Source organism: Vigna unguiculata, chromosome 7 (assembly GCF_037176805.1).
Source record: "Vigna unguiculata cultivar grain cowpea cultivar isolate G323 ecotype 2 chromosome 7, ASM3717680v1, whole genome shotgun sequence".
NCBI lineage: Eukaryota > Viridiplantae > Streptophyta > Magnoliopsida > Fabales > Fabaceae > Vigna > Vigna unguiculata.
Window position 1 is genome coordinate 2,556,811 of NC_140798.1, and position 72,089 is coordinate 2,628,899.

Below are 72,089 nucleotides of genomic sequence, written 5' to 3' on the forward strand. Positions count from 1 at the left end.
TCTGATTTTTCACTCAAAAAATATACCCAAGTTTTTCTTGATAGATCATCAATAAAACTCAGAATATACCTTTTGTTGCTGCTTGATACTGGTCGAATAGGTCCACATAAATCTGCATGAATAAGTTGCAAGTTCTTTAATGCCCTCCATAAGCTCCTTTTTGTCATGGCATTGTGGTGCTGCTTTCCAGCCAGGTAATGAGTGCACAAATCTTTGGGAGTTGTGATTGATGGCAACCCTTTCACCATTTGTTTAGAGACAGGCATTTTGAGGCCATCATAGCTCAAGTGTCCTAACCGATTATGCCACAATTGAGAATCCTGCTTCAAGTTCACTTGAAGGCAAGTTGCCTTTGTAGACACAATAGGTGCTGAAAGAACAAACATCTGTTGCCATTCATACTTACTTCCATGATTTGTCCTCGATCAGGATGAATAACAACACATTTGTTGTGCTGAATTGTTATCATCAATCCCTTCTCTTGCAATTGTCCTATACTCAATAGATTACTTTTGAGTTTAGGAACATAGAACACATGTGAAAATACATGTGTGATGCCATGTAGAATAATTCGAACACTGCCTTTTCCCATCACAGTAATTCGTGCGTCATTTCCAAGTTTCACTTTGTGACGATAGGTCTCATCTAATTCTGAGAACCAATCCTTGTTACCACTCATGTGGTTACTGCATCCAGAGTTAAGAAACCAGTCTGTTTTGTTTCCATCATTGAGGTCTGCAGTGGCCATTATAAAAGCTCATCTTCTTCTTCTACTTTGTCCTTCTCTACTTCAGTATAGTTGGCCTTCTTCCCCCACGTAGGACATTCATATTGAAAGTGTCCAAATTTATGACACTTAAAGCACTATATCTCAGCTTTGTTGAATGATTGTCTTCCCCTTCCTCTGCCTCTGAAAGATCATCCTCTGCTTCGTCCTCTTCCACTTTTGTCATCAGTCATGACTTGCATGACTTGTTCTTCTTCAAGAGTGAGCAACATTCTCTGTTCATGAACGAGTAAGCTACTTTGGAGTTCATCAATGGTCATAATATCCATATTATTGGATTCTTTGATGGAGCAAACGACGTAATTAAATTTTGCAGTCATTGACCGCAAGATTTTTGCGGTTATGATATTTTCTTTCATGTTTTCACCACATGCCTTCATGTTTTTGGCTACCTTCAGTGTTCGACCAAAGTAGGAGTTAACTGATTCACCTTCCTTCATATGTAATGTCTCAAAATCTTTGCGCAATGCTTGTAATTATGCTCGTTTGACTCGTGTGGAGCCTTGAAACTTTTGCTTCATTGAATCCCAAATGTTTTTGGTTGTTTCATCATTTAAAATTGTGTCCAATATTTCTCTATCAATTGCTTGATAGAGATAATTTTTTATCTTCAAATCCTTCATTTTTTGTTCTTCCAATGTCTTCAGTTCAGCTTCAGATGCATTCATTTTATCAGAAATGTTTGCAATTTCGTGTTCCACCAAGTGCCAATACTCCTTTGATCGTAAGAAGTTATCCATCAACTTTGCCCAATGATCATAGTGTCCATCGAACTTGGGAATAGCAGGCTGCACATACTTTCCAGAATCTGCCATTGTTCTGTCTTTGACTCTCGTAGTGTTTCTCTTCACACTCACCCAATATTTGGTTTAAACCCCTCACTTTAAGTGTTTCTCTCACACTCTCCCTATGTATGGTTTAGCCCCTCCCTTGGTGTTTCTCTCTCTTAACTCTGGTTTTGGTTCAGGCCCCTATAAACCTGGCTCTGATACCAGATGTGAACGTTTAACAAGTAAGATATGCTCTGAAATTCTGTACTTGAAAATTGTTATTAAATACTGAAACTGATTACACATTTGAAACCAATGGAAACTAAATAACTGCTCCATTACTCACAGATAAAGTAATGGCATAACAGACTAATACATGAGCTAGAAAATAGCTCAAATACTCCCTAAAATATAGGTCCAGTTATTGACCTGGTTTATTCACAAATAATAACTATTAAACAAGAATTTAAAACTAATTAAAAAGCAATTTAAAATCAATTAACTGCTGATAGATAATTCGACACAAAATAAGAAACAAAAGACAAGCGTGTATCTGACTTTTTGTATTTTTTTATTTTTCATGAAAGTTACGTTACATGCACCTGAAAGAAAAAAAAAATACTAAAATGTATGAAGAAACATTTTTTAAGATTGATTTGGTTGAATATATATATATATATATATAATTTTGAGTAATTGAAAGTGTGCACATGATGGATTCCCTCACTTGCTTACTTCTTCATTATTACTATAATTTTTATTAACAATAATATCAGGCACAATTATCAGGCACAATTATGTACAGCCATCCTTCAAAACGACGACGTTCTGGATGCCCTTACTTGCTTACTTCTTCATTATTACTATAATTTTTATTAACAATAATATCAGGCACAATTATGTACATCCATCCTTCAAAACGACAACGTTCTGGGGTCCTGTGAGTTTCCACGGTTGGAATCCAGAACTTCTGGGAGTGAAAAACAAAATTATAGCTAAAGACAAAAGAGTTTCTATACCTATTATTATACAATTTTGAGTTGTCCAAACAAAAAATAATATTAAAATCTTTTGTTTCCTTGTATATAGAAAGTGTGGTGGATACTATTTATAAAGACAAAGATAATCTTAAACCAAATTGATTATTATATGAACATGAATATATAAGATAAATTCTTTACAGCTTTAAGAAGTTAAACATTACTTAGTCTTAGTTAAATATACTGTTATATCATAGCTTTGTTATACAAAACGAATATTAGAAAGTTCATGATCTATTTATAAATATTATTTATTTATATTTTGTTATCATCAAATTTTCATTTTGAGATAGTCTAGAATCAAATTTTCATTTAGAGATAGTCTAGAATATTTGAACAAGTACTTCTTAATAATATGCTTTTAATTTTTTCTTTAATTTTAATCACTAAATAAAGAATTCTTTATTATATTTATTTCAACTAAATTCAATATGAACTCATTTATAAATTTCATATGTCCACTTACCTTTTATTAACAGTTTTTATTAAATAAAGTAAATATAAATATTAAAATTTATGGTAGAAGTAAAAGAACTATTAATTAAAAATTTCCTTCATAAAAATACATATTATGTTGTATCATTTTTCTTGTGGTACGCTTTAATCTGTTGAAGTTGCATTTTTAATATTGAAAAAATAAATTAAAAGTAAAATTTCTCAATAAAGAATTAATTTGACTAGTAAAAAACCACAATTGACCTCTTGCCTAAAAAATAAATAGCTTCAAGAATAAGTAGTGAATAATGATGTATATATTTTCATTACAACTGTTATAATAGTTTGAGTAGGGTACTGAAATATTTTTCTAGTAACTAAATTTTTAAAAATGTAAAGATCTTTTAAAGCAAATTTTTAATAAAAAAATACATTTTTTTATGGTTTAATTTAGTGTGAAATGAATTTGAATATTAACATTACTATAGGATAATCTAAATATTAAAATTACGTAAAATCAAATTCATAATTTCTGAAATCTAAATAATAAGAGTAATATTATAATTTATTTGCTATATGTCAAAAGAAAAACAAAAAACAAAAAATTAAATTATTCGAATTCAAATGATAAATATTTTTTATTTAAACAATTGTTCGAATATGATGAAATGCAACTATGATGGATTTAAAAAGTATAAACTCTTTCTTAGTCTCAAAGCTTTCCCATCATATGTATTACATATACATATTTATTAGTATGTATTGTTTTAGAATGTAAATTGAACAATAGACGATATTACAAGAGTATCTGAATACAAGTTTAATGTATCTTTTGGAAATATTTGTATATAATAATGAGAATTTTATTTCAAAATTGTATACCACTTTAAACATAAAATATAAAATAAAAACAAGATGACAATTTTGTAAGTATTTGAGAAAATTATGTTCTTGAATGAAACGATATTAAAGCATTCATAATATATAACTGATTATATTACATGGTGTCTAATATAAAAGGAATGTTAAAAGTAAATTATTTAACTTGTTATAGTTAATAAATAATTGTCTTACTTGCCAAGTTATTGTTCTTCAAAGGTTAAGTCCATATATGTGATACCATTAGAATCAAGAATGAAATTGTTGATTAATAACAATAAATAGAGATACGAAAATTATAATTAAAGAAAAAGAAGGTTTGTTACTTCTTAGCTTCCAGAACATTGAAATAAATTGTTAATCGGAAATATTAAAGTGGAAAAAGCAAGTGAGAAGATGATTTTTGAAAGACAAGTTTAAGAAATTGAGTCAAAAAAGAAGAAAAGATTATCATATTATATAATCAATAGAAACAGAACAAAGAAAGTGCAGAATAAAACATGGATCGAATCTACAGTGTGAAAACTGAAATTCTTTTTATGCAATTCTCAACCATTGATCCTCTATCAATTCTCTCCCTAAATATTAATCTCTTTCTACATTATTTTATAGCCAAATAATTTTCCCAAGATTAAATTATTGTTGATCATATTAACTGTATTTCAAAAATATTGTAAGACTAAAAATTTGTTGGTTTTAGTTTATTTTGGAAAAATAATTACTTTTATAATGATGTTTTAAAAAAGGAAATTATTTTTTAAGCAAATTAGTTTCACACTTTAATACCCCCGACTAATCTTCTAACCTTTCGTTCTGCAACGTTTTCATTTTCGGTTTCCTTTTTTTTTTTAATCATTTATCTTGTTTATATTTATTCTTATTTTTCAATGGGACAATAACAAAACTGTGGCAATTGGCTTGGTATTTTATAATTAGAAACTGCTGCTATTATCATTACATTGAAACCAGACATATACAAGGAAGACTAAAATAAAACGAAAAGAAAAAGTGGAGTAACAAATAAAAAAAAAGCAATAAATAAATTAAATATATTTAGTGACAGTTTAATAAATTATACTGTCCGGAATGGTTCCCATATGTCCGGAATAGAGAATATTCAAATTAATTGGCCAAAATATAAATGTGGGCATTACTTAAATATATATTCAGTCTCCATTCCTTTTATATTTATTCCCGTTTTATTAATTTATTTAGTATGTTATTTTAAAATTTATATAATTAATCGGGGCAATACTTCCTCAGAGAAGCATTCCTCATATATACCCCACAGCTATATTGGAATGGATAATTAAAAAATTGGAAGGATTTCTAGCATTAGGGTCGGTCAACAATAGCATGTTAATAATTAACATGGCTTTTGCAAAACTATCTTTCCTTATCATTGTCTTGCAAATCTCACGCACTATAAAACCAAGTTTCTGCACCTCTTGCAAATTGCAAACTGCTCCTCTCTAAATATCTCAGAACTAGTCATCCCCTCGAAGATTTTGAACTCATAATATCAATGGGGAATAAAAACTCAGCAACTTCAAAGGCACGTAGTGGCCAGAGAGCAAAGCTTGCTTCAATAGAACCACAACCGCACAACGTTGTTTCATGGCAAAGGAAACTCTCAACAAAGTCAGAGGTAGTGAATGTTAGAGCGTACCCCACAGAAAAACAAGGTGAGAAACCACTGTGTGATGATCACACTTTCTCTAATTACATTCAACGTACTAATTATAAAATCAGGAGCAACTCAAACATTGGTTGCCGTGAGGGCCAGAGAGATCCTGCATATGCAGATCATGTGAATAATGGTACCAACAACAACAATGAAAATGAACAAGATCCTTTTTCAGATTATATTCAGAATGCTAGGAAGAAGTTGAGAATGAGAACTTTATCTAGAAATACTAGCTGACAGAGGGTAAGACCTGAGCATCCAATTTGAACTAAAGCTATGTGAATCATAGTGATGTAATGTCAGTTACCTTTTTCATTTCATGTATGTTGTGCCTTCAATCTTCTTTGCTGGGTGGAATGAGCTAGAATAAAGAGAAACATTCTCTTGTTCTGAAGTTATTACTAAAACTGTACAATGGTGTGAGTTATTTAGCAATGAAAGTTTACTTATATTTAAAATAATATATTATCCGTCAACATGACATAATGCAATGAAATATAAGATAATCTTTCTATTTGCATAAAATTTATTAACTTAACCTACTTTATGAAGTAGAGCCATGCAGAAACCCATCCAAACATAAATATGAGAACTACTAATGAGAAAATGAGCAAGAGAAGTGCCATAAATCGTCCTGATGATTGGTACAGAAAACAGAATCTACATCATGCAAATTGGATAAGACACTCCTCTTACGTAGACAAGTTATTAGGAAAAACTCTCACGAAATATCCACAAGTAAACTGACACCTGCACGAGAACATGGCACTTCCAAAACTTAGTGACGTTCACATCACAGGTATCTTCAAGGAAACACTTCTCTTCCTATGTCAACTCCATATCCAGCAAAATTCCTTGTCACTCCATTCCCACATACCTGCTAAAGATGCATGTTGATCCTTTGCAATTTAATATAATCTGCACAAAGTGTATATTAGAGTAGAAACACCAATAGATAATCATTCCAGAACTTAGCTTGCCCCTCACCAGACCACTCCAATAGAGAACCACAAGGGAGCAACACAACTTACAGATTTCATATTACAGAAGTCTCTCCTGCACACAAACTCAGATTCATCTATATTTTGGAATCACTCTATCCAACAAACCAAATCTATATACCACGAGATTATACCATGCACTGTTTTTCTCAGTTAAACATTGTCATATCCACCTGTTCAAAAGGTTTAGATTAAAGATGTCAAAACGTTCAATACTCAACCGCTAAGGCTTGCTGACACACCTGATACCAACAAACTGAGATACACAATATAGTGGGCTAAAGAGAAATACTTAATTCAGCATATAAAACCTCCCAAATACTTACCCTTTAAAGCGGCAAGTCTACACTTAAATGAATACAATGAAAGGCTTCCATGTAGCCACTTCTCTTCGATTTATATTCAGGCAAAACCATGAGTTAAAAAGGAATCCCGATAATATTTCAATGAAGAAAAGAAACTGCCAGCAAAAACTGATCATCCACCTAACATAGCGAATGAAAATTTACCTTCAAATTTAAACAAGCTCAAAAATTGAGAACAGCGTTTAACAATCACGAGTTATTTATAGAAACATCTGCAATAAGTAAAAAATCATTGGCATAATGTGAGTGATATCTCACCCCCTCCTCCAACCTTAAACCAAAAATTTGCATCCCAGATCGTCTTTATACATTCCTCTGAATTTAAAATTTTTAGCGTTATTTTGTAGGTAATACCAGGTAACCAAAATTCAAAAAAAAAAAAAAGTTCACTATAATAAAGTCTGATTGAAGGAATTTATATAATTAATTTTTCGAGAGATGGCTAATTTCTACACTTAATAACAACCATACATATGGTTGATACTATGTAACATCCATGTCATGTTCAACTCGGGTCACAATCTTTATATATGGAGTCTAAAATTTAAAACTTTTCTGCTTAAACAACTGAAATTTTTTTATATGAACTGAAAAGTTTCACAAACTGTATATCAATCCATTTTCTGTATATGGCAGGCACGATCTCCCTGGGCATAGATGAAGATGAGGCAGACTCCTATCTGAGTTCATATGAATATTGACACAAGAAGTGCTACAAGTCCATTCATCGCCCACCGCCCCACCGGATGGAAGCTAATCCAGCTCCATTGACGTAAGCATTGAAAGCTTGCAGTACTTGCTTGACAACACAACAAATCTGATCATGTCCACTGTTCACATCAGAAATCTTCAATTTAGTGGTCATCTTCATTGGTTCCAGGGCAGTTGTCTAGAAGGGCTTCGCTTGATTCGTACTGAACAAATAGGAAGGAAGAAAAAAAAAATGCAATCAAAGTTAGAGGCTTCTAATTTCTCAATCATACTGGATATGCTATTTCATCTGATAAAAATATCTTAAAATGAACTTTTACTGATTACCAAGAAATAAATCAAGCGCTTACTTACTTTGCATCCACAGAAGAGGCAATAGTTAAATTCATCCCTCAGTTTCATCAAAACAGAGTTTAATTCCTGCATCCATTACATCCCGTCACCAACACCGTCAAAATTGCAAAAAATACTTAGACCAAGTTCAACAGTAATGAGCTCAAAAAATTAACAAATGAATCGCAACAATTTCTGAATGTTGTAAAAAAGAGAGACTTTGTATTCCGTTTCCATACTATTTTGCGCAATAAACATAATGAGAACCAAAAACTGGGTCAAAAGAAATATAAGTGAAAAAGTTATGGTTAAGTTACGTGCCTCTTCTGTTATTTCTTCCTCTTCTTCTTCTTCAACCTCTGAATCATCATCATTCTTTTGTGGCTCAACAATTTCCCTATTTTCCAATTGGTCAAGGGCAGCCTTTGCCTTATTATAATTAATTATAACTCTCTTACTCTGCCACTGTGACTTCTGCCTGAACCCAAATTCTTTCATTAGATCCTCTTCTTTCCTCCTTTTCCTGTTCATCATGATTTCCTCCTTTTTCCTCTTCTCCTTGTGGGGATCTTCTAGTCCTACACCAGCTCGGGACCGCCGAATTTCAATCCCCACTGGTTCGGCCCTGCCTGAGCCCTGCTTGCCAAGGGCAGAACCTGGAGTGTAACCCATCTGTTTGAGAAGCTTAAACCCAATGTTGGATTGTGGTATTGGAGCTTCAACTTTTGCTAATGTTTGCTCATCCTCTTCTTGTTGCTTCCTTTCTCTTTCAAGTTTTCGCCGCTCTTGCCAGCTTAGAGATTTCAACTGGTCCCTTGAAGGATTGACCAAAGGATCTTTCTTGCTGGAAATCTGCATGAAATAAAGCGATTTAGTATCACTTTGTATGGTAACTGTAAGCTGTAAAATGAAAGGCTAAGGAAAATTAATCATCTGGCAATAACTCTTTGGAAAGGCAAACAAAATAGCTTCCAGTATTCATACTTCATTCTTTTAAGTTACTACTCAAATTTGGTCCGCTTAAGATACAAGCGACATCAGCAATGACCGTCAAAGCTTAAAATAGTCATCCGATTACCCCATTGATGTATCTATGAACACCAATTTGATCACTACAAATGTGCATTTACATCAACTTTTAATTCAAATTCTTCAAAAAAACTAACTTAAAAAGTTGAGCAAACCTTTCTTCAAGGTTTAATTTAAATATTTACTCTTATTTTTCAGAAAACATAACTTCTGTACACGGCCTAGTGCGGGTATATATAAAGTGGGAGAAAAAACAGAAACATGCACACACGTACACATAAACCCAAAGTTTAAAATACCGTCCGCAAACACAATTGTTACTTCACAACACGGTTTTCTCAAGTCTCCAAAACTGCAATTGCAGCTACATTTGTCTCCAAAATCGAGGATTGAGACAAAATTGCAACCTTGACTACTACAGGCAAGCAAAACTAACTTCTTAGTAACCATCTAACACAAATTTGCAGAAATTAAGAAAAATAAAAAATCAATTTTTCACCCACGGAAACGAATGTCCAATAAAATAACTGTGAACAGAAACCAAACTGATAATGTTATGAAACTGTTTGTTAGCAATAAAGCACCAACTTTTCAGAGCTTAAACTTAAATTCCAAGACCAAATTGTAAAACCATGTGAAGTTACTGCAGGGGTATGGGAAGGGGGAAAGTTAAAGACCTAATGTCATTCATACGCCATGGCAGAACCAAAACGACAACGGAGAAGGGTAAAACGGTGAAGTAACTAGTAACCTTTTTCGATGAAGAAATCTTGGGAGGGTCGAAAGCATCGGAAGGAAGAAACTGAGAAAGGTCACCCATGTAGTCATCTTCTTGCACCTCGTTTCCTTGTGAACCGTTTTCTCTCTCTCTCGTCGCCGGTGATGAATCCATCGCCAACAAAAACTACAATGGGCTTACGAAGACGCGAGCTGATCATGAATGTGCTTCGAGATGGGCCCATCAGGCCCATTGATAATAGCCCAATTCAATTGTCATGAAATATCTTAGAAATAATCCAGAGACTATTCTTTATATGTTGATAATAATATGTTTTTTTATATGTAAATTATAACTTGAGATTTGTGATAAATTTTACATTTTGTGCATAAACACTATCTAAGAAAAGAGGATTTTCTTAAGAAAATGTAATGATAAGCAAGAAAAAACTAGAAAAACTATTAAAAAAATTTTACTATGTCACATATTAAAGTCACAGTATACTTGAAATTGTCCCTATTATCAATAAATTATTCTCCCAGCCACACTTCGCACAAATAAAATTCACCTCACGCAAATAAAACAACAATACTAAACCAAAATCAATAAGTTCCCTGATGTTTTACTCAACAAAGATTTTATCTCACACATACTTGTAATAAATTGAATATGAATAATTCCTCTTATTTGAACGAGAAACCATTAAAATTAATTAATTTATAAAGTAGATCTTTATTTGACTGAAAAAAAATATATACACAAAAGCCTCTTAAAATTATTCAATTTCTCTAGTTATTCGTAGTTGGAAGTGAGGAATATCAATATAAGTATTTCAAAACTTTTTTTAGAAACAAATACCACAGCCTTAGTTCTATTCCCTTAGACAATTTGTCTCTTCTCTTCTCTTAACTAAGTGCATTTTCCATCCAACTCAATCTTGTTCTTTCTCTTTCTCTTTTGATCTTCATTTCTTCTTAAATTATAGGCCAGTTTTAGGTTTGTGGAAGACTCCTCTTCAAATCTACTTGAACAATCGTATAAGTTGATAATTTAACCTCCACCTCCTTTCTCTATTTTGGGATGCTAATTTATGCTTTGATCATGATTAGAGCCTCATTCTTTTTTGTGTTCTTGTGTTTTGGACTTCTTTAGGTTGAATTGAAGGTTTTAATGCTCGAATTCCTTGAGGTTTTCTTCTTTTTCTCAATTTCGGTATACCTTTAGAGTAAGGGAAGCTAGATTTTGTTGAAATTTTGAAATGAACTGTTTATATTGCTCATTAATTGTGTTTTGATATGTTGAATTGTTGAGTGCATGTGAATTGTGATGGTTTGTGTTTTTTCTGGTTTTGCAGGCTAAGAATATTTGAAAATTTGTTGTTTTAGCTTGAGCGAGAATCTTTAACTTAAGCGAAAGCACTTGTCGCTCAAGCGAGAGAAATCTATTTCAAGCAAAAATAACCAGAATTTCACTTTGCTCTCTATTCGAATTTTAGCTTAAGCGAGAATCATTAGCTTAAGCGAAAGCCTTGTCGCTCAAATGAGAATCTCTAGCTTGGTCAAGAAACCACTGAAACTGTTTTTGTTTTTGTTTAATTTTAGCTCAAGCGAGAATCTTTAGCTTAAGCGAGAAACTCTAACTCAAGCGAGAATTTATACCTCAAGTGAGAAGCTTTAGAGTTTTAATTCCTTATTTTTTTAACCTATGATTCACTAAGTTAATTAAAAAAATATGATGTATGAAGCAATGCATGAATTATGTTGGTATTTTGAGACTTGACTTGGTATGTTGCTGCAAAATATGTTATTGTTTGATATTTAGAATTTGAAATGAAATTATTGATATGTGAATATAAAAATATGATTAAAGATGTATATGATTGTGAAAGTATTGTTGTGAAACTGTGATAATAATGGGTTAGCAATGACTCTCCAAGCAGTAGAGGCCACCAACAGTGCAAGTCTCTAGTGATTCTGATTTCAAATGTATATATCCGGATAATTGAATTAGTATCAAATGTCTTTGTGCAATTATGTTAATTATGGAAGTTTGTCTATATATGGCTTATAATTGATGAGTCTTAATGGTCTTAAGATAAATCTTTTGTATACTAGCTTACTCTTGCACTTTGTGGTCTTATGTTATTTTCTTCTTTTGCAATGATCACAATTTTCATATGAAGAAGCAAGTTTAAAGTCACCTCTGAAAAATGCGAAGTCCTTAGGAAGAGTTATGGGATTGCAACAAATGTATGAATGATTAGTGTGTTCAATATAGGAATGTTTTTGCAGATTTAGTTTTGTTGTATAAATTATGTATTTTTATAATCTGAACTCCTAAAGGACTTTATTAATATATTTTTTATTTCTTTAATCTTCCTTTAGATATTATTATGAAATGTCTTATTTTATTAATTTTATACTACTAAAATGAGATATTACAATGTTAGTATAGATTATTGATATTACAAGAAGATACTTTTTTGTTCTTTTTTTTTATTTTAAATGTTTAATTTTAATACAATAAACAAATTTGTTTAGTTTATTCGCGTTTATTTTTTTAAAAATACATGTCTATTTAATACGATAAATGTATGTTTACTTGTTTTAATGTCTTGTGTAGTAGTTTTGTTAAATAAATAATATTTAATTTATTCAATATGATCTATGTTACTAATGTAACCATTTTTCATATAAACAAGTAGTAAATTGGTTAACAAATGAATATTAAGCATTCTAACTTATGACAGATAAATTATTTGATTATTTTGAAATGTTCACATTTAGTAACATCAGTATAAAAAATTATTTGATTATTTTGAAATTTTCACATTTAGTAACATCAGTATCAAAAATTAAACTGCAATTATTTTTACTTATTTATTTATTTTTAAATGAAAAATGAGAAGGCACACGTATATTTACTTGGGCATTGCGCGCCAAAACAAACTAACCACAACGAACTCTTATTCGTGAACCACACGGGAAACTCTCCCTCTCTCGCAACAGCAACCATCGCAGTGTCACTGCACTGTGTAAACGATCACTGTATCGTTCGCAAGCGAAAACGAAGAACAAGAATTAGGTAATAAACTCGTTCGTTCGTTAATCCATCGCTCGTTAAACCTTACGCGGTTTCTTTTTCTCTTCACTTCGTTTAACTCAAATTCGATTTCGTGTTTGGGAAGGGAGAAGAAAATAGAAAGACATGGTTTGCAACTACGTCTGCGTGAATCTCGCATTCGTTGTCGTCTCGGCAACTTTGATTTCTCGCTGTTTCGGATTTACGGATCCCGCTGACGGTGATTTAAATATCTGTTCATATTGTTCTTGATTATTCTTGTACAGTTCTAGACCAATCTTTCACTCAAAGTTATTGAAAAATTGATTAAATAGATTTGTTATGTGCATTTGCGTTGCCTTTGAATCTCATCAATTTCATGTTCACATGGAAGAAAATTCTGTGGTTAGGATTCTAGAGTTTATGTAGTTTACTTTTGCGTTTTTGCAGTATAACAGAGATTATAGAAAATTAGTGAAGTTAGAACGTTAGTTCGGAGTTGTTGATCAGCTTTATAGAGTGTGCGTTGTATAATTTTCATCTTAACAGTTCAATATGAATCCATTTGAGTTTTACTCTCATTGCTAAAGCTATGGCTCCCGACGTTGTCTCTACGTGCTGAATGTACATTTTGTGGTTGTATGTTACTCTTCATTGAGATTTTTTACTGTTTATTGGTTCGCTCTTTAGTTTTTGTTAAATGAATTTTGTTAGTGTTTACAAAACTGAAGTCAATTTAACCAATTTTGACAGAATAACCAAAACAGTACAAGAATACTCGTTTTTGTTTAATTCGTAGAGTTAATTTGAATGAGACATGACACATTTAGATACAGATAGAAAAATCGAAAATCCATGTACATACTACTCGTGAGGGTTGTATTTGCAAATGAGAAATAATAAACCATTTGCTTGATTATCATTCTCAGTGAAATTGAACTCGTTTTCGTACAGCTCACAATTTGCATGGGACTCTGCTACTAAACTATGTATTTTCTGTAATTATTTTTATAAACAGTCACAGCTCTCCAGGATATATACAGGACCTTAAACAACCCTCTAGCGCTGAAAGGATGGAACGGTAGTGATCCTTGTGAGGAATCTTGGACGGGAATAACATGTTCTGCGTCATCAGTTATACACATGTGATACCATGACTCTGTTGATTACACTCGTATTCATATTTTAATGCCACTAATAAATAGACCTATTTTACCTGCTCTCTTCTTCATGCAGCCAAATCCAACGACTAAACCTTACCGGGCATCTTGGAAGCTTGCTCAATAATCTACAGAACTTAAATCAACTGTAAGTAATTGTATAGCTTTAAGTTCTTGCGGGGATGGTTTTTGTCAAGATCAGCGATTAATTACGTCCAAATCATTCTGGTTTGTGTAGTGATGTCAGTTTTAACAGCATACTTGGGGAAATCCCTGTGGCTTTACCTCCGAATGCCACACATATGTAAGACTACTATTCGTTTATTTCTACTGCTTCGTGACTGTTCTATGCTTTCTGGTTATGTATACACCTGTATCTTCGCAGTGAGTTTTACTGACAATTTCCTATTTCAGAAATATGGCTTGCAACTATTTCAGCCAAAATATCCCCCATTCGTTGTCAACAATGACAAAACTAGCATACCTGTGAGTTACATTAGTATTGATTTTAGTCCAAGCTTGATAGAGGACATAATAGAAATACGGAATGCTCTTACCAGTACATCTCTCGTATTTGTTGATTATGATAGTGTTGAGTTTTACAAATGGCTGTGAAATAATCACACTATTTATCTTGCAGGAATTTAAGCCACAATATCTTGTATGGACCCATTGGCAACGTGTTTACCGGCTTAGATAATCTCAAAGAAATGTATGTTTTCTTCCCGTCTTTTGCTATTGTAGTTTAATTTAAATGAAAGGAATCGTTGATCCAATTAAAACCTAAAGCATTTACGTTCATAGATATTTTTTTTCTGTATAATATTACTAATTTTAAATATTATGGATCAAAAGAATAGACGATGGAGCCAACTTAAACCTCAATTTTTAAAACTTATTTAAACCTCAATTTTTAATAACAAATTTAAATCTCAATTTTTAATAACTTACCAGGGAAAGAGAAGACTGTGTAACATATATAGACTAAAATAAAAAGAAACAAACAAACAAACAAACCAAAAGACATGACACATGCCTTTTAATCGTTCCCCTTTTCTTGAAATGCATAATAAAGAACAAGGCGCTGTTGTTTTTCGCGTTCTAAGGTTAGCTGAAGTAAAGCTTATAATGAAATTAGATTAGTCTTGAGAAAGTGAGGCCACAAATTGTACATGTCTTGACTATTTTGGTTAGATATGAATCTTCAAGTAACAGGATAATTTCTTACCATCAGGGACCTTTCGTACAATAATTTCACCGGTGATCTGCCAAGTTCATTTGGGTCCTTGACAACCCTGGAAAGATTGTAAGTTTCTTTCGTACAACCGTACCATATTTCCTGAACTTAGATTAGTATCTGTATACTTAGACTGGGCTTTTGTTATAAAGGGTAATTTATTTTATTTATACATTAGGGTCATGTTGGTTTGATCTGTCACCTACCTGGTGCTTATTTTCAGATTCCTGCAGAACAACAGATTCACCGGATCAGTCACCTACCTGGCTGAGCTTCCACTCATTGATTTGTAGGTTACCTCTAAACATTTTTCACATAGTATGATTGATTATGAAAAGAAAAATGAGAATTATGTATAGAACTAAGGTACAAGAGTTTATAGATATAACCGCTGGCACTGTGAGGGTCCAGCAACCTTCCACTAACAATACTATTTTCTGTGTTCCCCTAAAGACTCGAAAACATATATATATATATATATATATATATATATATATATATATATATATATATATATATATATATATATATATATATATATATATATATATATATATATATTCCCAACACAACACTATACAACCACTAATGGATTTCTCAGCTGCTAGAATTAAATCAATTAGCTGTATTTCTTTCTTCTTTCATAGACCTTCCAAATAGGAGGTAGTATCCTAACATATGACTACAGCTCTATTGTTTTCTAATTTATCTGTTTTGTCAGGAACATTCAAGACAATCTGTTTAGCGGCCTTCTTCCCCAGCATTTTCAGTCCATACCAAACTTATGGTTTGTAAAAATAAATGTTACTGGTTTTAATCACCTTCATTTTTCTTACTGGATAATGGACACAAATTGGAAAGTAACATTCCACCTCTTAATTAGGATTGGAGGGAATAAGTTCCAAACCGTGGACGGCTCTCCTCCCTGGGCATTTCCCTTGGACAACGTACCCCTTGAGAAAAACACTAGTCGCCCACCCATAACTCAGGCAAATGCCATCGAGAACTACGCTCCTATTAGAGTAAGGAAACAAAAGAAGAAACATATCGGTCCTGGAGGAATAGCTTTTATGGTCGGTACAGGAACATTATTGGCAACAGGTTTGGCTCTCCTCATTGCGATCCGTTTGAATAAGCTTTATACAAAGAGACTGGAGAACTACGAAAGCGACCATAGTGCATTGCCTTCTTGTCCAATCAGTGCGAGCAAAGGTACCTTATACAGAGCATGAGCATATAGATGGTGAGGCACGCCCAGTCAAAGCCAAAATCCATATGACTGAATAACGTTAACATGATCTCATAGTAACATTGCTCATTCCAGACAGATTTAACACTAAAATGATTGAATATAAAATAAGATTGGTAGAAAGTGAGTGAGTGTAAAGTTAGAGATACTAAACATGTATTGCCAAATTTCACTTAATTTCTTTCCCTTTCGGGAGTCTTTCTCTTTCATATGTCAGGGTCCATTCCATTTATTAGTTCTTTAAATCCATTTCCGTCTTTGATCGTGCTTTTCTTTTTCTCTCCACTTTTATAGAAGATTCTACTACGACAATAGTCGAGAGCCAACAAATCCCACCTTATAATGCTGCATCCCTTTTGGGTCCAAGGCGGCTAACTTCCCAAACTCATAAAAGAACTGGGGAAACATCAAGAAAAAGCTTTTCCGGAAGAGACAGATTCAATGGAAGGATAAAGGTTTATACAGTAGCGGAGGTTCAGTTGGTTACAAACAGTTTCCATGAAGACAACCTTCTGGGAGAAGGATCCCTTGGTCCTGTTTATAGAGCTGAATTTTCTGATAACAAGGTACCTTATAAGCCTTAAATAACGTTGATTTCAAAACTTTTATTTCAATTTTTTATGTAATTTCTTCTTCTTGTTAAAAGGTTTTAGCCGTGAAGAATATCAACATGGCGGGCATGTCTTTCAGTGAAGAGGAAAAGTTCTTAGATGTCGTGAGCACGGCTTCCCGTTTGAAGCACCCTAACATTGTTTCACTTAAAGGCTACTGTTTGGAGCATGGACAACATCTTCTTGTCTTTGAGTATGTGAGAAATTTAACTCTAGATGATGCTCTTCATAGTACAGCATACAAACCTTTATCGTGGGGCACACGTCTCCGGATCGCTCTAGGTGTTGGTCAGGCCCTGAAGTAAGTTCCATGTTGCTATACTAAGAATTATTTCTCGTTAAATATAAAGTGCAATCTTGTCTCAACTCTCAACCGTGATACACACTTATGTTTACAGCTATTTGCACTCGACGTTCTCCCCTCCTGTCGCCCATGGCAAATTAAAGGCTACCAATGTTCTACTGGACGAAAACCTCATGCCTCGTGTTACTGACTGTGGCTTGGCTATTCTGAGACCACTGACAAGCAATAAAGCCAAAAACCGGGTATGTTTCTGCAACAATCAGTATCATGTTTAAATAGGCGATTTATTGCTGTCAAGGTTCTAGTGGCTGAAGTTCGTGATGGCTACAGTTGCATTTACTCAAAGCTCATACTTGGTTGTAGCTTTTGGATGATTTCTCATGAAAAAAATTACCCAACTTGAAAACTGGTTTGCCGGGAAGAGAAAAATAAAATAAAAAATATTTTTCCATAAGTTAAATGATTTTTTTTAAATGTCTTTATATGTGACTTTTTATAGATAACTTACAAATCAACTAAATTTAATTTTTTGAAGTTGTTAAAGAGGTAAAATATTGCTTTTGCACTTTCTAGGTATACATAGCTTAAATCTGCTTGACATTAATTTTAGTATGCCATTGACATAGATTCACTGATTAATTTATTGACTGAAGAAAACAGGCTTCCGAGATTGATATTAGAGATACAGGATACAGTTCACCTGACCATGGCCAACCAGGAATTGGCAGCACGAAGAGCGACATCTTTGCCTTTGGCGTGTTGCTTCTTGAACTATTAACAGGAAGAAAACCTTTCGATGGGTATACGTGTTTCTCTCTAACCTTATTCCATTTCATTTGTTTAAGGGTTGTTGAATGATAACCTTTGTTTTCCATGCAACACAGTTCCAGGCCAAGGGAAGAGCACTATCTGGCGAAGTGGGCTTCATCAAGGCTTCATGATAGTGACAGTTTGGAACAAATGGTAGATCCAGCAATCAAACGGACATTTTCATCCAAGGCTCTTTCTCGTTATGCTGATATCATCTCCCTCTGCATTCAGGTATTACTTTATTAGCATTTATATATGCAAAAAATTTGACAATCATTAATTTTTATTCACTAACATGATAACTGTCTTTAGTAGTTGGAAGTGGTTGTAGGGGATAATGGATTGTCAATAAATCATGACTCTATAGATATAGGTATAGAGTTTTTAACAAAAGTAAAAGTTAAACTTGAATTTACTCATGATCGTATGTTGCCATTCTGGTTCTTCAAATTATATTCACTCGTTTTTTCTGGGGGGTTGCAATAAAACTTACGCGCCTCTCATGCAGCCCGTGAAGCAATTTCGACCTCCAATGTCTGAAATCGTGGACAATCTTGTATCATTTTCTCAAAAGCTTGTTTCAGAGAGTGGTGAAGCAGATGAAACTGAACTTGATCCACTTAACATGTCTTTTCACACAACTATCTCCCGCTTCAACGGTTCACCTGCTCTCAGCTACGTATCCGCCTGATGTGCAAACTGGTTAACATTTTAACGTTCTAGAAATTTAACTCCATTTCTGCTCTCTTCTTTTTATCGCCTTTGGCTTATAAGGCGCAAACTTTTAATTCCTTCGACGTGACAAAAAACTCAATGGATGAAATAGCTGGAATTTCGCCAATGGAAAGGGTTAGCTTGAATTTCACCTCTGAAAATATTTAAGTTGTTTTAGTCTGTTATAACCATTTCCTTAATTAGTGTAACTAGCCGGTTGAACTGGTTATTTTTTTATCAATCATTTACTATTAGATTATTTTTTATGTTAAAATTTTAGAAGATAACAAAATATCACTAAAATATAAAAACCAAGAACTACCACTTTTTATTGTACTTAAAATAATAGCAGTTTCAGACTCCATGCTCAAACTTAACGCAAATTTTCATTTGTTCTTTTGAATAAGACTTTACAGTCAAGATGGATTATATTTTGAATTCTTAAAGGCATACCCGCTTTGCTATTTGAATCTCCATATTCATTACATGATTAAACATTTTCATAACTAAAAGACTACATCATATGTGTTACATGTAATCTTATTTGATTTTATAATCATTTGCAAACACTTCACAAAAACATCCATCAAGTCAAAGATAGTATGTCACCTAAATTTTATATTTTTCAACAAAATCATGGATTTTATTTCTATAAATACTAGCTCCCATTAATGTTAGGGTGAATATAATTTGAAACTCTACGGATGATAAGTTACATAATTTTATTTTATCATTTCTTATAATATTCTAAATCACTATAAATAGTCATTTTTTTTGGGTTTAAATTCCTGACAAATTAATTTTGTTTAATATTTGAATAGGAAAATCTACTAGAATAGTTTTTTAAGAAAATTTAAAATGTTTTATGATAAAACATGTTGCTTAAATAAAAATTTAAAAAAAAAAATTAACTTTTTATAATTTTGAAAGATTATTTAAAATAATAAATTTATATTTTATTAAAAACGATATAAAAACTTTAAAGTATTTATACACTTAAAAAGATTTCAGTCCCTTTTTTCTCTTCTTTCCCCTCTCTTATTTCTCTCTCTTTCTAATCTCGTTTATATATTTTTTTCATTATTTTCTTTTTCTTCCCTCAAAATTGGTCACTGCTCGATCAAGACATGATTATGGACCACTAATGAACTAATGGATCACTAATTAAAATACATGACACAATTCCCTATTTAATATATAATTTCATACTATATTTGGAGAATCAAAATAAACTGTCATATAATTTCTTAAAGAATAATTACATGTAATGGTTATATACTATTCCATTTGCCCCAAAGTTTGAACTCCTTCAATCACTCAAGTGTATGAAAAAATTAATTTCATATTTTTATTTCATATAAATTCTTATGGAAAAATCCGTTTAAACATACTAAATTTTCACTAATAGTGTTGGAAAAATGTTTTGTTAGAAAATCTTTCCACTATATCCTTAACTTATTTATGTATAAACAAACTAATTTATATAAAAAATTTCATATAACCTCTTTAAATTTTTATTTTAGTTTATAAATATACTAATTTTTATTATAAAATATATTTTTTTCTTCTTATTTTTCACACTAGAAAGTGATTTTTTCTTCATCCAATGCTATATTTTATTTCAGGTACATTTCATTACATTCAGAAACACACCTTTTTTGAAACAACTTTATCCATTATTGAGGCAGGGCCAACCATGCAAATACGGTGCGGGTTAATTATATGCAAGCGTCCTGCCCAATCAACTCAACTCAAGCATCGTCGGAGGAATCCAAAAACAAAGCAAGTTAGAATGGACAAATTGAATAATTGCATAAATCAAGGAACAAAGTGGCATCAAGCAGCATACCCAGTATGTCGCCTTGTGCTAGTTGCTTTAACTTCTTCAGTTTCCTGCATATTCCTCGCAGTCAAAATAGTCCTTGTTGATAGTAGTGAATCAGATATTTCGCAACATTATTCAAACTTTTTAGTGATCACCTACATTACTAACAACTCGGTCATTTTCATACTTGAATTCAAAAGTAAGACTAATAATAAGCCACAAGCACTGCCTTCACTGGTATCTTCTGATTGTAAAATCAATATGGCACAACTGCAGAGTAAAGTTTCCTCATTCAGCAAGAGTTATCAGAGCATCGCATTGTCAAAGCACTTTTCTTTGTCAGGAATTAACAGGTAAAGTAAAAAAAAGAAAAAAACTAAAAGAAATTTTTCTAAAGTTATTTTGGCCCGCCACTGTCCACCTAAAAGCTTGATCATCATGGAAGTAAATTCCTCTTTCTCATGCTCCAAGGCCACTAGACAAAATAGCGTTGATCTCTCCAATTATATTAACTGGTCTTCCATCAAACATCGAAGAAAGTGTACTCTCACATAGTTTTTTCAACTCCTTTGTTTTTGCCACAGCCGCATCCTGAAATTCACTTAACAGTTAATTTGACTCATCTACAAGACCGGGGAAACATGTAAAGTTGAGTTGTCACATACAGGAACACAGATTTTGGTCGCATGAGTATCAAACAACTAAGAATAAGACAATGGAGAGAAAGATGAGTTTTAATCTGTGTTCCTTATTAAAAATGTAAAAAAAATAGAAAGACTGAAGCTATATGCAGTTCTCTATCTCCAAGTAGAAGAAAAACTAAAAGTGAAAAATGGAAATTTGACCCTGTTATGTTCTTGTAAAAAACCATCACATATGTCTTGTCAAAAAATAAGTGTAAATCAGTCATGCAACAAGAACATTTTCCCGATAATGATACCCACTCTTATTTCCGTATGAGCTATCTGCCATGCAACATGTAGTCCTTGTTCCTCTTTTATAAAAAATTGAATCTCACTCTAGAAAGAAAATCCCAACTGAGAATTTGCATAATTTTATAGTGTTTTCTGCTTTTGGGGGTGCGGGAGGGGGGGGCGCGGGAGGAGGAGGTGGGGGAGTGTAGGGACAAGCAAAAATTCTCTCGGGAAGTTCATAAGATAAAAGTGATTGTTTCTTTAAAACAGACTTCACTAAGCACACAATATAATAGTAGATGAGAATCCTGACAGAGGACAGATGCAGTGATCAGATTTCTCTATTCCCTTTTTTATATTATTTTATCTTTTACTGGGACCTGCATGTTTCAATGTTTTTTGACACGGCATATTCAATATATTATAAACCTAAAAGGAAATTATTAGAATAGTGAATTGACTGCCTTAACACAACCAGGTTGCTTAAATAGGTATATGAACTAGTTACTATTTACCACAATAAAGTGTACGTAGTAATAAACTAGTGTAGGGATTAAATTTTTCTTCTTCTGCAACAAAAACAACAGGAACACAAGGGATATATATATATATATATATATATATATATAGAGAGAGAGAGAGAGAGAGAGAAAAGGTAGTTTTTATCCTACAATTTTGAAAATCCGTTGAACACTACAAATTCTACCCCCTCATAAATAACAAGCACACAACTTACTTGCTTGGACCATGAAGAAGATAGAGTATTTTGCAGTTCCATCCGTTTAGCAGCCAAATCCTTCAACCCTTCTTTCAACTTGACTTCATGATGCTTCTTTTCCTCTATTGAATTGACTAGTCTGTCTAGAAATCTGAATTTTTTCCCAACACCACAATCAATTAACATAGATCAAACACAACAGGATACTACTAAAGAGACAGCAAAAATAAAGCGTGTGACATACTAAATGCTGTTAGTATACTTAATGTGGTTTGTTGAGTAACTTTCAAAATTTAACAAGCATGCGTACAAGCATAAAAAAAAAAAAAAGGCAAGTTCTTCACCCTATACATTTTAGCAATTTGAAAAATGAAGAAAAGAGAAAACCATGCATTAAAATGTCATCCCGTTAGTCTTTCAAGTTGCATAGTAATACAGAAATAGACCAAATGAAATTCACCAAAAGATCATCATCTTAGTACACTACATACATACACTACACAATAAAACAATAATCGAAGTTTTGATCTCTGTCTTTTGTTATGCAGGCAAAACATTCCAAACTTCAAAACAAATTATATTCAGTCCAACTATGACCGAACTTAAACAATTATGTCTGGCAGTTGTTTTCAGTACATAAACTTGTAATTCCATATATTAGTTGATATTTTCAAAAAAATTTCAACCCATCCAATAATCATAGCAACACAAATGTGAGTCGACATCTGATAAATCAGGATACTCCGTGAATGAGTATATGTACGAAACTTCAGGCATAAAATATGAAGAAGTACCTTTTGGAGTTGAGAATCATAATCAAATCCCTCGTCTTCCTATTTGTCAGCAATGAAATTGCTAAAGAAATATCACTTTGCATTGTTTCTATTGCATCAGCAGTATACTGTTGTAGCACAAAGGGGGCAACTGCCTGGACTTGATTTTGCAGGGACAAAGTTTCCTCATTCCTCAATTCAGCCAATCGTTGATTTAAAAAGGATTTCACCTAATGTCATACACAATAATAACAAATTTTAAATTTAATCGAAAAATAAGAATGACACAATACAATAAATTCATACAGTATATGTAAGTGCTTACTTGTAAGAAAAATAGCATAAAAACAAAATTTGCTAGAATTGCGTTTCTTTCTCTATATGATAATTGAAATTATAATATTATCAAAATCGATAACTTATCCAGGTAATGACAGTAAATTAGCATAGATATTATATACCTCATATAGATCATCCAGAATCTTATTTCTGAACTCCGTATCTAAAAGTTGGCTCCTTTCTTCCTTGTTTTCTGTCAATTGAGATAGGGCATCTGGTAGAGAAGTCTGAGTCTCCAACACTACAGTTGGGGCACTATCATCATCAATGACATCAACCTGAGGAGTATCCACACTAATATCCCAAGATATATCTGCATGTGAGCCTAGTTCTTGGTTTGATACGGTTGGATCAGATCCGATATCAGAGGCATTAATGATTTCATAAGGACCCAATCCATTACCATTATCCTCTGTTTCTTCAACAGTTCCAATGTCCCAATCAATTTGTGAACTCTCCACAGAAATATCCCAGTCAATGTCAGGCACAGCAATCGCAGCATTGCTTGTTGCAGGATTTAATTCATTTTTACTTTCATGAACATTCACGTCACTGATAATGTCAGAGTCAACGGCAACATTTAAAGATGGAGGGTTTTCACGCATATTCTTCAAGTTTTGTATTACATCTCCTAAAGATCTCTGCAGTATCAATTTTCATCTTAAATAATGTGTATACTGAACCATGTCAAAAAGAGTTTATTAATGAGAACTATAAAAATGAATACAAATTTTAATTTTTTTCTTACATCCTTTTCAGTGTGAGCATCCCTGACAAAATTGGTATAATATTCAATTGCCCGTGACATGTTGTCATTGTTCACAACATCTAGAATCTTGCGAAACGTGCTTGGAAGTAATTGTGCTGTCTCGAGAAGTTCTACTCTGACATTTTTCCCCTGCAAAAACAATATAACCAACCATACACCATAAAAACAAAATTGCGTTCAACACACCACAACAATAACAACAAAATTTGTATCCCACTTTGTGTGGTTGGCTGTATGAATCAAAAGGGACAACGATTGTTTTCTCAGGAATATCAATCATCCTAAAATTCCTTTTCAAACTGCTACCGAAATTCTTTCTACACAACATAAACACCCAAAAAAGTCAAACCTGTAATCCAAGCTCCTGGCAAGCTTCAGCATACTTGGCCACTGAAAGAGCAGCACTTCTTTTAATATCAGCTTCCTTGCGATCTAGCTCTAACAGTTGCTGCTGAATCTTCTGAACCTGTTTCCTCTGATAAGGGCTTCACGACGAAAACAAATACTAAGCAACAAAAATCAAACCCTTAAGAAATGAAAAACCCAAAGATGACAATGCTCACATTTCATAGCTCACATTTTGAATGATAATCTGGGCAGCCTCACCAAGGAAAACATGATCCTTCTCAAACGACCGCACGATTGCTTCCCAAACACCCTACCCAAATAAGAACAGCCACAATTAGCGACCAAAGGACTACCTACACAGTCTATTTTTTTGTTATGAGGTCCACCGGAGGTAAACGTGCTTGAGCCAAATAAAACTCGAACTCATGACCACCAGTGAAATTTTAAGAACTCCATCCTAATTTATCTATAAGTTCGATAATATTAATATACATACTGTGAATGATTATAGTGCACATTTCTGTTAAGTGTATCTCACCGGAGCACCTGATAAGCGACCAAATATGTTCCTGCTTTCAGAAGTAGACTTCAAGAGAATATCATATATCTGTTTGGCCTCCAAATATCCAATCCCTGAAAATAACATTGCCACTTTGCTCATAACAATTAGCTAATTTAACTTAGCCACCTGCATTTAAAAACTCATAATTTACAATCAGCGAACGAATCCCATTAACACACATAAAGTTCGAACCTTCGGAGTCTAGGGTTTGGAAGAAGGGATCAGAGTCTTTGGGGAGGGAAGAAAATTCCTTGGAAATTCGGACTCTGATCGCCCCCACGCGCTTTCGCCAATCCGCGGGTACTCGCTTGCGATCCACCAGCCACTCTGTAAGGGTCGAAAATTCGAATTCAGAAAGCGATAAAATTAAAATTAAAAACAAATGGGGAAAAGAAAGAAATTGGAACCTCCGAGACGAGAGAAAGTGATGTCGATGGGGAGATTGCGAACGTCATCGGAAGATTGCATTGCGAATGAACAAATCGCAACTCGACGACGGGGGGAAAGGTTGGTCGTTGGAAATTGGTGTTTGGAATTTGCAGCGCGCTGTGGTTTAAGCCTTTCAACACACCACTCCCTGAAGTGAGCCAACCGAGTCGACTCAACTTGTTTCGTCACAAATTTTGCAATATTCTTTTTTTTTACAATTTCCTGAAGTGAGATCGTTTATTTAAAAATAATTCTTTTATAATTTATTTTATATATATATTTGATTACAATTGAATTAATTTGATTTATTTTTAGAAAAATTATTCTTTAACTCTCATCTTTTTATTCTTATTATTTAAAAGAAAAAGATAATTGTGCATTAATCAATTACTCACACTAAAACACCTCAGACAATAAAGGATAAGAGTAAAAAAATAGGAGTCATAGAATCATTATCCTCACTTAACTATTCAAATATCATTATAAAATAATAGTTAAAGATTAAAGTATCAAAATATATAATTTAGTAAAAAAATAAATCAAACATTTAAACTATTCAAATATTATTAAACAGTATTTAAAAACATCAAAGTGTGAACCTATATAATTATAAATAATAAATAATTATAATAAAAAAATTAAAAAAGTAATAGTATTGTTGCTAGTGGGTTGTAAGTCAAATCACATTCAATCCAGTTTGAATTTGTTTAATCCGTAGATTAAGTGAGTCGCTTCAATTCAACTATTCTTAAAAACAAAAAATTTTAACTCAATCCATGATGAATCAAGTTGGCTTGCAAATTGAAAGCCATTTTAACATCTCTAACTCTCACCTTAATGCTCTGTTCACTTGAAGGAGAGTGATTGAGAGAGAGTGAGTGGAAGGGTTTGAGTTGATTTAAGAGTGAGATTTGTGTTATTTTTTTTAAGGGATTTAGAAGTGATGGTGAGTAAATTTAGAAGTAATTTTTGTGAAAGTTTGGAAAAGATTTGATTGATGTGATAGATTAAAAAATATGTTTTAATATAAATAATAATCAAATTACCTTTTAGTCCTTAGTTAAATTAGTGTTGTAAATGAAATTCTTAATTTTTTTAAACACAACAAATGAAACTAAGTATGGAAAAAAGCGACGATTGTTGGCCAAGTGAGGATGAACCTCATTTCCTGATGGATGAATTAAAAATTCAGACTCCAAGGTCAAAATTTCATCCAACACATTGTGGAAATGTTTGCTAACAGTTGACCCTGAACGATGGAAAAAGAATGTGATACTTCTATTTTTCACGTTATGGCCAATTATGTGAAGAAATTTAGCCATTTGTTCCTCCACTGACGACTGTATCGCATCCTTCACTAACCCAGTTGCATGTAGTCGCTCGCACAGGTTAATGAATGCATATGGTCCTATACGAATGATATCACGACATCGATTAGTATGCACCAAGTAAGACATAAGTTGTTGTCTTTGACGATCTTTGTTCGGCCAAAATTCCCTACCAATATTGCTATGATTTGAATATATATTCAATATATTCAACTCATGTGCAACAATGCATAACATTGTTACTGCCGCTATTACTGTGCGAATTTGTAATTGTCGGTGTAAAAGTGTGACTATATTGAAGTCCACACCCACAACATCATCAATTACATCATCACCATCCAAATAAGAAAGTTCTAATTCTTCTCCCATGTATGTCACCTTTAAGAAATGTAAAAACTATTACATCCACATAATACACATAATAATGAACTATTATAAACATCCTACTTTAAAAAAACTCCAACAATAAATTCCCATTAACAAAATACAAGTATTTTCTTCAATAATAACACTTACAATTAACCATGCAATCAATCCATTATGTATCCATAAATAAAACATAGAATATATCCAAAAAAAATACAAATAACACATTTCATACCATTAACACATTTCATAAGTAACACACTTGAACATGTTACATACCTCTGTTTTAGCTTTTCAAGACTTCAAACAAATTTCCACAAATGTCAAAAACCAACACCAACTGAATCATATTACAATCTTCAAATCACACAAAATAAGTTATTCTCCTAACTACAAACATACCTCAACCACGTACAAGGTTCGTCACACTCACAACTGGACCACTTCCATGAACACACAGCACAACTCAGATCCACCAAGTACCAAGCATAGTGCCACAACACAAAACAACAAACACACCACACCACAGCAAACCTACACCAACAAACATATTATGGAAACTTGTAACTCAAAATCAACCCAGGACCATGAAATAACTAACCTCCACCACTTAGAAGGAGACGCAAACCCGCCTCAACCACGATCCATAATTATTCACCACCTACAAGTAAAAATGAACAATAGGTCAGCCACCACAGTTACAAGACGTGCTAAGCCTTTGAACCCGTGTTCGACCACCTCTTGAATCCCCTGCACAAAAAAAAAATCAAACATTATGAAACCAAGCAGCCATGGTGGAAGGAAGGAAGATCGGATCTAAAAGACTTAAAACACGCCGTATCCGATCCACCATAGCCGTATCCAATCCACACACTCGTATCCCATCCACCAAACCGGATTCGATCCAGCCAGTGCGTATTCGATCCACCCTCACCATGCGTATTCGATCCCCTCACCACGTATCCGATCCAGTTGAGCACGAATTCGATTCATTATCGAGCGTATCCGATCCAATTATCCACCGTATCTGATCCAGCAACACAATGGGATCAAATCCTTCACACATGATATGCTTCTCCCGCGACATGGTTGCAGCTTCTCATAGTTGCAGTGAGGATTGGTTGCAGCAGTATGTTTGCATTGCAGCGAAGAGGTGGTAAATGGGGCATAACTTTGATGGGTTCCTCACCATTTCACAACTCAAATCAAACAATAACACACACACAACAGTAAAAAACTCAACTTACACACACATTTTAAAAAAAACACCACACTCACCTGAAATGGCAGCACATCGAAATGAATATCTCCACCAAAACCAAAAACCTAGGTTGCCTTCTCCCCTATTATAACTTATACACTCCACCAATACCAACTACCAACCTATCTAACTTATTCAATACGTATTTAATGGCTTTTTTTCAGTCAAACAGATTCAAATAGCTTTGTATGTATGGTCATAAGCGCGTCAAGAATCTAATGCTTTTTTCAGGAATATTACACAATGCATGGTTAATGAACGGTGACTGACTTACGTACTATCTCACACCATGCATGGCAAGTGAAAGAGATGCCAGGGGTAAATATGTAATACCCCAACCCAATCCCCCCATATCTTTGCATATAACCCGCGATTACAAATGTGATGGATTCTTCAGATGCTCGCTCTCCCTTCTGCACATATACCCTTAAACGAATAGTCCATCAAGTCTGATTTCTTTCCTTGCAAAGTTTCTATCCTTAAAACGAAAAACAGTGTAAGTGTTTTCTTGCATATTTCATAAAAATAATATGTTAATTAGTAATTAAGTTAAGATCTTATATACGAAGTTGTTTTAAATATTACAAGAACTTTCTCACTAATTTTTCTTTAAAAAATAATGTACATGTTATTGTAAACCATTTTTAAATTATTATTTGGTTACAAAATAATAATTTTCATAAAAAATATCTTAAAACTCCTGATAAAATATATAATTAGTTTAAACGGTTATACTAGTAACATGCACATGCATCAAATATAACTTTTTCTTTTAATTTAAATGGTTAAATATATTTGTGTCTCTTAATTTTCGGTACAAATTGAAATTAGTTTATCTTAAAAAATTTGATCAAATTTAGTCATTTAATTTTAGAAATACGTGGATTAGTTCTTTTGACCAAATCTTGTTAAATTTATTTTACGTTTTAAATATGTTTAATGCAATGGAGTGAAAATGTGTCAAACGGTGTAATCAACTCAAATGCTAACATAAAACACATTTGAAACGTCAAATAAATTTAACAAAATTTGATTAAAATGACTATATTCATGCATTTCTAAAGTTTAATGACTAAATTATGTCAAAATTTTAAAGATAAACTAATTATAATTTTGATTGAAACATAAGGGACAAAAATATTATTTTACCCTAATTTAAAAGTTATTAAAAAAATATTTTATGGTGTAGTTGTAAAATTTGTTTCAAATTCCTCCATCCAATCATGTCACATCATTTACCATATTTTAGAAATCTAATAATACAAAGTTAATATACTTGTTAGTGTGATTCAAAACTCTTATTTCGAAATTGTTCCTGTTAGGACAATATATACCTAGAGGTATACTAATCTTCTATATAAGTTGAGGAGGTTTAGGAATACACTTATCTACTTCAGCTACTCTTATTATCTCCACGTCTCCGATGTCGAAGTGTCTTCTTTCGATGTAGTAGAGTAGTCTTGACGGGGGAGTCTGCAAAGTCACTCTAATGCTAAGTCAATTGCAAAATAATAGGGGAATATAAAGTGAAAATGAGATCGCTTGCTTACCTCGTGAACAATGTTATTTATACTACCTGGATGGGCCTAGGGTTTGTAGACTTAACTCGTTTTAGGGTTCTTTAATTGATGTTTGTTAACCTTAATTAAATCTTTATTCTTTCACTTTCTACTTTGTTTCTAACATGGATCCTTACAATGGGGTTGCCCTTTTATTCTCACGTTCTTTCTTGGATCATGACTGATATGTGTTAGCTGCATTCAGGCTCACATGTCCTCAACCTCAGCACATATCACCATATATTCATACCACGTAATATTAAACAATGTTTACTCAAAATAATGATCAAATTTCTTAAACAATATCTATCCATTAATCAAATTAAATTGACTTACCTTTATCATGTCATTTCTTACAATGAAAACTCAACTATCCATCATTAAAATAGTCCAATAAATTCACAATATCCTCATGTTAAAATGGAATTCGTTCAACCGGACAAAGTGAATAATTACATGTAAAGAACCATTTATCAAATTTTAATCTGATCGAAATATGGGAATCACAATTTTGCCGAGACACTCTAAAATAAAAGTGTTACTAGTAAAAGTTAAAACAAATACATCCCATATGTTACCTAGGTACTCTAACCAAATAAACTACATACCTTGTTTGGTCATTTTACTCGTCCTAAAAATTATAATTTAAACTTAACAAATCGTTTCCATTATTCTACGATTTTTTGCATTATTTTACTAAATTAATTTTATATAATTCACTGTTAAAATTTAAACTATATTTACAATTTTATAAATATTAAAATATAGAGTTGGGTATTCATAGAGTTTCACGCCGGAAGTTAATGACCATTATCCATACTAGTGTAAACACAGGCGCTATCGCGCCTGTGTGTACGCATTTTTTGAATTATATTAAGAATTGATGATATTGTAATGTTATTAATTTAATAAACAAAATAAAAGTATATTTATAAAAAATAAAATAAAATGTACGAAGAAAATAAGAGAAAAATAACTATTGATGAATAGTAAGAGAAAAAAAGAAAAAAGAGATAAGTAAATAATTTTATAAAAACTTATAAAAATAACCGTTAATTTTTAAAAATTTAATAAATAATTAAATTATAAAGGGTAAAGTTGGAATTATGAAATGTGGACACAAAAGAGGGAATCCCCTTTATATATAGTTATAGATTACAAATTTTGTTCATTACATATTATTTATTTATCTAATCCAATCCAGTCCAATGCTGAAATTTATTTCAGATTTCTTCGAGTTTGGTATTTTTCCGGTCTTAAATATGTGTTAAATTAAAATTTTTCAGAGTTAAATAAAAAGAAAATAGAATAGAAAAGAAAAAAACATAGGTTGGTGTGTCACACGTGTAAGCGTTTGAGTGGGGTCGATGGGAGAGGCTGAGCACTCCCTATGCAGCAGTAGCAGCATCACTACACACGCAGAGATGTACAGCACTGTAACAAAACCAGCAATGGACCTTCTCTCCTTCATTCCTCCACAACCAGACAAATCTCTCTCTCTCACTTTTTCTTCTTCTTCTTCTTCTTCTTCCCTCAAACACTTCCCTCCTCCATTCTTTTATTTTTCCTTCTTTCCAAAAAACGACCTCGTTTCACAAGGTACACTCACCTCTCTCCGCTTCTTCTATCGTTCCACATTCAAAAAAGTTAAAGCCAAAAAAAAAAAAAAAAAACTACTTTATTTCCCTTTCTTCTTCTTCTTCTTTATTTCTCTTTTCGTTTTTCTCCTTTCGGTGCTTCTCGGATTTTCGCATGCACCGTCGCGTTCGGGGTTTCTTCTCTGGGGGTGTGCCGGCGACGACGACGTTTGGTATCAGAAATGCATTTTCTTATTTTATTTTTTTAAGAACTGATAATGTCTGGGAAAATGTGAGAACTGAGAAGACAAATCAACGGTTAATCGAAGCGTTTTTTCTTGGTGGTGTTGTTCATTTTCAAAGCAGTCAACTCTCTCTCTCTCTCTCTCTCTCTCTCTCTAGTTAAGGAAGTGGTTGTTGTTTTTAACTTGGGCGTTTCAAAATGCTGAAAGTACAAAACCTTGAAATGTTGCTTTTTTCTTTCATGTGCTGCATTACACAACTGGATTTTCGTTTTATTTTTTTTATGATTTTTGTTTATGCTTGCAGGTTAAACAATCGGATCTAACTTTTTCTGGGAAAGTGGTTGGTGTTTTTCCGATGTTGGACTCGAAGAACACTTTGTGAAATCTGAGATCTAGGTTTGACATTGGCGTTTTTATTATTTTTTTTTTTCAGTTTTATACTTTATATACTAGTGGTGCACGTTATTTGAGTTTCAGCTGCTGTTACCTCGATTATATCTTCTTTTGATGATGTTTTTTGAAATTTCCCGGACTTTTAGATGCCTCGGTTGGGTATAGCGTGTTGTAACGGCTACTTGACTGTGTTTTCCTATTTTTTAGGCTCTGTGGAACGATTGGGTATAATCCGAGTTGTTGAAGGCTTTGGATATCTGGGTTATAAATTTGAATTTGGGTTTCTGGTTCTCTGAAGCGAGAAAAAAATGCAGAGGCCTCCACCTGAAGATTTTCTGTTGAAGGAGACCAAACCCCACCTTGGAGGGGGAAAGGTCTCCGGTGATAAACTTACCAGTACCTATGATCTGGTCGAGCAAATGCTGTACCTTTATGTGAGGGTTGTGAAGGCCAAGGACTTGCCTGCCAAAGATGTCACTGGGAGTTGTGATCCTTATGCTGAAGTCAAGCTTGGGAACTACAAGGGTACTACCAGGCATTTCGAGAAGAAAACCAATCCTGAGTGGAACCAGGTTTTTGCCTTCTCGAAGGACCGGCTTCAGGCGTCTGTGCTGGAGGTTACCGTGAAGGATAAGGATGTTGTGAAGGATGACTTCATCGGACGTGTCTGGTTTGACCTGAATGAGGTCCCCAAAAGGGTGCCTCCAGATAGTCCTTTGGCGCCCCAATGGTATAGATTAGAAGATAGAAAGGGTGACAAGGTCAAGGGAGAGCTGATGTTGGCTGTTTGGATGGGTACCCAGGCTGATGAAGCTTTTCCTGAAGCTTGGCACTCGGATGCTGCTACGGTCGGTGGAAGTGATGCTCTTGCCAACATTAGATCGAAAGTGTATCTGTCTCCTAAGCTTTGGTATTTGAGGGTTAATGTGATTGAGGCACAGGACTTGCAGCCAACTGATAAGGGTAGATACCCTGAGGTTTTCGTGAAGGCTATTCTGGGGAATCAGGCCTTGAGGACCAGAATCTCTCATAGTAGGAGTATTAATCCAATGTGGAATGAGGATTTGATGTTTGTGGCAGCCGAACAGTTTGAGGAACCGCTGATATTGAGTGTGGAGGATAGAGTTGCCCCTAACAAGGATGAAGTGTTGGGGAGGTGTGCTATTCCTCTGCAGTATGTGGAAAAGAGACTTGACCACAAACCAGTGAATACAAGGTGGTTCAATCTGGAAAGGCATATTGTTGTTGAGGGGGAGAAGAAGAAGGATACCAAATTTTCAAGCAGGATTCACATGAGGGTTTGTCTAGAAGGTGGCTATCATGTTTTAGACGAATCTACTCACTACAGCAGTGATCTTCGCCCAACAGCGAAACAGCTGTGGAAGTCTGGCATTGGTGTTCTTGAACTGGGGATATTGAATGCTCATGGTTTGATGCCGATGAAAACGAAGGATGGGAGAGGGACAACAGATGCTTACTGTGTAGCGAAATGTGGGCAGAAGTGGGTCAGGACAAGGACAATCATTGACAGCTTTGCTCCAAGATGGAATGAGCAATATACTTGGGAGGTTTTTGATCCTTGCACTGTCATTACAATTGGTGTGTTTGATAACTGTCATCTGCATGGTGGAGACAAGGCTGGTGGAGCAAAAGATTCAAAGATTGGAAAGGTAAGGATTCGTCTTTCCACCCTTGAGACTGATAGGGTCTATACACATTCCTATCCACTTCTTGTTCTTCACCCGAACGGGGTGAAGAAGATGGGTGAGATTCACTTGGCTGTGAGGTTCACTTGTTCATCTCTGCTCAATATGATGCACATGTATTCACAACCCTTGTTGCCAAAAATGCACTATATACACCCGCTGACTGTGAGCCAGCTGGACAGTCTGAGGCATCAAGCTACTCAGATTGTTTCAATGAGACTGAGTCGTGCCGAGCCACCGCTGAGAAAAGAAGTAGTGGAATATATGCTGGATGTGGGTTCCCACATGTGGAGTATGAGAAGAAGCAAAGCCAACTTCTTCAGGATTATGGGGGTTTTGGGTGGTCTAATTGCTGTAGGAAAATGGTTTGATCAGATTTGCAATTGGAGAAGTCCAGTCACTACAATTCTGATCCATATCTTGTTCATAATACTAGTTATGTATCCAGAGCTTATCTTGCCTACAATTTTCCTTTACCTCTTCTTGATTGGAATTTGGTACTACAGATGGAGGCCAAGGCAACCTCCTCACATGGACACTCGTCTGTCTCATGCAGACTCGGCACATCCTGATGAACTTGATGAAGAGTTTGACACATTCCCGACCTCCCGGCCAAATGACATTGTGAGGATGAGATATGATCGACTTAGAAGCATTGCTGGGAGGATTCAAACTGTGGTTGGGGACTTGGCCACTCAGGGTGAAAGGCTGCAATCTTTGCTAAGCTGGCGTGATCCCAGAGCTACATCACTGTTTGTGCTTTTCTGTCTTGTTTCTGCTGTTGTTCTGTACGTCACTCCATTCCAAGTTGTGGCCCTCTTGACAGGAATTTATGTGTTGAGACATCCAAGGTTTCGCCATAAGCTTCCTTCTGTGCCTCTTAATTTCTTCAGGAGGCTGCCTGCAAGAACTGATTGCATGCTCTGAAGCCAGGACAGTGCAGAATGGAGCTTGCCTTCTCCTGAAGGCAGTAGATTTTGTGCATTTATTGTTCGTTATCCTGTCACAGGATTTTCTGTTTTCACTTTTGAACTTCATGGTAGTTTTGTTTTTTTGTAATTTTGTAGGTTTGAGTTGAAATTCACTTCAGCTTAATTACTTTCATGCTTAATTAGATGTAATAGTGTTTCTCAATGGGGAGTTATTAGTTTGTATTCTGATGGCAGTGGAGGTAATTTGTGTTTTTCTCCCCTCCACTATTAATTAGATGTAATAGTGTTTGGTGCGTTTCTTTTAAAATAGGCGTTTAATGCTCTCGATGTTTCTAGTTTTCTGATGAATTTTTGTGCTGTGATTACAGAACATGCATGTTCAATTAATTTAATTAGAAGCTTCACGAATGCATGTGGTTTAGTATATTACTGCTTTGTCTGGATAGTGTAACACTTATTTAAGTCCCAATGTGCAGTTTTGCTTTTAAATTGTTGCTTGGGTTAAGAGTTTGAGGTTCTGTACAGACAAAGATCCCTTCAACAAAAAGTATTACTATTGTTTTTCTAATGACAGATTGCATATGATAAAATAATCTGGTTCTGTCACAATGTCGTTCTGTTCTGATGTTCATTTTCCATTCTCTCTATCGTGAGTGAAGTGAAAATGTCAGAGATTAAAAAAAATGTTAAATACTTTGTTGTTTTTACTGAATTAAATTATGTTTTTCTTATCTTACAAAATGAAATGTTTTAATAGTTGCTTTTAATAATTATCTTTGATTTGGTATATGCATGAAGAAACTATATATAATGATAAGAAACAAATACAGATATAAATGGTCACAATTTTCCCAATTACAAGCAAAGTGGGTTTATTAATGTGGCAGCAGTGAGTGACAGAGTATATATAATATACGAATTGAGCATGACAACCTTGGACTGTTAGAACAGAGCATCATTATTATTCATAATATCTCATGAAGAGCTGCAATACTATGTATGAGTGGGTCCATGCTTTAATGATAAAGTAAAATTTATGGCTAGTGTAAGCTATGATTGATTAAAACTTTTGACAAAAATCTTATGACCGAACTTTTGAGCCATTGATGACATATAAGGCATTAATTAAATTATGAATTTTGACTTCTGAACATGAAAATGTTTTGAACAAAAAAAAAAAAGGAAATAAGAGTGTAAATATAACAACCAATATATCTAACAGAATTTTACAGCAGTGTAATATTAAATATTGTATTTATCCAATAAAATATATACAACTTAAATTCAATAAATACATTACATTAAAAAAATAATAATCACGAGTAAATAATTGAAATTAACTGCACAATAATACTAAAGGCAACATTTATTAGTATTAAAAATATAATAAATTCAAACTCTGGAATTAAATGTTACATTCAATGAATATGTCATGTTTATTAAACTTTTTGTTAAATATAATATGTATGTTGTTTTACATACAGATAAAATTAAGGTATCTTGATTTTGTTCTTCGTAAATATCTATATCTGTATTTATTCTCAGTTCTTCTGATTAAAAGTTATCGTTTTTAATCTCCTATATCATGCAACACTCATGAATTATTTCAGAATTTGGGAATAAAAAAAGTGAAAAGTATTTTGTTGAGATTAAAATCAAAATTCATACATTTTATAAGAATTAAAAATAATGATATTTCAAAATTGATAAGAATAACAAATATAAATAATATCCTATAAAAATTAAAATTGGAAGTCATTTATTTTACAAGAAATAAAAAATACATTTAAATCTAAAAATTATTAAATTAGTTTATTATTATTTATAAAATAATTACTATCATGAAACCCAATTTTAATTTAGCATAAATTTTTTTTAAAAAGGAAATAGAAGTTAAACCTCTATTTTATATTAAATATATAAACTATAACTTTAACTATCTAGTTATTTATTTAAAACTTTAGTATTTTTCTAAACTATTTCCTACTGCATTCTTTATAATTTATTTTTTTATTTTTCTGACAGTTTTACATTTTTTAAAGTGAAATCGTGGCCTATCAAAATTTAGTTGAGAAACAAATTTATAAGAATTATAGCAAAGCAAAATGCTAAATCATGAATAATTTTAGAATTGAAGACGAAAAAAACAAATGTTATTATTACTAGTTGTGGCTTAACAGTAAACTTGTCAAAATCATAAAATAGAGATTGAAATAAAATATAAAAGAATTGATAATGGTGAAATGAAAGAGTTGGTGTAGCAGTAGAAAATAATTGCATATTGATTTATAGCATCACTTTGAAGGGTTGGAAGACACAAGTGGGTACCTACCTATCTGCGCCTCTCTTTTTTTGCTTTACAGCCTGTAATATTTCGTCTTTCTTTGTGTTCTTCTTTGTGTCTGCTAAATAACTATGGCAAAAAAGTGTCTCCATCTTCATCAATATTAAATAAATATTTTCAATGATTTGTTTCAATAAAGCCTATAAATATTTATTTATTTATAGGATATCAAATATATTTTCATTAATATTTTAATATGTATTTTTTATTTAAATTTATATGTTAAAGAGCTTAATTTTAAATAGTTTTATTTAAAATTTTATGTCGTTGAATCTTTCAAGAGATACAACATCGATGAGATATAAGTTCAACTCAGATATAAGATATTATTATCATTCTTAACTTAAAGTCTTTAAGGTAATAGATAATAAATTAACGAGTCTTTATTCTTATAATGTCCAACCTTTTATTTTTTTATTAAAGTGAAACTTTAATTTATATATATATATATATATATATATATATATATATATTAAGGTATTAGAAATATTTTTTAACGTATAGACGAAGATAAATATTTTTTATAAATAATCAATAAAATGAATTTTTTTTAGAATAATAAGTCAACATTATTATTTATGTCTGATGAAATTGTTATCATACCATAAATTTAAGGTTTAAATAATCGAATGATACTCACTTTTATTTAGATGTGTCAGTTTGATATCGCTTTTAAAAAATGTGTCAATTAAGTCCTAACTTTTGAAAAGATGTCTCAATTAAGTCTTTTTCAGCAAACAATTATTAACACCGTTAACGGTATTGGTATTTAAACTAACTTACAAAATTAAGTATTGATATTTATATTAAAATTTAGTGGTAAAAATCATGAATTAAGTTAACGACTTTAGTAATTTTTGTTTGAAAAAGACCTGATTAAGAAACTCTTTTAAAAGTTAGGACTGATTGACACATTTTTAAAAGTAGATACCAAACTGATATATTTGAAAGAAAGTGGGTACTTAAACCTAAATTTAACTCTCAGCTAACTTTTAAACAAAGGAAAATGGAATGTGAACATTTTTTTTATCGAAAAGAGTTACATACATAAATGAAACAAAAAAAAGAAGAAAAAAGAAAGATGAGGGAGTTGATTCCAACTTTGGTATAGGGTGGTGGTTTGGGTGAATTAAAGGGCAATTTTTCTTAGCACCTAAGTTAGGAGCATTTGTTGTTTTATGCAAAAAGATGAAGAGAAGTTGACAATGCTACTTTTGTTTTCATCAAAAATTGTTTGCCTCTTCATGTTGGAAAACACTCATTATGTCCCACTACTTTTTTCACTTATTATATTTACCAAATTATTTCCAATTTTTCAACCTATAACTTTTTTATTTCATCTATTTCATAAATTTAACTATTTTCACTTATTATTTATAATAATTTACTATTGGCTTACGCTTAAATTTTGGTTGTAAATATGTTTTTAAAGTAATAATTTACTAATGGATGATTAAATTTTGCAACTCTTTCTCATTCATACAATCAAAAAATAAATTCAAGTTTCATTCGGCTTTCAACATATCATTTACTCATTAAAAAATATATAAAGTCAATATTAGGATAAAACATTATTCTTCTTTTCTACTTAGATTCACAAATATGATAATTTCATCTTTTATCTCGATATTTTTTTTCCGCCCCCATAATATAAAAATGGACTAACATGCCTTTTTGTCATAATAAATTTTAAATTTTATAATTTAAAATATCCAAATTATGTAATTTAAAATATATTTTTTATAATGTAATTTGGAACATGATACGTAATATACAAGATATGATTAAAGATTATATAGTTCAAAATGTGTAATCTAAAACAAAATTATGCAATTCTATATTGTGTAATCATTCAAGATATATTCTGGATAATTCTGAATCACATAATATTTAAATGTTCTAAATTACTTGTTTTAAAATATAGTTTTAAATAGATTATCATGTATTATGACATAGACACATTAGTCGTTTTTTAAATATGAAATTGAGAGAAAACTCCTACACATCATCCTCTTAAATCACACGTATAATTTTCTATAAAACTTTTAAGACAATTTCTTCTTTCACTTCCATAATTTCAGCCTCTACCTCTATAAATTTTTATTTTTTATTGTATAATATGAAATACAAAATTTAGATGATAAATTGTACAATCCAAAATATATTATTTATATTTCAAAATACACAATATATTTCAGATTACATAATTCGTAGCAATTTTTTATTTTGTATTTTAAAATGTATAATTCAAAATATAGAAATTATATTCTGAAATATAAAATTTAATGGGGTTGGAAGTTGAAATTATGGGACAAATTCCACTGAGATTAAGTGCCTAGTGGGCTTTGGTTAGCCCGTGTAGGATAGAATCCAATCTGTATTGGGCTTAAGTTGATATATTTTCTAGTGGACCTAGCCCAATCCACTTTCACGTATTTGGACTCAAAAAATATATTTTTTTTTTCATCTTATTGCATTGCCGTTAACTCCTAATTCATTTTCCTTTTCTTCAACCTATGGTTACTTCCATGTAAAACCCATTAGAATTTTCATCATGCGAAAACCCTTTTGAACGTGAATCATGAACATTGTAAACGTCAAACCTTTTAGTGATATTTATTATCTTTTAATTAAAAAAATTGCACCGACTATACCTAAATTTAGAAGAAATTAGCCTCTTAGATATAACAACTTAACACTTAAATTTTCTCAGAGAGAAGTGTCTTCCATTAAGTCTATATTTAACGTTTGTCCGTATTTTTGAACAAGAAAAAATTTCCATCCTATAAGAGAAACTATTTATGAGTTTGTATAAATAATTTTCACAATGCACCTATAATGCACAAATACGGTATGTTTACCGGATACAACACGTATCTGATATGTTGATACATTCATGTCCAAAATAATAGGATACGATACATGATATATGAATATTGAGAATTATACAATAATTTTTTAAAAAATATAATAATTATATAATTATTATTGTGTGAATCTAAATTTTCTCATTAGAGACCAGTTATTTTGATAGCCAAAACCTGATATCTAATGTTAATAACCAATTTAGAAACCAATTCATAATTGAAACTATTTTAATTATCAATTTAGAGACCAATTATAATTTTTTTAAACTATTTTAGTTGTCAATTTGGTTATCTCACTTTAGTGTAGAAATGTAAGAATTAACTTATCGTGTTAAAAAAGATTTACTTGATTTTATATTAATATTGCTTTTTTTTTAATATTGTTTTTTTTTATAAAAAAGAAGACTAAATAAAGTCGAGTTGTTATAAATGGGTCATTGGGGTGATAAGCGAATATGTGTGCATTTACTTATTTAAATAGTCATAGAGAAAGTTGTCAACCCCTCTCGTCTCTCAGCATTGCGTATTGTTACTTATCCGGTATAGAATAAATCTGTTTCTTTGATTTCGACAAATATGATTGTTCCATTTTCCAAGAGAATCTACTGAAAGGCTAGTGTAATTATTTTTTATCACTAAAATTAATCATTATTCAAAGATTTTTTTGTAATGTATTACGACTTTATAAATTAGATACTTCATTGATAAGTATTGATAAATTATCCTAAAATATCGGACACAATACGTGTCGGACACAAATACATGATCCAAGTTGAAGTATCGGTGCATCATATGCACGGTTCTAATCCTAAAAAACATGATTAAATAAAAAAAAATTAAAACAAATGAGTTATTTTGGGTTGAATGCATACATAGTGGGACAACATTTTTCTTTTCTCAAGTGTGTGTCACCCCAAACACACTATAAGTAATAAAACATGAAATTAAATGTCTTAAAAAGCTTAATTATAAGTGCAAACACAATTAATATGATACCTCTAACAAGAATAATTAGATGCATGGAATGATGGAAACCTATATTATAGTCAAATCCTGAAAACAGAATACTTCCAAATAAGCATGATGAAGTGCAATTTTTAAATGAAGATGAGGATGTTATAAGCTATTGTTGCAATGTTTTTCCCAAGTTGTTTCTTAATCTTTATCTTTGTTGTTGATTCGAGAGCTGTTTAAAAAGTCTAAAGTGGTAACATATATACATGGAATTCTTCAATCATCTTCCAAATGGTTCTCTACACGTTTCCTGAAAGTGTGTAAAGTCTTCACTGGTTTTTTTAGAACTACGTATGATTTACGCAAGAACATGGAACAAATTGCCAATACTAAAGTTTTATCTCCATATAAATACTATATTTCCCAAACTAAACCAAAATTCTATAAAATTAGAAGACTAAAGAATATCCATGAACCCATTTTTAATTGGTAAGTTTTTTTCTTGTAACTATCTTTTGATTTAATTGTTTATAATCTAATTTATTTATTTGTGTTTGTTACATCAATCATAAAAATGTCAAAACGGGTAATGTGGATCGACCCGACTCAACTCACAACGGGTTAATCACTTAATGAGTCAACTCAACCCGACTCACTCCCAACCCGATCCGGCCTACCGCGGGTTTGTGGGTTAAACGGGTTGACTTACAGTTTACTTAATTAATTTTATTTTTTTTAATTTTTGAGTCAAAACTAGATTATAATTCTAATTAAAATCTAAATAAATTTTAATACAATCTAAATACAAACCAAAATCACAAAAATACAAATTATCTATGTGTTGGCTAAATAAAAATAACCTATCATGACCCAGATACAAAGTCTAACTTAATAAAAAATATTTGTGTGACCCTTTATTTGCGGGTTAGTGAGCCAACCCGACTCACCACAGGTTTAACTCGGATGAACCAAATTTTAGGTGAGCTGGATCAACAATCAACCCGTATTGAAATTTGTAAAAAAAATTTAATCCATTCCGATCTAAATCTGTGGTGAACCGGGTTGATTTGCGGGTTCCAACCCATTTTTATAACTCTAATCAATCAAGTTACGAGAGTGTTGAATATCCTTCTCATGTTAGTGAAATTTTTGAGGTAGGTAGGGTTTTACTTGTGGAATATAAATATTCAATGAAAGTTCACTTGAAATAGACCTTAATAATCAAAGTTATAGAATAACAAGTATGAGTAGAAAGAATGATAAGTTAAGTATTGCATATTTTTTAATCTTCACTGATCAAGTTAAACAATTAAAAAAAGTTGGTTGCATTGTTTACATTATTAAAAGTAATTAATTAATTATCAATTATAAGTACTCTATCTATAGGATTAAAAGTTGGTTGCATTGCTCACATTATTAAAAGTAATATTAATTACTTATCAATTATAAGTACTCTATTTATAGGATTATTGAGTTGTAGAATACTTGATAATGTAAAAATATTGTAGGTGAGTAAATATTATTTGCAACCCTGTTATTCTATAGTTAATGTAAAATATTTTTCATACGTAATTTAAGCATTTAAATATGGGATTGTATACCAAATAATGAATGAGTGAGAATGTTAAACTCCTACGTGAAATTATCGGATTCTCAAATGGTAAAATAAGTTCTGATTTATTTATTTTTTATAATATTTTGTTTGTTTTTTTACCATTCTTAATTATATTTATGAAATGCCTTTTTGTATGTTAGAAAGCGATTAATGTATGTTAGAAAGCGATTATTCGATGGTCAATGACATGTAATCACACACTTTCTAACAATACTTTATTTGTATATAATTAATGTACACATTATTATCCACTTTATAATTTTGAATATAAAATTTGATGGATAAAGAAAATTAAATGTATGTTTGTTTGGATCAAAGAATTTGACTGGATAAATTCATTGTAACTCTGATACAATTTTATGAGTCCGACAATAATAACATAGTACGTAGCCTTTCAATTACTCTGATATTATCTTATTATCTTAGTAAATAAATTTATATTTATTTCAATATCATGAAACCTATTTATAAGATTAAAAATTACATCCATCTATATCTTATAAATCATCTTTATATATTAGAGATTAAAAACGATAGTTTTCAATTTAAAAGGAATACAAGACAAAGAAAATCCAAATAAAAAATCCAATAAAAAATCCAAATTCGAAATGTTATCAATTGATTAAATTTATTGCATTTTTTTTAAAAGATTGGTTAACTCAATTTATTAATCAAAACTTTATAAATAAAAAAATTGCACATAAAATAAAAACCGTCTCTTTTCCATCCTAATCTCACATGTTGTAAAATCTTTGAAAATAATCAACATTTCAATAGATTTTAAAATTTAAACTTTTAAAATCATTTTGCATCCTAAATCATCTATCTTGTAACATTCAAATATATATTTTGTTTAATAAAAATAAACAGAAAAATAGAAAGAAAGAAGGCACATTTCATAAATGGCCAATCTAGACCAGTCTTTGTGGAAGGCCAAGACACTCTTCAATTCAATATGGTTTACACATAAAAGTGAAAGGTTTGGGAAAACCCTCCAAAAACCAAGCTCATCAAAATTTTCCATATATGGAAACCACTTTGGATAAATAAATAAATAAATTAATAAATTGATTAAGATGAAAAATGGGATGACCCATGATTTCCACAAATTAGGGAACTAATGAATGGAAGATAGAGGAGGGTGCCATGCCAAACTTAGCAATAGCCGCTTTTCTCCATCTTGTGTTTTTCCCCATTCCCAACCCTAAAAATCAAAACTTTATTAATTCATGTTTCCAACTATAATCCAAACTTTATATCCCATAAGCCCAATTGCTTGGCTCAGATTCAGAGGACCTTCTAAATTAATTTTTCCTACATCAAACAACCTTTCTGTGGGTGTGGCCTATTTATCATTAAATGCCTCTCTATCCAATCCTTGGAACCAAGTGAAGAAGAGGAACAAGAACAAGAACATGAAAAACAACCTCCATTTATGTCCCTTGCTTTAATTACTCAAGTCATTTCTCAAGACAAGACATGGCTTCTTAGGGTAAAATAATAAGATAAGGTACCAAATATCGGAGATTATTGAAAACATGGTAATGCAAAGAATTTTGAATCAAATTGATCTATCCCAAGAGGCATGGGCATTAGAACATAACTTGGTGGAGTTTTGTAATAATTAAGGCACACCTAAGATGAAATGAAAAAACACCAATGTTGTAGGTAATGTCTAAGAAGAGTTAACTTTGGAATGAACAAGCTTTGAAGGCTATCCTAGACCATGGCATTGCCACATATTGGTTGCGTAAACTGTTTATGCCGGAATCATATGCACAAATGGAATTCTGAAATTGAAATTTGACTTCACTAATCTTCTTCTCTCCTTTCTAACAACCATAGGCTTCATAGGTTTTGAGTTTCATGATGCTATATATGTCAACCAATTTAGGTTTAGGTGTTCTTGTCATATGGGCAATCACTTTGCCTAAACCTATAATTGGAGGAAGTTGAGATTACAATGTTCATTGCAAAATTTGGCATCAAATTATTTATGGATACTTCAACTTTATTTTGAAGTGAACATCACGTATTACACAAACCATGCTTCTTAAATGATTAAATTGTAATAATGTTATCTCATTCTATTTATTTATATGTATTATAATTTATTCATATATGTATATCTATGTCTAAAAGAATCTTATTGAAAAAGATATTGATAGGTTTTGATATCATTTTGAAAAAATAAACTTAATTTAACTTTACCAAATTAATTAATTAATAAGATAGAGTTTACATTCTATTTATATATTATAATTTGAATATATATTTATATAACAAAAAATTTTAATACGAAAGAAATAAACTTACTTAAATAAGAATAGACCGGAGTAACATTTTTTATAATAGATTATGATAATTCTATCAAAATTAAATAATAATGAAAAAAATATTTATTATTGAGAAATCTAAATGCAAGTTTAAGTCTCGCATAAATGAAAAATTTGAACATTATATATATATAAAAAAACCTATAAATACACTGTTTTAAGGTTAATTATGGGTTGAAAGTGATATCAATCATTTATATTTTTGGTGTTGTCTTTTTTCGATAAATCTTTTCTCGAAAGATTTATTAATGGTATCAAAGCTAATGATCAATCTTGGTGATCGATTCAAATAATGGATCTTTCCTCAAAAGATTTGTTAATGATGTCAAAATTGATAATTAGTCTCGGTGATAGATTCAAACAAATCAATTTCTTTAAGTTTTAGATTAAAGGTGTATCTCTTTTAGATTGATTTTTCTTGAAAGACCCAACACTGATAAATGTATTGTTTTTGAAATTTGATAAAATGTTTATATAGTCAAAGATCTCCTTTGCAGCGAGTTTATACTTATATTATTCTAAAATCCTGCCACATTCATAGTTAATTAACCATGAATATTTCACTTGCATTCTATAGTCTTCTTATCATTTAGTTTTTTAAAAATCTCAATTCTTCTTTCTTCCAAAAATAGTATATTTCTTCATGCATGAATCCAAGCCTAGTTTTGCAACTTGAAAAGTTTGTTGAACAGAATTTAGAATTTTGAAAGAATCAATCATCCTACGTCTTAATATGATCAATGCTCCGTGATGTTCCAAATTAACAAAACGAAGTTCAAATAATTAAATTGTGACTTAAAAACGAATTGAGCTTAATAACTTATTTGCAGATCAAGGTAATTAAATATTTGAATTAAAATTTGACTCGGATTCATGTCACTCAAAAGAGAAAAGTTAAACATTATTAGCTTACTAGGTGGATGTTGTTTTCATGTTTTAAGACTATCACTTAGAATAAAATAATAAAAATATAAAAAAATATCGAATGTAATTGAATTGAAAACTAGAAAAAGTAATCAAAATAAAATTTAATAAATATTAAAAATAAGAGGAAATGTATATGAATATTGAATGCTATGATTGGGAGAAGATCTTTGGTCAGATTCCACGTATGTTTTTGGCTTTATGTATAAATGTTGCATATAATGATCCATGGGATTGGGTGACCTAATTTATCTTCCATTATTATAATATACTAAGAAGAACCCCAACTGCTTCATCAAACATCAAAGCCAACACAAACACAACCTTAGTATTCAATTATTGTATCTGTCTATTTTCACAGTTCCTTTTAAACCACAAAAAGTGAAAATATAAGAACACAAAAGTTTAAGAAAAAATGTTCTTATATACCAGAAGAAACTATTTGATATATATATATATATATATATATATATATATATTCTAATATGTACTTTTTAATATACCTTTTTGTTATTGATTAAACTTTATCAAATTTTGCCAAACACATACGTATGAGTATCTTCATTTTATAGATTTTAATAAATTTTAATTAAAGATAAAATATATGTTAACAAATGTGTTACTTGTGCTTGTGTAAGGTAAACTGTATGAGTTTAATATTAGATTTGAATTTTTCCTTCAAATTTTAGATTACATGTCGATGGGTTGCTATCTCACTTAAAAAAATATTCAAAAATTTAAAAGTGGAGTGATGTGAAATTTGAAACTATTGATATTTTGTCAATAATTATATTAATATTTCTTGCACACATTTTTTTATGATATCTTTTCTACAATTCATTTCTTTTTATTGCCATTTCTACACACTTCAACTTACCAACCGAACATAATTATTGTGGACTAAGCTTACAATTTTTTAATTTAAAAAATATTTTTTGTTTTAGTTTTATAATAAGAGACAAAATAAGATTTGCTTAAAATTTAAAAGAGTAAAAAAAAAAAAAAAAACCTTTGATCATATAAAAACAAAACCCACTACACATGGATCCAATAGTTGGTGAATTCATTACTTGAATCACCTTAAAATTCGTTCTCTCGTAGTTATATAACTATACATTTATTTTTGGATGGTGTTCATGTATACCTAAACCAGTTTATTTAAACATGAAATATTTGTCTCTTTCGGACTAAGGGTTGTGATTGGGTTCACAAATAACAAACTTTGAATAAAGAATTAAAAAATGTTGTCATTATATAAGTTATGAGTATGCAATGCTATAATATTTGTTTATCAATGTAGTTTAACCTTGTCTTCTAAACGGAAAAAGTTCCATGATAATGACAGTCCAACCATTTTTACAAGTTGATTTAAAAAAAAATATAACAATAAAAATATATGTTTTCTTCTTTACTTGGCTAATGTTTATTAATAATAGTAATAATCAGGTTGATAAATTATATGGTACTATTGTTTTCTGAAAGATACTCAAATTTAGTATCAATTAGAGGATGTATGTAAAGAAAAAAGAATACTAATTTTTTTAACTTAATTCAAATTGTTGATAGAGTGAAGAATAATATTTCTCTAAGACATTTGTCCAAAGGTTGGGCACATGGAATTCTTAAAAAAGTACTTATCCTTATGTGTTTGCAAGAGGAATTTTAACTATTTCATGAAATTGAAATATTTAATAATTAAATTATTTTTATTTTTTAAATAATTAGTTTGACTTAATTAATTGAAATAATTTAAATTGAAATTTTTTTGTTTTGATAAAATAATTTAATTTTTATTTAACGGTGAACTCAATTCTTCCTTTTGAGTCTAACTGACTTTAATTCGACCTACAATTCGGTACAACTCGTCTTGACTTTTAATTCTAGTTGACCTTCAACCCGACCCGACCCACTCGACTTTTTCCGAACATGTAAACCTCTTTTGTTCTAACCAATTAACTATTCCACAATTTCGAGAATTTTAATTTCCTTCTTTTTTGAATAAATTTCAAATTCGACTATTTTAATTATTTAAAATGTCTTCTTAAAATTCTTCGATCTCAATATACTTTTAACTTTCTCATGTAAACATAACTCATGATTCTAATATTATGTTAAGAAGTACAAAATCGACTTGTAAGTTGAGATTTTCATCCACTTATATATTATGAGTTTGCCTTTATCTCTAATTGATGTGAGACTTCCAATCTATTAATCTCTTAATTAACCATTTAATATGAAATCAAAATTGCTAATATTCTTTGTAATAGTATAATATTAATATTGTTAGAAATATATGTTACGTATATTGTTTTGGAAAATTTATATTTATCGTAGAATTAATGTATTTTAGATGAAGCTTTTAATTGGTATAAAAAAATTATTAATTTTATATTGGTTGTAATTATAGTCAAAGCTTCAATTGGTGGTCAAAAAAGTGATTTTCTTTTTCAATGGATGTAAATGAGATATAGGAATGTAAATGAGTCAAAATATTTGTAAACTTTTTTCTAATTTATTACCGAAACTTTCTTTTCATTCGTTTTTCTCCTCAAACTTTCTTGTACATTTCACCTATCTATTAACTTTCCGACATAGTGATGATGTGTTAGAAGAAAAAAAAGTAAAAAACAAAACACCATCGTCCCATCACCAAAAATTTCAAAACAACATTGTTTTGACCTTTTTTTTTCTTCCACATTTTAACCCTTTTCTAAATTTTACTACGATAGAAAATATGATGATGTTAAAAGGTATTTTATTAGGGGATTGACAATGTTTTTCCATGTTTTGTTCTCATCTTATTTTATTTTTTAATAAAATTTTCATATGACTATTGTTAAGCTGTGAAAGGTTACCTCAAATGTCAAAGTTCAAATGTTATTTGGATAAGATAATGTTATAAAATGTATAATTAGAAAAATGTGTCATTTAAAGTGTTATATTAATATATACTATAAAATATTGTTAGAAATGTTCAAGTCATGAGAGAAAGAAGAAAGGATGCATACAAAATAAACGCACAAGAGAAGTTTGGGTAAAAACAAACTAAAGAGAGTTTGTTTGCTCATTGATTTATTAGAACTTTGTTCAATATATAGAGTACAATGTTTCATCATATAGGGGAAAAAATAAAAAACAAAATAAAAAAGAATATTTGATAATAATAAAAGAAAATCAAATATATGATATCTCTATCAATATAAATAAAAGCAAGAGATATATAATATCTTTATCATCCCTTCTCAAGGTGGGCATGAAGATTGTAAAGGCCCAAATTGGAAGTAGCAACCCGGAAAGTAGAAGGATGTAAGAACTTAGTAAACATATCAACAAGTTGACTTCTATAAGGAACATGAAGAAGATGAATAAGACCATCAACAAGCTTTTGTCAAATAATGTGGCAATCAGGTTCTATGTGCTTGGTTCTCTCATGAAAAGTGGGATTCTTGGCAATGTGAATAGCAGAATTGTTGTCACAAAAGGCAGTGTAGGGTGTGAGAACAGAAAAATGCAAATCCTGAAAAAGGTATTGAATCCATTGTAGTTCACATGCCAGGGATGCCAAGGCGCGATACTCAGCCTCAAAAGAAGACCGTGAAACAGTGGTTTGTTTCTTAGACTTCCAAGCAACCAAAGAGGTGCCTAAGAAAACACAATATCCAGAAACAGAGCGTCGGGTAATGGTACATGTTGCCCAATCAGAATTAGAAAACGCCTGAATTTTAAAAGAGGTGTTGGATTTATACAAAAGGCCATATCCAGGAGCATTTTTAAGTACCGAATGATCCGTAAAGCCTGCTGCATATGTGGTTCACGCGGAGAAGAAACAAACTGGCTGCGTTGTTGGATAACAAAACTAATATCAGGCCTGGTATTAGTCAAGTAAAGTAATCGTCCAATCAGACGCCGAAAGGAAGAAGGATCTGGTAGAAGAGCTCCCTTGTCGGCATGAAGTTTGATAGAAGGATCAGATAGTGTTGGTGCAGGTTTACATCCAAGCATCCCTGTCTCTAAAATGAGGTCCAAACAGTATTTTCTTTGATTCAAAACTAATCCATCAAGAGAACGAGAAACTTCAAGACCCAAAAAATACTTGATAGGGCCAAGATCTTTAATATGAAATCTTGAATAAAGATGAGCTTTTGCAACATTAATTTCAGCAATGCTATTGCCAGTGAGAACCACATCATCGACATAAACCAATAAAACAGTAATATCAGAGGCAAATTTCTTCACAAAGAGAGAGTGATCAGCAGAGCTTTGTGTGTAACCAAGAAGAAGTAGCTCTGAAGTTAATTTTTGATTCCAATTACGACTGGCTTGTTTCAAACCATATAGAGACTTGTTAAGCTTACAAACAAGATTTGGCTGAGGAAGTGAAAGACCAGGTGGAGGCTTCATATAGATCTCTTCATGTAAGTCTCCATGGAGGAAAAAATTGTCAACATCCAATTGATGAATAAACAAATCACTAGCAGAGGCCAAGGCTAAAAGGATGCGGACAGTAGGAAGTTTAACAACACGAGAGAAAGTTTCGAAATAATCAATCCCCTCGGTTTGAGTAAAACCCTTAGCCACCAATCGTGCTTTAAACCTATCGACTGTGTCATCTGGTTTATGTTTGAGTTTGTAAACCCAACGGCAACCAATAGGCTTGATGTCAGAAGGAGGAGGAACTAAAGTCCAAGTCTGGATTCTGTCAAGAGCATGTAATTCAACATCCATAGCCTGTTTCCACCAGTCATGTTGAGCAGTTTCTTTAAAGGAGAAAGGTTCAGCTTGGGCAGAAATATTATGACAGAAAGCAGTATGGTCAGAAGAACAATTATCATAAGAAACAAAAGAATGCATTGGATAAGGTGTGGAAAAAGTAGCGCATGAAGTGGGAGCAACAACACAATAATATTGATCTAAGTATCAAGGTCTGTTTTTCACTCTATGAGATGTTCTAAGATCAAGATCAGTAACTTCAGCATTATCAAAAACAATACTAGTAACAAGGTCCGTAGTAAGGTCAATGGCATGTGATACAGATAAAGCTGGAAAATCATACATGCTAATATCACAATTATGAGAATCATCAATTAAAGCAATAGAGTTATCAGAAGGTAAAGAGAATGAGTAAGGAAAAATATTTTCATGAAAGATAACATTTCTAGTCACAAAAATAGACTTGGAGTGAAGATCATACAAAACATATCCCTTTGTTCTAGATTTATAACCAAGGAAAACACATTTTAAGCTTCGAGAATCCAATTTAGTTCTTCCAGTATTGGCAGAACTAGCGTAAGCCAAACAACCAAAAATTTTTAGATTGGAAAAATCGGGTTTAGTAGAATAGACCAATTCATAAGGAGAGTGATTACTGAGAAAAGGAGTGGGTAACCTATTAATTAGATGAACAACCAATTTAAGAGAATATGACCATAAAATGTTGGGTATTTTTGTTTGAAAAAGAAGAGCACGATACACATTAAGAAGATGTTGATGCTTCCTCTCAACAATCCCGTTTTGTTGAGGAGTTGCAACACAAGAAGTTTCATGAAAAATACCCTTGCTATTATAAAAATCATTAGGAAGAAACTCTTTGCCATTATCGGAACATATTTTCTTAAGCTTGCAAGAAAACTGATTTTCTGTCAAAATAATAAAGTTTTGAAGAAGATATTTGACTTCTGTTTTATTTTTAAGAAAAAGAATCCAAGTAAATATGCTATAATCATCAACTATAGTCAAAAAATACTTGTATCCATCAATGGAAGAGACGGAAATCGGGCCCCAAATATCAACATGGATAAGTTCAAAAAATTGGAGAGATTTACTCGTGCTGGAAGAATATTTCAGACGTTTTTGTTTCGCAAAAGCACAAGCATCACAAGCAATAATAGAAGGACAAAAAATATCAGGATGATCAGAAATAAGAAGCTGTAAAATTTTATCAGATGGATGACAAAGTTTCATATGGGACAAGTTACAAGGACTAGCATTATTAATGAGAGTAGAATGTGGTAAAGAAATATTTGTGTTAGATATACTCAAGTTATGCCTGTCTTGAGAACTATCTAAGAGATAAAACATGCCTTGATGTTTCCTAGCTGCTCCAATTGTTTGGAAGGTATCTGTCTGCACAATAAGACAAGTATCTTGGGAGAAAACCATAAGACAATTAGTAGAATTAAGCAATTTTGGAATAGAGATGAGTTGAACAGAAAATTCAGGGACAAAAAGAGTGTTATGAAGGATAAGATTGCCCACGACAATGGTACCCGAGAATTTAGCAATGACAGAGTTTTGGTTAGGTAATTGTATAGAAATAGGTTTGAGATTTTGAAATAAAGATTTAAAAGGACAAATATGGTCAGTAGCACCACTATCTAAAATCCAAGAAGAAAAGGGAAAAACAAAACCTGTGAGTTTGGTAGTACATTGATGAACAACAATAGTTGTGGAAGAAGAATCATTGGGAGATTGCTGAATCAAGGCGAGAAGAGCTTCATATTGCTCTTTAGAGAAACCAAACTGAGCTTCAGCTTTGTCATCCTCCCCGACACGAAGATCGGCAGTAGAGGAGACAATATCAACCATACTAGCATGAGCAGAGGGCTTCAAAGGAGGAGGGTGGACTTTAGTGTGTAGGTTAGAGCCTTGAGGCACACCATGCTTAATCCATTAAGAATCAGATGTATGATTGGTTCGGTGACAATGGTCACAATATCTAGGATTGCGGCCACCAGACCGAGGAAAGCGGCCTCGTCCACAATTGCTAGAGAAACCACTGCAAAAATTTTTACCATGAGTATTGGCCATGGCAAGAAATCAACAACAAAGGAAAAAAAGTTGCAGAAGGCAATTTAAATCTGATACCATATTAGAAGTGAGCTTTAAGCCTAACTCAACCCCACAAAATCGACATGTAAGGTGAGGTTTGCACCTCACTTATATATTGTGAATTGGCCTTATCTCTAGTCGATGTGGGACTTCCAACACACCCCCTTCACGCTGAGGTATATTCATCTCGTGCGTGGGACAAGAAATTAGTGGGTGGTCCGTTAGCGGCCCGATATCGGGTGGAATGTCCAAGAAAGTTCGCTAGGATAGACTTTAACTTGGCTCTGATACCATGTTAGAAATGTATAAACCATGAGAGAAAGAAGAAAGGATGCGTACAAAATAAACGCACAAGAAAAGTTTGGGTAAAAACCAACTCAAGAGAGTTTGCTTGCTCACTGATTTATTAGAACCTTTGTTCAATATATAGAGTACAATGTTCCATCATATAGAGGGAAAAGTAAAAAAAAAAAAAAATATTTGATAATAATAAAAGAGAATCAAATATATGATATCTCTATCAATATAAATAAAAGCAGGAGATATATAATATCTTTATCAAATATGTATAAATTATAATATTTAAAATAAAAGTTGAAAATTTTATCACAAAATAATCTTAAATTAAATGATAATCTAAAAATATTAAATATGAAATAGACCTAACTAAAGAAACTAACTTGGAATAAGCATTTAAGGGTACAAATGTACTAAATTTTGACAGGTTTTGAGTTTTTTCGTATCACAATTATAAAAGTTTAGCATTAGCTATTTTATTTTGTTAGAGATTTACATGTTCAGCTATAGTTGCAATTATAAGGAGAAGTAATATTTTTTCTACAGATTTTATTTTTTATTTTTATGGAATTGTATGTCATTTAATTGTGTAGTTAAATATATCTTGGATTCAATAACCTTCTCCATGTTCCTATGCTCGAGATGGAAGATTATTGAAGCAGATGTTGCAATAACAATAGAATTATGAGAACTTATGTAAAAGTTTATTTATTTTTTGGGTTAAAAATGTTTTTGTCACTTAAATTTAAGTGAATTTTGGAATTAGTCAATTTCAAAGCATTAGACCAATTTAGTTTTTCATCTTTCCAAATACATGAATTTAGTTCTTTAATCAAATTTTGTTAGATTTGATGTTTCGTACGCATTTCAAAATTGTATTTGACTTGTTTATATTGTTTGACACATTTTTGCTTTAATGTTAAGTCAAATACTATTTTGAAACATGTTTGAATTGTTAAATAAATTTAACAAAATTTGATTAAAAGAACTAAATTCACGTATTTTAAAAATTAAAAGATGAATGACTAAATTGGTCAAAATTTTTGAAATGGAGTAATTCTAAAATTCACCGAAAGTTAAGGGACAAAAACATATTTAACCGTTGTTTTTTAAATGGGTTGATTTTGAAAATGATAAAGATTAAAATTTTAAGTCACGGTTGAGTAAATAAAATAGAATTTTAAGTATTTAATTATTTATTTTATAAAATTTATCATCATTTTTAATTTTTGTTCAAATTTAGTTTTTTTGAAATTTTTAACTAATTTGAATTTTGAGATTTCTTCAGAATAGGAGAAGGAGGAAAGAGAATTCTATTTCTCAAATTTTAGAAGGAAGGGAAAATGAAATTTACAATGATAATAGGGAAGAAACTAGAGGGTTTATTCAAATAAGTCAAGTATGAACTATTTGCACCCCTATTTTCTAAGTTCACCACCTAGCCTATGGATAACTGGTATTATTAGTTCTTAAAATATGCGACTCAGAGGACTATCCAAGTATCTTTTCAATCTTTCATACAGTACAAATACATGTCACACAAATTCAATAGTTTAAAGTATAAAAATATGCTAAATTTAATTACTGTCCTAAATATACGCAATTATATCATCTTTAACAGAAAATCCCAAGTCTTTACTTAAATTTCAATTCATTATTTCAAATCTAAAAAAGAATACTAACACAAGCAGAAAAACAATTTCTTTTTTAAAAAAATTAAAATATATAATTATATATAAATTTTTTTTTCTGATATCTCTACGATTATTATTCATATTCTTTATAATAATTTATTTATTTAATTTTTTAAAAATAACAGTTATATTTTATATATTTAATATAAAACTGTTCTAGTAATTATTTCTCTTTATTTATTAGCTATTATTTTCTTTTAATAAATATAAATTTATTTTATATATTAAATTAATGAAATTAAATACACGAGAGAACAGCTGTATTTACATACGATAAGTTTATAAAATTTAAAAGCAAATAAATCTTAAATAATTACCACAACCCCATTTTCTTTTTTGCACTATATTACATTATTCTGTACGAGTTAAATGCAGTGCTACATTTTAACTTTTCAATTTCATAATTATTTTAATTATCTCTTGTAGAGATCAAACATGACTTTCCAAGACTAAAGTAACAAAAGATAAATAAAACCATGAAAGCAGCAACAGATTAGTGGTGTAAATGGTGTTAGACTTTATACTTTTTATCGGGTAAGAGTAAAACCACTAAAATTAATCATGATTATAAAAAATTAAAAGGGAACAAATATTATTGAAATAAAAAAAGTATATTTTAGCTTTCATTTTCAAAATTTTCACCTACTTTTTGAATCCCATAATATATCAAATTGGTCCATCGCACGTGTTTCCACCTGAAAGCATCTCAGCCCTCACCGCGCCGCCCCGTCTTTTTTATTTTTAAATTTATATTGACTATATATATAAAGTATTATTTATGTATTTATTTTGTAGATATTATAAAGAAACCTATTTGCAATTGCAAATTTGTAAATAATTCAATAAGATTCATTGATTAATAATTATAAATTTTATTGAATTTGTGGGGTGTGCAAGATTCTTTATTTTTTTTAATAATAGTGGATTATTTTGAAATAAAAAGATATACTTTAGCATTACAAAATATTACACCAATTAAATAATCAAGCCTGATTTTCCAAGAAAAATATTCGGTGGCCTTTAATTAATTAAACATTCCTCCATTTTGTTATGATTTTTCTTGTTATTAAAGAAAAGTGGAAGCATCTTCTGGGAATAATATTTATACAATTTCTCATTGACATTCACTTACTGGTCTTTGAGTATCCATATATAGGTGCGGAACCTTGAAACAGAAAGTGTAAGATTTTTTTTTTTCTTGAAATTTTGGTGGGGATTTATGAAGTTGTAATTCCAACATATTTATTTCTTACTTCAAAGTCAATTTTATCCAAGTTTAGAACACTGCTGAAAATAAAGTATTTTCAACCGTATCTACCATGTAGAGATAACTTACGTATGCAAGCTCGTTTATTGTGACTGTAATTATTCTATAGATATTCCTCAACCTTAAAAACGACATCTAAGATTCAACTTGTGACAAAAATGTTTTGAAAATCAATAGCATATATTTCATTCTTAAATTTATTCAATGACTTAATTAAGAAGACATCTGCAAATAATATAATTTAATATAAATCATTGAGGGTCGGCTAATGCTAATTACCTCTCCAAGTTAACAAGGGATTACCAGAGTACATAAAATTAACTCAATTAATGTTATTATTTATTAGCCATACAGAAAAAATATTGCATAAAAAAAAGAGTCACACTTGTTAATTTTTTTTTATCCATATAGATAAAAGATAGAGTAGATATTGGTGACAAGAAAAAAAGAAGAAGAAGAAGGTAAGTTGTTAAATAATGAAATATAATTTTATTAGTGGAAGAAAAACATAATGAAAGCTAACTTTTAAATTTATATTATATTCTTTTAAAATAAAAAATAAGAGAGAACTCCATAATCTATTATTATTATTATGAGAAGTTTACTGTACATATCTTGTCCAGTAACATAGTATATATTATGCTATTTATATAACTACAAAATCTATATGTTAAACTTTGATGAATGAGTTTGAATACTTTTTTCACTTCCTTGAATGTTTTATTTTTGAATTTATTAATTTTTAAGAATGTATCTAAGTAAAAGATAGAGATAAAGAAGGAAAAATATGTATTAAAAACAGAATTGGCTATGTTATGATCCAATGGACAGAGGTGGCTCAAGAAACTACGTGTAAGTTTGCATGAAATCGTCAACAGTAAGTGTTGAACACAACAGAAGACTTTTTGGTCTTTTCACCAATAGAATAAGAGAGCCACCCAAGGAAGCCATTGTTGGTCTTCCATCTCTTACAACATCCTTCTCAACTCAAAATTCATTCTTCTAAACAAAAACCATTTTTTTCTCGTTCCTATGTATGTATACTCAGACAAAAAGAAAAAGAAAAAAAATATAAAATAGAGTTTGATGAAAAATAAAATAAAGATTAAAAATTAATGAACGAACATGAAACTTTTGGAAAAAAAAAAAAAAAAAACCAAGATTGTACCTTAAACTAATGAAATATAATTTGTGGGTGTTTAATTATAGTTTAAATGTGGTCTCTTTTAGAGAGAGAGTGATGAGGGAACAACAGTGTCCCAACAAGATTGCAATAGCAGAAAAGATGAGAGAGAAAAGGGGATAGATGTAAAAAGAAGAGAGAAAAGAAGGTTTGTCTTTTGTTGGTAGCATTCAATTCTCTTATTTTCTCTCTTCCTCACACACACACTACTCTCTAGCTATTCATCCAGAATTCATAACCGACTCCTTCTCTCTCTCTTGGGAAATGGTTTTAAGAGGAAAAACCAGAAGGCGGTTTCACCATTAATGGGGTTCTCCATAGCTATCGAATTAGAAGCAGCACAGCAACAACAAGAGCAAGAGACAAAGTTTTTAAGCTCCTCTCTGAATATCATGGCTTCTTCAACTGTTAAGACCACCAACTCAACAACTCAACTTGAACCACTCCCTCCACATCTTCATCATCAACAACCACCACATCATTTTCATCATCATCATCATCATCATCAAATACCAGACCAACAAATCTCCTTTGGGATGATGCCATCTTCCTCATCACACTCTATCCCTGCAAATTACTTGTGAGTCTGCACTTTCTGCAACAAAGATCAGGGATCATCGTAGTATCAAGTTTTTCTTAGAATAGAACACACCTTTTTCTTGTGTTAGTTTCTTCTTTCTGCTGTTGTTTTGATTCACTTTATGATTATTCAACAGAAGCAAAGATTCTGGAGCTTATGATCTGGGAGAATTGGATCAAGCCTTTTTTTTATATCTTGATGGTCAAGCTGACCCTTCTAGTGTTCAAGACCAAAGACGTGAGCTTTTTCTCTCTCTCTCTCTCTCAAATGCTCTTACATAAAGGAACAACAAATAAACATGTTTCTGATTTCAACGGATCTTCTTCAATTCAGAAAGAAGAGCACTTGCTTTTTTTTTTTTTTTTTTTCATTTCAGTTTGAAAGATTCTCTAAGGCAAGGTTTGTTTTGGGTCACAGCAAAAGCATGTTTCAGGAGATCCATATCTTATCTGCCGTATAGTACTTTGTTTGACCAAATCCTTGCAGAGAAGTGAAAAAAAATGTTGTAGAGACATTTTTGCACTTCTCAAAAAAGGAAAAAGAAAAATTGATCCTCTCTTAGTTTTCTTGTTGATTTTATTCATAATCTCCACATGTACTGAAAAAGTATACGCACATAGGGCATGGATGCTTTCTGCTTTCTCCTTCTTCTGACAGAGCTACAAATAATGCATGACAGTTTCCCACACCTCTCTTGCTTCTTATTTCTGTTCTTCTGCAATCATTTGTTTTTTCACTTCAAAAACATAACTCTTGTCTTTCAGTTCTCACAATTTCTCTGTGATCATACATATATACATATATATTACTTGTATTGATACATATATTTACTTATAATTGATGATGCTGAATTCTATTCATATATGTGTTTCGACAGAGAACTCATCATCAGGAATGAGGCCACCACCAACTCTCAATATTTTCCCATCTCAGCCTATGCACGCAGTGCCACCACCCAATTCCAAGGTACCATGATAATAATAATAATCTATGATAATATAATTATGATATATAGTAATATAATAATCATATCCCACTCTCATTTGTATATTGTTAATTTTAATGCTATGCTATGCACATCTGATCTAGATTATCCATGTGTTAGCTAGCTTCTAATATATAACATTAAATATTTTATTTTTTTCTATTTGTTAGGTTAGCATGGAGTTACCCTCCACGCAAACCAGTGGCTCCAAGAGACCAGGGTCATCCATAACCAAGCCCAACCCTCACACTGAAGCTCCCTCAGCACCTGAACCACCGAAAGCTGTAAAGGTACACGACATGTAATTTTTATCATGGATACACAAATTTATATATTTAATTTTGGAAAAATGTGTCGAAAACCGGGAACCCTCGACATATTTTTTTTCTTCCATTTTTGTTTCAACAGTTAATCACCTGTTTAATATGCATGTGTTGTATCAGCGAGAGGGAAATCGCAAGGGAGCAACCTCAAGTTCTGAGCAGGAAGCACCCAAAACACCAGATCCTAAGGTTGACATAACTATGATTAATTTTGTTTGGTGTCACATATGTTGTCCCTTCATGTACGTTGTTGTTTTGGATTTCATAATTAAAGCCGAATTAATGTGTGGTTTCAAAACGGTGTGCACAGACACTGAGAAGACTTGCTCAGAATAGAGAAGCAGCAAGAAAAAGCAGGCTCAGAAAAAAGGTGCAGTGAATTCCCCTGAAAGATTATTTGTCTCTAAAATAATGTGTGTGGTTATGCACATTTTAGGCAAGAGTTGTCAACGGGTCTCTCTTATTTAAAGTTTGAGCCATAAATTGTTATAATATGAAGAATTTATTTGTGTTTCTCTTTCTCTCTCTCCGTGTGTCTCTCTCAGGCGTACGTTCAGCAGCTAGAGTCAAGTAGAATTAAGCTTAATCAGCTAGAACAAGAGTTGCAGCGTGCAAGAGCTCAAGTAAGGAAGAACCTCTTCTCTACGGCAAAGACTTGGTGCATTCTTTGAATAGAATAATTTTGGAAAAGTACTTTTTGTTAAAATATGCTCAAAAAGTTGACGAACAAACGATTATTTCTCTTAAATACATTAGACCAGACACACACGCACTTAGTATATATATATATATATATATATATATATATTGAAGCTATAGGCTTTTGAAAAATAGCTTTTCTAATACATATATAAAATGTTATAAATGTGTTTGACATGATGGTGTTTCAATAATGCAAGTTCAAACTTGATAGCACTTATTAACAAGCAATGCGTGTTTCTATTTTAGGGCATATTAATGGGTGGAAATGCCCTTCTGGGAGGTGACCAAGGCTTTCCTATGGCTATGACTGGCATTAGCTCAGGTGATCATTCTGCTTCTTCACTTCTTTTTTCACTCTCATATTTTTAGAAAACTTTTCTTATTATCATTAACGTAACACTTTTTTTTTATAGTTTTAAGATATTATACATCTATTTAGACTTATGTATTTATCATGACAGAAAATTGTTACATTTCTTGTTTCACCCATAAACATTATATGGGTAAAATGAAACGCAAGGAATAAACTTGTAGAGTTTAGAACTAAAAACACTCGAGTTATACATAGTTTTGTGCATGAATTGCAGAGGCTGCAATGTTTGACGTGGAATATACGAGATGGTTAGAGGAGCACCAGCGTATAGTGTGCGAGCTAAGAGGTGCAGTGCAAGAACACCTCCATGAAAACGAGCTTCGATTATACGTGGACAATTGTTTGGCTCACTACGACCAAGTAATGAATCTCAAGAGCATAGTGGCCAAAACAGACGTATTCCACCTTGTTTTCGGCATGTGGAAGACCCCAGCCGAACGTTGCTTCATGTGGATCGGTGGTTTCAGACCCTCCGAACTCATCAAGGTAATAAATTAGATGTCTGTTTGTTTGTTTCTAGGAGCATACACTAGGTTGTTATATGTTGAATGTTTTTGTAACGTTAGATGTGAGTTTGGAAGAAGAAGATGATTATGTGAATCCATTGACTTGTCGGTGTGGGGCTGAATTTAATGCCATCAATGAATATGGAGTTAAAGTTATGATGAAGGGTTTGTTGCATTGGGTAGAGTTAGGCTTCATTGGGTTTCACTTGAATTTTGTGGTTGGAATGGGAGAGCAACTAAGAAAGGAAAAAGAGTTATAGCAAAGTGCATGACACGGGTCTCTATCTCTCACTGTCTTCTTCCTATGGATGAATTTAAGTTCCTCTAATTTCCATAACCTCAAGTAAACTAACAACCTTTCATTGACCATGAAATTGTGTGACACACACATACAAACAAAACCAACCTAACTCATAGACAATGACTTAACCTCTCTCTCTCTTTCTTCATTTCTTTCTTTATTTATTGATTTATTAATGTGCATTGGTTTTAGATTATTCTGGGTCAAATTGAGCCTCTCACAGAGCAACAGATACTTGGGATATGTGGGTTGCAACAATCCACACAAGAGGCAGAAGAGGCTCTTTCACAAGGGCTTGATGCCCTAAACCAATCTCTCTCGGACACTTTAACTTCAGACTCTCTCTGGTGTCCTCCAAATATGACTAACTACATGGGACAGATGGCTGTGGCAATGAACAAACTCTCCACCCTTGAAAGTTTTGCGAGACAGGTACATACATATGAATCTTGTTTTTACATAAAATAATAATGTTTGATGAATGAATGCATGTTGAATTTGTGGTTGATTTAATAATTTGGGTAAGTTTTGTGATGTTGGTAAACTGGTTTTGTGGTCCTCGTAACATTAGTACAAAATTTCCGTAACTGATCTCGTGGGGGATCAGGTAAGCTCTTTGAATTGGTATAGGGAGACCTACTCCATACTCCATACTCTCCATGAGGTGGTTATATATAATATAAATAATTTTGAAAATATTTGTGTTAATATATGTGGAACAAAATTGTATGTGCACGTGTATATTATATATGAGCATAGATTTGTAGTTTTGCTTGAAAGCGGTAGGAAAATAAAACCCTATAGCTAATATTGTAGTTGGTTGTTGTTGATTAAGACTGATTTATGGTTATTGTACAAAAAGATAGGACAAGGTTTAGTACTGAGAGTTTTGGTGTAGAAAATAGTAATTAGGGTATTGAAAAATTGTTTTTGATGGGTAAAATGTGAGGATAATAATAGATATAAATGCATTTAACGTCGAATTCCTAAGTTAGTACTAATCAACAAGTGTAGCATTGGTCACGTACACGTGAGTCTAAGGAAAAATGTGGTCCCTCGTTGATGTTCCTCGTGGAAAGATACGTTCTGAATTCCATACCTATGTGATGTCATGGTCGTAACTGTAACTTGAAGACACAACATACATACATACACACCCTTCACCATAGCTTTCTTTTTTGGCCATTTATGAAAACACACACACGCACACACTCGCATGACCTACCATAGAATATTTAAATAAAATATTTAAAATGAGTTTATAAGTATGAACATGTTTGATCCTGAAATTTCCACTACAAACAAGGGAAAAAAGGAAAAAGATGTGTAAAACTTCTCTGTGACGTTCATGGTCACTGGGTCGGTTCACCAACTATGCTTAAGTTCAATGATTAATTATTGATTTTAATTACAAGTCTTCGAAGAACACGTTTGAAACTATGGTAAAGTAAGAAAAAAAACAGAAAAAAAAAAAAACACCTTAGGTAGCCAACAACATCATCATCATGATTATAAAATAGATTTTGTCACAAGAAACCTTTCCCATTAATTAATCTGTGTCTCAGTTTGACCGATTTGTAGTTTCTGTTTAACTATTACTAAAGAATTTTGTTTCCTTTCAATCCTTTAAAACTGTCAAATAATTAAATAAAAAAATGTATTCTTTATCTTTTTCTTAGTTGACTGCAATTTTTTTATGAATTGATAACGTTTAATTAGGGGTGCCGATAACAATAATATAGCGGGGGCAAAAACTGAAGATTTAATTGTTTAATCTAATGCTACTAGCAACAAAGTTGACTAGAAAAAAAAACATGGTCCAAGATTTTAGTGTGATTGATTGATTTGATTTGATTATCATTCTTGTTGTTGTTGTCATTTATAGGATTCAGAAATTAATCCAACGTGTCATAAGGTAGAAAAATAACATTCAGCCTCTTTATGTTTCCACTTTCTAGTGCTCTTAAAGGAAAAAGGTCCCAATCCAATGTTGTCCTTATGCTAAAACTTCTTAAGTATTCTTTTGCCTAAGTTTTAGCTAACTAGACTATAAATCATATTAATTAATAAATTAGTGGGGATAATTTGCTATTAGACAACAAATAAAGGCATCATTATTAGAATTCTAAATTCCTCACATATGACGTGTGATCACTAGAATCACTTATATATCTTCAGTAGTTCAACAAAGTTTCACTTATATTTTATTTTTATAAATCTAAAATACAACGAGTTTATATTATTCAATTTTTTGTTCAAGTTTCATTAACTCTGAAAAATGTATGACATAAAATTGATATGTTCTATTTGAAATAAATAAATTAAAATCCATTTATTACACATATTGGTTAATTAAGGGCATCAAACTTTACTAATCTTCCAATAATTTTCCTAAAACCTCCTTATAAAAAAAAGTTACAAAATAATGATGATGAAATAAAGGATTAGTACGTATTAATCAAAATTCAGACATTTTAAGGACAACATCCTTAAATAAAGTAAAATCCGTTCATAAATTTTTTAGAAAGAATTGTTTTTGTGTGATAGAATGAAATATATTATTGAATGCTTTGTTTTAAAAGCATTTAAAGGATTTAATAATCGAAAACAGTGCATTTGATGCATGGAATAAAAGAATAAAAAAAAGTCAAAGATATTTATTAGTAGAGTATTAGGAAAAAGTTGATTTTTTTTGTGTGATTAACTTGCAGGCTGATAATCTGAGGCACCAAACCATTCACCGTCTGCAGCAACTGCTAACCACGCGCCAAGCCGCAAGGTGTTTGGTGGCCATTTCTGAGTACTTCCATCGTCTTCGAGCTCTGAGTTCTCTCTGGTTCACGCGCCCTCGCCAAGACTAGTTTCAAATAACTTTATATGACCTTGTAGCTTCTTTCTTCGTTTCTTCTCTTAAATATTCTCCTAAGTTCCTTCATTCTCACCCACCTTCTCCATCTCTCATAGACTCAATTAACAAAATCAGATTAATTAGAATAGTAGTTATCATATTCAATATATTTTGTATCAATTACTCATATATATAATAATTTGAACGAAAATACTTATGACTGAAATATAAAAAATATTTACATGACTGCCATTTTTTTAGTGGGAAATAAATAGTGAAAAATGGAAAACATATATTTGAGGAGAAAGGTCATTTGATACTATTTCACAATTTATATAAAAATAAAATAGTTTTAACAAAAATTAATTTTTATATTTTTAGAAAAAAGAGAAAGTAAATAATTATGAGAGATAATATCAAATAGTAATAAAAAAAAAGAATGATTTTGAAATACCTTTGTCCTTTGATTAAAAGATAAGAAGAGAAGATTTTGGTTTGTGTAGAAATGTGTGCTGATAAGAATATTATCTTATAAGAAGAAGAAAAAGGAAAGTTGAAGAGTTGAACTGAATTTTCTACGTGCTCATCAATGGTTGCATTGCATGCATAACTTGTTATCGTCTCTTTCATTTATGAACATAAAGACTTTGGTCAATTTATGATTCCTTTAACTGCTTTTTGTGTAATGAACAAATGTATTTATTATGGTGATACTTGGCATGTAAATTAACACGCAGCAGCTTCTCATGTCAGAAAATTCATTGATGGAAAATTACAATTTTTATATGAAGTTTCAAATCAAGGAAGATTATTGTGAAAAAAAAAAACACACAAGTGTCATGAATAGAAAATTAAAACTTAAAAATTGAATATGGAAATTAACAAGGCATTTCCTATTTAGAACAACAAGCAGAAAGAATAAAGAGAATTTGGAATATTTCTTTTGATTGAATATAGTAAGTATTAGAAGTGAATTTTTAAGTCTAACTTATTTTATGCAGTTACTGTTCTGTTTCTGTGATCAAATAAATTTATTTTAATATGTTATTTATTAGGGATAGTGGTTTGAAGTCTAAGTTAGCACGCACCCATGAATTTAGCATGAAATTGTGGAAGTGGAGTTAAAATCTGTAACTGTTGTGTATGGCTTTAAAAGTCAATCTTTCCCGATTAATAAAATGTGAGTTGACAGTACATACAAATATATTTCTCTATTCTGCTGTGTTTAACAATTGGTATCAGAGCTCCTACCTAGGGGCCTGATCCAATATTTCCTTGAGTGTGTGAGAGAAACAGTCGGTGAGGAAGTGTGTAGAAAGAGTGTTGTGAGTATATTGAAGAGAGTGAGATACAGAATGACAGATAACAACACCGACAAGTATGTGCAACCTGCGATTCCAAAATATGATGGTCATTATGACCATTGGGCGAAATTAATGGAAAATTTTTTACGTTCCAAACAATATTGGAATTTGGTGGAATAAGGGATCGCTAAAGTAGCGGATGGAGCTGTATTTTCTGCAGAAGACGCTAAAGTGCTAGAGGAGCAGAAACTGAAAGATTTGAAGATAAAAAATTATCTTTATTAGGCGATTAGTCGTGAGATTCTGGATACTATTCTTAATGACGAGACCTCTAAGGATATTTGGGATTCAATGAAACAAAAATTCCAAGGTTCTACAAGGGTTAAAAGAGCACAGTTGCAAGCATTATGCAGAGAATTTGAAATGTTGCAGATGAAGGAAGGAGAAACCGTCAACTCCTATTTTGCTCGCACTCTCAAGATCGCTAAAAGTATGAAGGCGTGTGGTGAGAATATAGGTGAAAACAGTATTACTGCAAAAATCTTAAGGTCCATGATCTCTAAATTTAATTATGTAGTTTGCTCAATTGAGGAGTCCAACAATTTAGAGATTATGACAATAGATGAGTTACAAAGCAGTCTTCTTGTTCATGAGCAACGAATGAACGGTCAAGAAGAAGAAGAAAATGTGTTACAAGTTACCAATGAAGATAAAGGATGGAGAGGAAGAGGAAGGGGACGTGGAAGAAATTCCAGCAGAAGTGGTTAAGGGAAAGGAAGAGGCAGACAATTCTTCAACAAAGCTGAAATTCAATGCTTTAAATGTCACAAGATGGGACACTTTCAATATGAATGTCCCACTTGGCAAAAGAAAGTCAATTATGCTGAAGTACATGATGAAGATGAAAAGGAAACGGAAGATGAGATCTTATTAATGGCCTATGTTGATCTGAAACAAGGCACGAAAGAAGAATGGTTTCTTGACTCTGGATGCAGTAATCACAAGAGTGGAAATAAGGATTGGTTTGCTGACATAGATGAAAGCTTTAGACACACGGTAAAGCTCGGTAATAATACCAGAATGCCTGTGATGGGGAAAGGGAATGTTCGGCTGAATGTTAATGGCATTACAAATGTGATCTCAAATGTCTACTATGTTCCTGATCTTAAGAATAATCTCTTAAGTTTAGGGCAACTTCAAGAGAAAGGACTCACCATTTTAATTGAGAATGGGAGGTGTAGAGTTCATCATCTTGAACGTGGTCAAATTATGGAAATCAAGATGAGTAGCAATAGGATGTTCTTAGTGATTACTACTTTGATGCCTAGAAATTCTACATGTCTTCAAGTAGAATCAACAGATGAATCCCACCTTTGGCATCACCGATTTGGTCATTTCAACTATAATGGCTTGAAACTACTCTCCTCCAAAAAAATGGTCAATGGGCTACCTTCTATATCAACTCCAAAGGAACTTTGTGTACAATGCTTAGAAGGAAAGCAACATTGAAACTCTATTCCAAAGAAAAGTAGGTGGCGCGCATCAAGCAAAGTTCAACTTGTGCATGCAGATATATGTGGGCCTATCAAACCCACTTCAATCAGTAACAAAAGGTACATTTTAAGCTTTATTGATGATTTCTCTCGTAAGACTTGGATTTATCTCTTACATGAAAAATCAGAAGCATTCTCTATGTTTAAAAATTTCAAAGTTTGTGTTGAAAAAGAAACTGGAATGTATATCACTTGTTTAAGGACAGATAGAGGTGGTGAATTCACCTCCAATGAATTTAGAGAATTCTGCAGGATTCATGGCATAAAACGACAGTTGACAGCAGCTTACACCCCTCAGCAAAATGGAGTGGCTGAGAGAAATAACAGAATAATAATGAATATGGTGAGATCCATATTGATTGAGAAACAACTTCCAAAGATATTTTGGGCAGAGGCTGCCAGGTGGTGTGTACATGTTCTCAACCGGTGTCCTACTGCGGCAGTACCAGATAAAACCCCTGAGGAGACATGGAGTGGAGTCAAACCTACAGTGGAATATTTTCGAGTCTTTGGATGCGTAGCACATGTTCACATACCAGATCAACACAGAATCAAATTAGACAACAAAAGCAAAAGGTGTGTCCTGTTGGGAGTAAGTGATGAATCCAAAGCCTATCGCTTGTTTGATCCAATCTCCAAAAAAATCATCATCAGCACAGATGTAATTTTTGAAGAACAAAAGCATTGGAATTGGGAGAAAAACGAAGAGGCTACAACACAAGATGCTTTAGATGTGGAGGCTGAAACTGAGGAAGAAGCTGCTGAAAATAATGATATTGATGACACCATGCAGTCTGCTACACATCCTGGTGATTCCAACAGAGTTGATACAAGTATTGATGAACCACAAGCCCATGACAATCCAATTGAAGGGAGGGTTAGAAGAAATAGACGAGAACCCAACTGGATGCTTGATTATGAAAGTGCTGAAGGCTTGTCTGATGAAGATACTTTAAATGTTATGATGACAGTAATTGATACTGATCCACTGTCATTTGAAGAAGCCGCTAGAAGCAAGAAATGGCGAAATGCAATGATGAAAGAAATGGAATCAATAGAAAAAAATAAAACCTGGGAATTGGTTGATGCACCAAATGGAGTAAAGCCCATTGGAGTTAAATGGATTTTCAAGACAAAGTTCAAAGAAAATGGTGAAGTAAATAAATTTAAAGCAAGATTAGTGGCGAAAGGATATGCTCAAGAATATGGAGTTGACTACACAGAGGTATTTGCCCCTGTGGCCAGACTTGATACCATTCACATTATACTTGCTATGGCAGCCCACTATAATTGGCAAGTTTATCAGTTAGATGTGAAGAGTGCCTTCCTTCATGAAGAACTTAAAGAAGATATTTATGTACAACAACCCACTGGTTTTTTGAAGAAAGGGAAAGAAGACAAAGTTTATAAATTAAAAAAGGCGTTGTATGGCCTTAAACAGGCTCTAAGAGCATGGTACAACATGATAGAGAGCTATTTCTCTCGTAAAGGTTTTGAAAGGTGTGTATGTGAGCACACTCTCTTCACAAAATCAAAGGAAGGAGGTAAAATTTTAATTGTAAGTCTTTATGTTGATGACTTGATTTATACTGGAAATGATTGGAGCATGTGTGATGAATTTAAAGAATCAATGATGTTAGAATTTGACATGACCGATTTAGGCAGAATGAGATATTTTCTTGGAATAGAAGTTATGCAGAATTCAGATGGTATTTTCATTTGTCAAAGAAAATATATTCGTGAGATTCTAACAAGGTTTGGCATGGAGAATAGTAATGCAGTAAAAAATCCTATTGTACGGGTACAAAACTATCAAAGAATGATGGAGGAGCCACAGTTGATTCAACTGTGTTCAAGCAACTCGTTGGAAGTCTTTTGTACTTGACTGCAACCTGTCTAGATATTATGTATGCAGTTAGTTTAATTAGTAGATTCATGTCTTGTCCTTATGAATCTCATTGGCTGACAGCAAAACGCATATTAAGATACCTAAAAGGTACTACTGAAATGGGCATCTTCTACAAGAAAGGTGGTGGAAGCACTGATGTTGTAGCTTATTCTGACAGTGACTTTGCTGGAGACTTAGATGATCAAAGAAGTACTTCTGGATATGTGTTTTTCTTTGGTTTTGGAGCAGTTTCATGGGCCTCGAAAAAACAGCCTATAGTTGCATTATCTACAACTGAGGCTGAGTATATAGCAGCTGTGTTTTGTGCTTGTCAATGTGTGTGGATTAAAAGAGTATTGGAGAAACTTGATCCTAAGGAACAGAAGAGCACGTTAATCTTGTGTGACAACAACTCAACCATACAATTATCCAAAAATCCTGTTTTTCATGGAAAAAGCAAACATATTGATATAAGGTTCCATTTTTTAAGAGACTTGGTGAAGGATGGAGTTGTCAAATTGAGTTACTGCAAATCAGAAGTTCAAATTGCAGACATTATGACTAAGCCCCTGAAGCTGGATCAATTTGAAAGGCTTCGATGTATGCTAGGCATGACTGACGCTTCAAATATAAACTATATATCATAACATGTATAGTTTAAGGGAGGGAATGTTGGTTAGTTTAGAAGATATTTTATTTTATGCAGTTACTGTTCTGTTTCTGTGATCAAATAAATTTATTTTAATATGCTATTTATTAGGGATAGTGGTTTGAAGTCTAAGTCAGCATCCATGAATTTAGCATGAAATTGTGGGAGTGGAGTTAAAATCTGTAACTGCTGTGTATGGCTTTAAAAGCCAATCTTTCCCGATTAATAAAATGTGAGTTGACAGTACATACAAATATATTTATCTATTTTGCTGTGTTTAACATAAATTAGTCTTATCTTTAGTTGATGTGAAACTTTTTACAATAATTATTGAAATTCACGAAAGTAACGATTTTTAAGAAATTTTGTGCACTGACGAAAATGCTAAGAACAAACAAATTAGATTATCTTTTACAATAAACTCGTGATTGAACTTCGAAAATCTTTATCTAGAATCACTATCGATACTTATTTAATATATTAATATTCTATAATATATGTCATAAAAATAAATTATGTATAATTAATCGCACATCTTATTTATATTATTTTAAATATATATTTATTTTTCGGTCGTCCTTGTTTCAAAATTTTATATATTCAAGTGTTTATGTCCTATATTCAGCAGTTTCTTTTCTCCTATAATATTAAGAAACTTTCTTTCGAACATGGTATCAAATACTAACACAATGTAACATCTAATGAACTCTTCTATATTTATAATTTGTTTCTGGCTATGAAATATCTTTTACTTTAATAAATTGTTGTTGCGATTTTGTCAGTACTGTTGATGAAATTAAATTTTAATATAATAACTAATTAATAACTACATTAAAAAGAGTTTATAAGCACCAAATTGTCACAATTTATATTTTTAAACTCAAATTAAAACGGCATGTGACATGTATTTGTATCACTTATTTAATAAAATGAAAGTCTCATTTTCCGTTAAAAAAACTTCATATCTTCTTTAGCTTAGTATGATGAAAATATGGGCGAATTTTTTAACAACAAAAATATAACAATATAATAATAATTGTTGAACTAGATGGTTGAAGCAAGCTTGATCATTAAGATTTTATATCTCTAATATCGTATAAAATGTGTGATATAAGAGATGAAAACTTTGATATTTTGTTTAATCTTATGTTTTAGTTGTAATTTGTGTGATTTGAGTATTGAGAGTGATTACTTTATTTTTATTAATTTTACATAAATAAAGTAATTAATTCACCTTAATTTGATTCTTATTTGAAATGTGAAGTTTATTTTAGTGGATTAAAAATAGTTTTACTCTTTTAAAATATTTTAAGCTTGTTGTGTTTGTGAGAAAAAAACGTTTTAATTTATTAAAATTTTGTTTTAATTCGCTAATTTTACCTAAACATTTCAAGTTTTCAGATCGATAAAAATTGTTAAAACTTTAATAATTTTAATAAATTAGAAACTCAGTTTAATGGATAAAAAAGCTTCAATACTTATTGAGTAAGTTTAATGGATAAATTAGAAACTCAGTTTAATGGATAAAAAAGCTTCAATAACGGAATAAAACAATTTGAATGCATTAAAACTAATAGATATATAAGTAAGTTTTTTCATTCACTCATTAAAGCAATTCATTTGGAAATTTTTTTTTTAATTTTTTTATTTTTTGGAGTGTCTTTGAAATAAGTTCTACTTGTTGAAAAATACTTATTGAAGTTGAAATAATGAATCAATTATATTTTGAGATGATAGATTGAGTTGACCACATTTGAGATCATCATTTATTATATTTTGAGGTGAAAACGAGGTCTTGTTCCATAAGTTCCTTTTATGTGTGTATTTAAATATTGAGTAGGGTTATAAGTGTGTGTAACTTCTGATAAGAATTTTTTGGCTTAAGAAACTCCTCTGTGATGGAGAAGAGCCATGCTGTCTTAGGATCTTGAAAATATAAGAAAAATTGGGTTTGGGTTTAGTTCACTTTCACTCCTTGCACCCCACTTTATTACCACCACACCCTTTTACTTTATACGAAAGCATATTTCAAATAGTCTTTTTATCTTGTTTCTAATTTTTAATTTTTTTTTTTTGTGAATAAAAATATGTAAGTTAATTCTTATTCGGTTTAAATACTTAAAATATATATATTCTTGTTTCTTTTATACACTCCTTTATTCTTATTTTATTTTTTTGGAAAATAAACATTTAAAAATATCATATCTATTTTGCATATTTAGTTAAAAGTACCGTCATAGGATGAACGTTGTAGAATGTTAATATCTTTTTTATGTGTAACTGATTTTCGAACCCAAAATCCAAATTTTGTAGAATATGTCTTATTTTATCGTTTTTTCCATAGTTTTTCAAAATAAACAATGGTGACGATTTCAAATTATGTTTTCAACTATTTATCATTTTGTCATCATCTTGTCGCGATTTAGAATATGATAAATACTAAGATAGGTATGTAAATATCTGTCTCGTCTTTGTCCACATAATTGTTTTAATATCCATCCTTGACATCATTCATGTTCCCATTTAAATTATTAAAGCGTCCATAATTTATAAATTAGATACGAAATACGAATATGGGTAATATTCCAATTTTTAAATTGGTTACGGAGACTCATATGAGAATGTACGTAAGAATAAAAAATATAAACTATTTTATTCTTAAATACGAATAAACTTTAATTATTTTTTACTCATTTAATTAACTAAACTAATAACTTTTTTTTCTTGTTCTTATAATCTAGAATCCATACCCTGTCATTGCTGTGGTTTCCTTAAACCAAACCAAACCAAAACCAAATCTGTTTTCTCTATTGGTTTGCTTTTT

At 31.6% G+C, this 72,089-nt stretch overlaps 6 protein-coding genes and 1 long non-coding RNA gene across 9 annotated transcripts in view; 5 read left to right on the plus strand and 2 right to left on the minus strand.

The window, feature by feature from the left end:
* Positions 1–7,356: 7,356 nt before the first annotated feature.
* Positions 7,357–9,953, minus strand: LOC114190176 (D111/G-patch domain-containing protein). The gene is made up of 4 exons (XM_028078970.1): positions 9,789–9,953; positions 8,330–8,860; positions 8,030–8,095; positions 7,357–7,878 (listed from the first exon to the last, which is right to left on the minus strand). Exons 1-4 carry the CDS (start codon positions 9,927–9,929, stop codon positions 7,819–7,821), a joined length of 798 nt encoding a protein of 265 aa, XP_027934771.1. The 5' UTR covers positions 9,930–9,953; the 3' UTR covers positions 7,357–7,818.
* Positions 9,954–14,215: 4,262 nt separating this feature from the next.
* Positions 14,216–19,046, plus strand: LOC114191517 (protein STRUBBELIG-RECEPTOR FAMILY 2-like). Its single transcript, XM_028080727.2, has 12 exons — positions 14,216–14,571; positions 14,616–14,687; positions 15,210–15,281; positions 15,436–15,501; positions 15,934–15,999; positions 16,096–16,424; positions 16,756–17,027; positions 17,108–17,373; positions 17,471–17,618; positions 18,037–18,176; positions 18,261–18,417; positions 18,695–19,046. Exons 1-12 carry the CDS (start codon positions 14,216–14,218, stop codon positions 18,875–18,877), a joined length of 2,127 nt encoding a protein of 708 aa, XP_027936528.2. The 3' UTR covers positions 18,878–19,046.
* Positions 19,047–20,937: 1,891 nt separating this feature from the next.
* LOC114191516 (CDK5RAP3 protein homolog) lies at positions 20,938–25,782 on the minus strand. The gene is made up of 10 exons (XM_028080726.2): positions 25,556–25,782; positions 25,341–25,475; positions 25,125–25,219; positions 24,802–24,896; positions 24,588–24,723; positions 24,218–24,367; positions 23,592–24,110; positions 23,152–23,360; positions 22,376–22,508; positions 20,938–21,316 (listed from the first exon to the last, which is right to left on the minus strand). Exons 1-10 carry the CDS (start codon positions 25,614–25,616, stop codon positions 21,185–21,187), a joined length of 1,665 nt encoding a protein of 554 aa, XP_027936527.1. The 5' UTR covers positions 25,617–25,782; the 3' UTR covers positions 20,938–21,184.
* A 5,720-nt stretch (positions 25,783–31,502) lies between these two features.
* LOC114191753 (FT-interacting protein 3) lies at positions 31,503–35,213 on the plus strand. Of its 2 annotated transcripts, none has more exons than XM_028081127.2 (3): positions 31,503–31,690; positions 32,218–32,309; positions 32,514–35,213. In XM_028081127.2, exon 3 carries the CDS (start codon positions 32,615–32,617, stop codon positions 34,937–34,939), a length of 2,325 nt encoding a protein of 774 aa, XP_027936928.2. In that variant the 5' UTR covers positions 31,503–31,690; positions 32,218–32,309; positions 32,514–32,614; the 3' UTR covers positions 34,940–35,213. The 2 variants fall into 2 exon arrangements, with proteins under 2 accessions (XP_027936928.2, XP_027936929.2); XM_028081128.2 differs by having other exon boundaries at positions 31,508–31,901.
* Positions 35,214–57,287: 22,074 nt separating this feature from the next.
* On the plus strand, positions 57,288–64,036 carry LOC114189773 (bZIP transcription factor TGA10-like). 2 transcript variants are annotated; one of them, XM_028078460.2, is made up of 12 exons: positions 57,288–57,401; positions 57,529–57,833; positions 57,970–58,070; positions 58,711–58,799; positions 58,989–59,108; positions 59,262–59,330; positions 59,452–59,511; positions 59,687–59,764; positions 60,090–60,165; positions 60,431–60,702; positions 61,216–61,455; positions 63,735–64,036. In XM_028078460.2, exons 2-12 carry the CDS (start codon positions 57,559–57,561, stop codon positions 63,882–63,884), a joined length of 1,530 nt encoding a protein of 509 aa, XP_027934261.1. In that variant the 5' UTR covers positions 57,288–57,401; positions 57,529–57,558; the 3' UTR covers positions 63,885–64,036. The 2 variants fall into 2 exon arrangements, with proteins under 2 accessions (XP_027934261.1, XP_027934260.1); XM_028078459.2 differs by having other exon boundaries at positions 57,307–57,833.
* A 1,490-nt stretch (positions 64,037–65,526) lies between these two features.
* On the plus strand, positions 65,527–65,943 carry LOC146884528 (uncharacterized). The gene has a single exon (XM_085675527.1). The coding sequence runs from the start codon at positions 65,527–65,529 to the stop codon at positions 65,941–65,943; it is 417 nt and encodes a 138-aa protein (XP_085531653.1).
* Positions 65,944–72,078: 6,135 nt separating this feature from the next.
* The window catches only part of LOC114192440 (uncharacterized), a 1,489-nt gene continuing 1,478 nt past the window's right edge, over positions 72,079–72,089 (plus strand). Inside the window, exon 1 of the long non-coding RNA XR_003606105.2 lies at positions 72,079–72,089. This exon is cut by the window's right edge and continues 207 nt beyond it. This is a non-coding gene — a long non-coding RNA (uncharacterized LOC114192440).

Excerpts from the sequence above, each read along its gene's own strand:
- LOC114189773 (XM_028078460.2), top strand. The coding sequence starts at position 57,559 with ATGGGGTTCTCCATAGCTATCGAATTAGAAGCAGCACAGCAACAACAA. Across the intron at positions 58,800-58,988 it reads TGCCACCACCCAATTCCAAG|GTTAGCATGGAGTTACCCTC; the intron begins GTACCATGATAA and ends TCTATTTGTTAG. Across the intron at positions 59,109-59,261 it reads AACCACCGAAAGCTGTAAAG|CGAGAGGGAAATCGCAAGGG; the intron begins GTACACGACATG and ends GTGTTGTATCAG.
- LOC146884528 (XM_085675527.1), top strand. The coding sequence starts at position 65,527 with ATGAAACAAAAATTCCAAGGTTCTACAAGGGTTAAAAGAGCACAGTTG.
- LOC114191517 (XM_028080727.2), top strand. The coding sequence starts at position 14,216 with ATGTCAGTTTTAACAGCATACTTGGGGAAATCCCTGTGGCTTTACCTC. Across the intron at positions 14,688-15,209 it reads TTAGATAATCTCAAAGAAAT|GGACCTTTCGTACAATAATT; the intron begins GTATGTTTTCTT and ends TCTTACCATCAG. Across the intron at positions 15,282-15,435 it reads TTGACAACCCTGGAAAGATT|ATTCCTGCAGAACAACAGAT; the intron begins GTAAGTTTCTTT and ends GCTTATTTTCAG.
- LOC114191753 (XM_028081127.2), top strand. The coding sequence starts at position 32,615 with ATGCAGAGGCCTCCACCTGAAGATTTTCTGTTGAAGGAGACCAAACCC.
- LOC114190176 (XM_028078970.1), bottom strand. The coding sequence starts at position 9,929 with ATGGATTCATCACCGGCGACGAGAGAGAGAGAAAACGGTTCACAAGGA. Across the intron at positions 8,861-9,788 it reads AGATTTCTTCATCGAAAAAG|ATTTCCAGCAAGAAAGATCC; the intron begins GTTACTAGTTAC and ends TATTTCATGCAG. Across the intron at positions 7,879-8,029 it reads GCCTCTTCTGTGGATGCAAA|TACGAATCAAGCGAAGCCCT; the intron begins GTAAGTAAGCGC and ends CTATTTGTTCAG.
- LOC114191516 (XM_028080726.2), bottom strand. The coding sequence starts at position 25,616 with ATGCAATCTTCCGATGACGTTCGCAATCTCCCCATCGACATCACTTTC. Across the intron at positions 24,368-24,587 it reads GCCAGGAGCTTGGATTACAG|GGGAAAAATGTCAGAGTAGA; the intron begins GTTTGACTTTTT and ends TTGTTTTTGCAG. Across the intron at positions 22,509-23,151 it reads ATGATTCTCAACTCCAAAAG|ATTTCTAGACAGACTAGTCA; the intron begins GTACTTCTTCAT and ends GAAAAAATTCAG.